The 72,089-nt window shown below is 36.0% G+C and overlaps 2 protein-coding genes across 2 annotated transcripts; both read left to right on the top strand.

Moving 5' to 3' along the window:
• Positions 1–15,415: 15,415 nt before the first annotated feature.
• Positions 15,416–68,055, top strand: LOC149569389 (serine/threonine/tyrosine-protein kinase HT1-like). Its single transcript, XM_089822109.1, has 3 exons — positions 15,416–17,725; positions 19,071–19,526; positions 67,372–68,055. The coding sequence occupies exons 1-3, from the start codon at positions 17,237–17,239 to the stop codon at positions 67,618–67,620; spliced, it is 1,194 nt and encodes a 397-aa protein (XP_089678235.1). The 5' UTR covers positions 15,416–17,236; the 3' UTR covers positions 67,621–68,055.
• On the top strand, positions 28,544–30,119 carry LOC149569390 (uncharacterized). The gene is made up of 3 exons (XM_089822110.1): positions 28,544–29,402; positions 29,548–29,846; positions 29,989–30,119. Exons 1-2 carry the CDS (start codon positions 28,663–28,665, stop codon positions 29,708–29,710), a joined length of 903 nt encoding a protein of 300 aa, XP_089678236.1. The 5' UTR covers positions 28,544–28,662; the 3' UTR covers positions 29,711–29,846; positions 29,989–30,119.
• Positions 68,056–72,089: the final 4,034 nt, after the last annotated feature.

The raw sequence follows: 72,089 nt of genomic DNA, 5'->3' as shown, positions 1-72,089 counted from the left end.
CACATGCAGCAATATGCGCCACCTCCCCCTCAGCAACCTGTCATCCACCATGGAGCTGCCCAAACAATGTACAATCCCTATCAGCAAATCCCTCATAGCCATCCATATTCAGTGGCCCCATCCAGCACATACCTACCTCAAGGCACTCCTACATTGGGGGCACCCCAGCCATCACCTATCAATTCAGAATGGGAGCAAATGAAGATAGCTCTGAAAGCCATCCAAGAAGGGAATGATCCGAAGACATTCAAGTTTGAGAATGTGTGTCCTTACCCATTTGACAGAGCCATTACCATGACACCATTTCCCAAACACTTTGAGGTACCCAAATTTGACAAATTCAGAGGAAAAGGAGACCCTGTCACACATATCAAAGAATTTTACATGCACTGCCAGGACGTAGCATACAATGATGTCTTCCTCTTGCGCCTTTTTCTCAAAAGCTTGGCTGGACCAGCTCTTGAATGGTTTTATAGAATCCCCTATGGCACAATTAAAAACTTTGCTAAATTATCTGAGGCATTTGTAGCCCAATATGCCCATCTTGTTGAAATAGAGCTATCAATAGTTGATCTTGTCCACACCAAGCAAAGAGGTGGAGAAAGCCTTGCCGAATACCTACAAAGATGGAAAACCCTTACCACCCGCATATCCTGCACCTTGCCAGAACGCCATGTGGTGAAAATGTTTATTGATAATGCCCATCCTAGCTTGGCTCACCACATGACCATGAACTGTTTGCAGACCTACAAAGATATCAAAGAGAAAGGAATGATCCTTGAGCAAGGACTCATTAAAGATGGTGTGGTCAAGATTTACAAGGAAGCCAACCAAAATCAATCACATTCCAATGACAAGTCTAGGTATTGGAACAAAAACAAGCATGTTGCAATAGATGGCGTCACTAACACCAGACATGTGAATATTGTTGGTCCTTCTCACAACCAGTCCAACCCACCATATCAACCAAACAATCAACAAGCTATCAACTACCAACAACAAAATAACCAAAGCTATCAAAACCACAATCCAAGACCCAACTTCCAAGGGTCTAGCAATCAAGCTAATGCCATCAATGTAGCTGCAGGACAAAAGCCTAGATTCCAACCTACACCTAGAAACTATACACCCCTTGGTGAGCCATTGGATCTCATTTTTGAGAAGTTAGTCAAGGAAAACCTCATCAAATTTCCTCCTACCTAGCAAATTGACCCAAGCCAATCCAAAGCTGCATGGTACAAAGATAATGAGTACTGCAAATTTCATAGGGTAAAAGGTCACACTACCCTCAGATGCATGAAACTGAAAGACTATGTGCAAGACCTCATTGATCGGAAGGAAATCACTGTTGGTGCCCAAACCTCTCCCAATGCAAGCTTACAGATCTATCAAAATGCTTTTCCTCCACACCACAACCAAAATCTTGGAAAAGCACCTATCCAAACCAACAACAACAACACCAACAACCGTCAGCCAAACCAACAGCATGGGAAGAACAATGACCACACTTCATCCTATATAGACTATGGTAGCCTTATAGGTTGTATATCCGAGAAAGAGCCTTCCGTCAATGTTATCAATATCCAAGGACCAAACAATGAGTGTGCAATCACCACTCGAAGAGCGCGATTTAACATCGCAGGCCCACCTGTTACACCAACACCATCAGCTCCATCAAAAAGCCAGTACAATATCTTGGAACACCTTGGGAACATGCTAGCCCAAATCTCCATTTTAGACCTTCTTCACACTAGTCCTGTGTACAAGAACATCCTTGACAGTGCTCTCATAAAATCCTGTGTCCCTTCTGATATCAATGCTACTGATTTTCATAATCTTGTTGGACACCTCTCATCCTCATGTGCCCTATCGTTCAAACCCACCGACATACCCGTGGTCAAGCCAGATCACACCCTTCCACTTCGCATAGCCATCATGGTATCCAACTTTGCTATGAAAAGAGTAATGATAGATAATGGATCAGCCTTGAATATTTGCACCCTAAAATTCATAAAACAAGCTGGGTATACTGAGGCAGATATCATCAGTGAGGTTATTACCATCAAAGCTTATGACAACTTGGAAAGAACCACAGAAGGAACTATTTTGCTGCCAATCAAGGTTGGGCCAGTCATCCAAGAGACACTCTGCCATGTTATTGATATAAACCTACCATTTAACATCCTCCTCGGTCGCCCATGGATTCATGCCATGAAAGCCGTTCCATCCACTTACCATCAGTGCGTCAAATTTCTGCATCAAGGCACTGAGGTAACCATCCATGCCGATCCAGAACCCTTTGCTTACTGCAATGCGGTTGAAGCTTCATATACAAACCATTGCCTTGGAATTGATATCGGCACATCCATTGCCAACTCATCCCACACTTATAATGACCCAAAAACCATCCTCGCCTCTACCCTGTCTACCGTGAAGATCAATAACAAAGGTTGTGGAGAGTATAGTCTGTCAGATGCATTTGTTGTCGGGGCACTCCCACTTGATCCACATGCCCATGGACGACCGACATATCACAAAGCTAAGGAGATTCCACCTCCTCGATACAAACAGTTTGGCCCAACAACCTTTGTATCCTCGAAAATCCCTCTTCATGAGGAGCTCACTCCAGATATCAACAAATGGTTACATAAGGATGCACCTCAAAGAAGTCAAGCACGCCTTGATCACTTTAGCCAAAAGTATCCCCAAGAACATAAGCTCATCACTGACAAATGGAACTATCAAGGTGGTGGTCTAGGACCAGAAGAAAGAGGCATGCAGTGCCCCATCGATGCACACAAGTGGGAATCGAAGTCAGGTCTTGGCTTTGGCATACCCACAACTGGGGGCACCAATGAGAACGGTCATGCTTTTTCGAACATTCACCGCAACCTTGTCGAAATCGAAGGCATTCCTGAGGAAGTTGAAAAGAGAGCGTACGACGATATCCTAGACCAAATCTCCCTCGGAGACTCTGTTCTCCAAGAACTATCCATCCAACTCATTGACCTACCACTCGCCCATCCACAACTCATAGATTGGGACCAACCAAGTGTCATACACATCGATGAGCTCACATCAAAGGAGGCACTTCTAAGATTCATGGGAGCTGAAACTCCTCACAAGAAAACAAAGCCAGATTCTGCCTATATCTACAAGCTAGATCCCAAGGGGTATTTTGGAGAAAATCACCAACCTAGTTCCGATACACCCAAAATTGGAACTAAGGTAAATCTGAGACTAGCTAAGGCAATGAAGAGAACCCCTCAGCAAGAAAATCTAGAGCCACAAGAAGAACATGAGGATTTAGCATTGCCCCCTCAAGATAATCAACCAGAGGTGTCTTCTATTCTAATTGAGGATACTCGAGAAGTCAACATTGGTTCTTCAGAGATCCCCAGACTTGTTCACATTGTTGCATCCCTATCACAAGACCAAGTTGACCTCCTCTTTGAGGTCTTAAGAGAGAACATTGGCCAATTTGCATGGTCATATCAGGACATGCCAGGACTTGATCCAAAGCTTGTAGTTCATCATCTTGCAGTTGATCCAAAGATCAAGCCCGTCAGACAAAAGCTTAGAAAAATGCATCCCAAGGTGGCATTATTGGTCAAAGCTGAATTAGAAAGAATGTTAGCTGCTAAGGTTATCCGACCTATCGACTACTCAGAGTGGATCTCCAACATGGTCCCTGTCACTAAACCTTCCGGTGACATCAGAATCTGCACTAATTTTAGAGATCTTAACAAAGCTTGTCCAAAAGATGATTTTCCCTTGCCCAACATAGATATGATTGTAGATCTTACAGCTGGACATGAAATTTTGTCCCTCATGGATGGATTTTCTAGGTATAATCAAATCAAGATTGCAGAAGAGGATCAACATAAGACAACATTCACTACCCCTTGGGGAACCTTTTGCTACAACATGATGCCTTTTGGCCTAAAGAATGCTAGGGCTACCTATCAAAGAGCTATGACAGCCATTTTTCATGATCTCATCCATAGCATTTTGGAGGATTATGTGGATGATATCTTGGTCAAGTCTCATACCTTCATGGATCATCTTGCTGACCTGGAGAAAGTCTTTGATAGGTTAGCACAATATCATCTCATGTTGAATCCCAAGAAATGTGTCTTTGGGGTCACATTTGGCAAGCTTCTAGGCTTCATAGTTTCTAAACGAGGTATAGAGATCGACCCCAAGAAGGTCAAGGCTATCTTAGACATGCCTCCTCCCCAGACACTACGACAGCTTCGCTCTCTTCAAGGAAAGCTTCAATCTATTCGACGCTTCATCTCCCAGCTTGCAGATAAGTGTACACCATTTTCACATTTACTGAAGAAGGATGAGAACTTCAAGTGGGATCCTTTATGTCAGCGCGGCTTCGACCATCTCAAGCAGTATCTCATCAATCCCCCTATCTTGGTTCCACTAGTTCCTGGTCGTCCCCTGATTTTGTACATATCAACAACACCTACTGCTCTAGGGGCACTTCTAGCACAACTTGATGACTACAACAGAGAAAGAGCCATCTACTACATCAGTAGAACCCTAGTTGGTTACGAACTCAATTACACTCCTATGGAAAAAGCTTGTTTGGCAGTTGTTTTCTCAACTCAAAAGCTTCTCCATTACATGCTAAGTCATACCATCCAACTAGTCTCCAAGATTGACCCTCTCAAGTATATGCTCTCTAGAACAACACTTACAGGCCGTTTGGCCAAATGGGTTATGCTCCTTAGTGAATTTGACATCCAGTATGTGGATAGAAAGGCAATCAAAGGGAAAGCTATAACAGATCACCTAGCTGATGCACCTCTAATAGATGCTTATCCATTGATCACAGAATTTCCAGATGAGCATATCTGTCTAATTGAAGAACAACCCCCATGGAAACTTTATTTTGATGGCTCATACACATCTCATGGATCAGGGGCAGGAATATTGTTGGTCACACCTCAAGGAGATTACATTCCAAAAGCCTTCAAGCTACAATTCCCTAGCACCAACAATATAGCTGAATATGAGGCCCTCATAGCAGGATTAAAGATAGCTGCAAAATGGAACATTATTGAGCTACAAATCTTTGGCGATTCTCAGCTCATCATCAAGCAAGCCCTAAATGAATATCAAACCAAAGATGAAAAGCTATTACCCTACAAAGAGCTAGTTGATCAGCTAACCCAACATTTTACAAAGCTTCAGTTTACACAAGTGCCTCGAATACAGAACAAAGCAGTAGATGCTATGGCTACTATAGGCTCGCTCTTGGAAATTCCCCAAGTAGCTACACAGTATGAGTTTTTAGTGGAGCAGCTCCTCACACCCGCCTATGCGAATGAGGATTCAAACCGTGTTTGTATCTTGGTTGGTCCCCAATCCCCTTGGTACCATGAGATTCACGCTTACCTTAACGATGGTATCATATCCCCTCACCTCACACGTACCCAACGCCAGAACCTCATCCGAAAATCATCCCGCTATGTTATCATAGCCAATACCCTATATCGTCAGGGTTATCATGATACTCTCTCTCGATGTTTAGACCAAAATGAGGCTATGATGGTGTTAAAGGAAGTACACTCTGGACTTTGCGGTGCCCACACGAGTGGTATTGTCCTAGCGCGACAAATCCTTAGAGTAGGCTACTATTGGCCTACCATTGAAGAAGACTCCTGTGACTTTGTCAGAAAGTGTCTCCCATGTCAGCAGCATGCAAATCTTGTGCACGCTCCAGCACAGGATCTACAGCCTATTGCACCACCTTGGCCTTTCGCTTGTTGGGGCCTTGATCTAGTTGGAACTATCACACCCCTCTCATCTGATGGACATAAATGGATAATAACAGCTACAGACTATTTCACTAAATGGGTGGAAGCAGTCCCCCTAGTCTCAGCTACAAGAGTTCAGGTCTCCAAGTTCATCTTGTACCACATTGTTTGCCGCTTCAGCATCCCATCCACCATCTTCACCGACCACGGAGGTAACTTTGAAAATCTCAACATGGAAGAATTGTGCACTTCCCTCTGCATCCATCACCGCTTTTCTAGCCCATATTTCCCACAAGGTAACGGCCAGGCAGAGGCAACTAACAAAACCCTCCTCAAAATTCTAAAGAAAGTTGTCAATGATTCCGGCCGTGATTGGCACCTACAAATAAATCCAGCCCTATGGGCCTATCGAACTTCCTTTCGTACATCCACAGGCACAACTCCATACTCCCTAGTCTATGGTGCCAAAGCGGTACTACCTATAGAGGTTGAACTTCCCTCCTTGCACATATCTTTGGAAGGGCAAATATCAGATGAAGAATATAGAGTAGCTTGAATCACCCAGCTAGATCTCTTAGACGAGAAGCGACAACAAGCCTATGATCATCTCACAGTCTATCAAACTCGTCTCAAAAGGAATTTCAACAAGAAGGTGCTTTCACGACACTTTCAGCCAGGTGACATGGTCCTCAAAGAAAACATGAAAGTTCAAGTAGATCGAGAAAAGAAAGGCAAGTTTGAACCTACATGGCTTGGTCCTTATGTTGTCACTGCTTCCTTTGGCTCCGGAGCTTATCAGCTATCTACACCAGAAGGAGAACTCTTGAATGATCCTACTAACATCATTCATCTCAAGAAGTTCTATGCTTGAGGATCCTTGGTATACCCAGCTTTTGAAAAATACAAAAGAAAAAAATAGTAAAGAGAAATAAGCGTCCAATGGTGAAAACTTGGCAATTCAAGCACCTTGGATAGGTACCTTAGTGAAAACCTGATAATTCAGGCGCCTTGTGTACTAAAGACTAATCCATTATCTATCACTATCCTATCCCTCATCCATTCACCCACCATCCCATAAGACACACTTGCTTGTTCCCTTGGTGTTCCAACCAAATATCCAAAATCTGATGAAGCTTGTAAATAACTCCTGTACAGCTTGTAAATCTTGTACCAAAGCTTGTATTATACCTTGTAAATCTTGTACCATACCTTGTCTATCCGAATCTTGTCCAAGGTTTGTACCATATTCCAGCCTATAAATAATCCTATATCCTAGCTTGTATACTATCACGTGCACACACAAAACCTCATTTTCACTTAAGCTTTTCGCAAACCATCTACCTATCCACCTATCACCTATTATAGACATCCCATCTTTCACAAACATTTCCATCTCACAAAAACCAAAACATGAAAAAACTTGTACATTTGTAACATATCTTGGTCCATCAGCTTGTACATCCTCTTTAGCTTAGTACCATTGTATCTATCCAGCATTTGTGTCAGTTCGTCCTTGATCAACATCTTGCACCCATCACACATCTTGGTTAGCTATTCCAACGTATCCTTTAGCTAGATTTCCTGTCACCAAAGTGTTATCTTTCTTAGTTCAGCTTGCCAGACGCACCACTCATCCAAATCCACCAGCTTCGGTGCTCTCCAATAGGTCCTTGCAGGATATAGCTTTCCTCATGTCTGATCTTGGTCTGTTAGTACCTTGTCCTACCCATCTCGTTGGCAAACGACTCTCTTTTGGATTTTCACTTTCTTTTGATTTGGGATCTTCCCTTTTAGGTCTTGAAGTATCTTTTCCAAGCAATCTCCTTGTTCCCTCCTCAAGGTTGCCACGATCTTCCATATCATGGTATGCTGCGAATGGGGCAATTAGAGTGTAAGGTCTTGATCAGGTCTTTCGTTTGTTTTTCTTTTCTGCTTGTGGGTTCTCTAGTGTCGTTTCCATGCTGCTTCCTCTAGGATTCATGTGTGATGCTGGGGCAATCCTTATGTGTTTGTTTTGAGTTAGTTTGTCAGTCCTTTGGATGGTTGGTGAAAAGGCCTTGATGTTCTTGGTAACCTTGGCAATTAACCAATAGTCCTATAGCAAATCTAGTGCTCAACTACATGGTGGTACTTCTCTTTGAAGTATCCCCGCGCTCAAAAAGCTTCAATGGTTTTCCTTCATCTCCATTATCCCCCATCCATATCCAGCATCCGTCTCTCCTACCCCAGCTGATGCATCAGCATCTCTTTGAATCACTCATCACTCTTAGCTTTAGGGATCCACAATCCTAGTCTTGGGGATCCACCAATCCAAATCAATCCACCAAGCCTCATCTTGCGAGATCCACAATCCTAGTCCTAGGGATCTCCGAAACCCATCTTCCGCCAATCTGACTCTTTGAAATCCTATTGCATTAGCTTTATAATCCCCTCATCCATCTCCCTATCCTGGATTCCTTTTTATAGCGCTCCACTCCTTCATCCTCCACCTTCCCTAAAGTCTTAAGCTTGCTTCCTCTTGTGCATCTGATTCTCCTTTATCATTCTCCCGTAGTGAGAGTTTGAGCTAACTAAACCTCTTCTCTTAAGCCAATCTGAATCTTGTAGCTCATCTTGGATTCTTTTACTTTTCAAGAAGTCGTCGAGCCTCGCTTTCTCTCCCCGCCGCCTTCTTGAGGGGGCATCTCACAGTCCATTCTCTCCTCTTCTGCTCTAGCCTTGGGCATCTTATTTTCTTATCTTTGATGCCATGCCACTTGCGGCATCACATCAAAGAGGGGCAAAATGTAGACACCTAAAAACCTTTAGAAAATAAAGTATTTTTATTTTCTGAAAAAGTTCTGATGACATCATCATTTATTAATTAATTAATTAATTAATTAATTAATTAATTTTTATGTCATTAAATCCCTTTATCTTAATTAAAAATATTTAATTAAGGAATCCCTCCCAAAAATGTTTAAATCTTATTTAAACATTATTTCCTTATTTATTAATTATTTAATTAATAAATTGACCAAAAAACCCAAAATAAATTAAAAAATTATTTTTTGCCCAAAACTTGGCCAATTTCCTTAAGACCACTAACCTCTTCCAAAATCTTCTAATCCTTCTTTAATTTTGATTAAAGGCTAATCCCATCATTTCCTACCCCTAATCCCAACTCAAAATATTTAATTAAGATTAAATATTAATCCTCGTGTTTATTAAAAAAGTTTTAATAAATATCTCCTCAACCCAAACCCTTGAAATAAATAAAACTTTATTTATTTTCTAAAAATCTAATTTATCCTCATCCTAAGAAGTTCTAGACTCTTCTAGAAAGTCTTCATCCTCATCCTAGGAAATTCTAGACTATTCTAGAAAGTCTTTATCCTCATCCAAAGTCTAGACTCTTCTAGAAGATGTCTTTAAATCTAATCCTAATCCCCTCCTAACCTTGTCACATTCCCTAAACATGGGTTAAGAATTACTAACCCAAGCCAAAGTTAACAAATATCTTCTCCTTCACCCACCCTCATTAAATGCCATCCACTTGCCTATCCCTAAGCTAATCCTAAACCATCCTAATCCATCCTCTAATCATTTGCACAAGCCTAAACAAGCTTAAAACCTTCCTAATCAAGTCCAAGTCGAAATTGCTCTCATCACCCTCAAAATATCTCAACCATAAAACTTTATGAAGTCCACTAGGTCATAAATGACTCTTACAAGCCCTTTTATTGCTCTTACAAGTCATTATGAGGGTCTTTATGAAGATTTTATCCCTTGAGCCTCCTTTGTTGACTCATCCTTCCCCTTTCCTCCATCCTCTCACCATGTGACATGTGTCACTCCTTGATTGGCTATAAGGAAGCACAATCCATGTGCTCTCTTCTCATGCAATCTGAGCCCTCCATGAGCTTTTTCCCATCCTTGCATCTTAGCCCTCAATCCCTCAAGCCTCTTGCCTATAAATTGGATCCTTCCCCTTTGCAAAATAACACAATCCATGAAGTAAAGTTATAATGCTATTTTGAGAGCCAAATCCATACTAAAGCCATCTATCCACACCAAAAATCCACAATCATCCATTGAAGCCTTTGGAAGCATATTGAGCATACATCCTATCCATTTAGATAAAGCCACTCAACAAGAGAGCTTCTCATTGAGAGAGCCCATTAATGGCTCATATTTTCAATTGAGAGCTCATCTTAGTCTATCTTGAAGTTTATGAATTTTGTTTGGTTTGTAGAAGCTTTATTTAAATTTGGTTTCTATTAGCATACTAACATTGCTCATATACAGCTTCTACATCACCAGATGTACTAACTAAACTTTGAATCACTTCAAATACTTCATATCTAAACATTTAGTAGCTCGATCTCTAAAGAAAATAATCAGAAACATAAACGTGAAGTCCATTATCATAATAATAACAAACTTGTAGAATGTAAAACATTAATAGTAAAACATCTTAGATAACATCCACACAAGTATGACACTATGATTTAATGTGGAAACCCAATTTGGAAAAAACCACTAGTAACATGCTACCATTTTTTCACTCTTTTGAAGTGAGCTTTGTTAGGAGCCAACCTTGTAAAAGGTTACAAAACACACTGTTAAAAGTGAGCTTGCTAAAGGGTTTAATCACCCTGTGAGGAGTGGCCTTGTTAGAGGGCTTAAGAATATTCCATTAGAATGTCATCTTGATTAAAGGATTTACATATGATTGTTAGTTCAACCTTGATTAAAGGATTTCAATGTTGATACAATGGTTAGAAAGTAACTGCAGGTTGATCTGATAAATACAACTCACTTTGCAAATATATGTCATAATTCGGTCCAACAATTAACTCATGGAATGACCTCCATTAACATCTCCATCACTAATTCACTTGGAAATCCTTCAAGAAATCAATCTTCACCTCAACATTTCATTGTTTAGCCTTTTGCTCAAGTTCGCCAATCAACATAATCAACATCTACTCCAACCATGTTAGGTTAGCCCTTGTGCCTCCTTAAATAGGAAATTTCAATCTTTTGTTACTTAGACATCACCATGTCGGCTAGAAATCAAGATTTCCTCATAATCTGTCAAATGTTGTCCCTTGACCAAAAATGGGTTCTGACACTCAGTCATCACTAAATTACTCGGTTGATGCTAACTATTCTATCTAGCATACTTTTGGATACTTGGTCAATACCAATGCTCAGTCAACGCTATATTTTGATCGGCTTATATCATCACTTGGTGAACTCTAGCATCACTCGACATAAACTTCTAGTTCCTTTATCTTCTACCCTTTTGCTTGATCAAGCATATGCATTTGGTCTTCTACTGATCACTTATTCTAGGCTTCAATATAATTATCTTCTCCACTTAGGTTATGATTAAATAATCATATTATCTTGTCAAGGTCTAGCTAATCAAGTGCCCATTGTAGTTCCTCATAACTCAACCTTTCCTCTAGGTCCTTTTATTATGTCCTTCTTCTCAAATCCTCTTCATTAGTCATCTTGATATGGCACTCTACTTAGATAGCAATAGTCTTACCAATAAAGTTTGACATTGATGACAACATAACAATTGTTCCAAATTGTACTTTCCAATAGATCCTATCATTAGACCACTTTGTAGTAATCATTTTGTCTTCATATTGCAGTGAAAATGGAGTTGGGCGATGAAGGAGTTCTGACCCTTCCTTGATATAATCAAGGTTTTTTTTATCAATCCCCCATCCTTTCCCTTTCCCTTCATCATCCAGATTAAGATCATATTCATTTATATAATCTTCCACTTCTAAATTTTATCTCCCTTTACCCTTTCCTAGTCCTAAAACAACATATTCAAGAAGATCATGACACTCTTGCGCCTTAACCATGTCTTAGGAAAATTGGAAACATTTCACAAGTCCACCATTTCTTCATAAGGGGGTGAATCAATTATCCTCAAGCCCTTTAAAACATTCCATCCCACTTATACCAACTTCAAATTATTAGTAAATCAACTTGGTCAATAGATAAACTTAATCGATCAAATGTAGTAAATAGATTTGCACTTTCTATACCAAGTATCAACTCTGACTTACATAAATAATGTTAGTTTTAAAGGCAGATAACATATAGAACATTCATGCACACATTAACACCGTGATTTTTAAGGTGAAAACTTGGTTAGGGTAAACATCACTTGGGAATCATTACCCAAAATAATTCACTCTTCTAAAGTGAGCTTGGTTAAGAGCCAACTCTATCAAAGGCTACAAGCACACTTGTTATGTGTGACCCCATTGGGGGATTTTCACCAAAGATCATCTAGACCTTGTCACCCTTCAATGAGTGGCTCCTCTAAAGGTCCTACAAACATTCAATGGAATGTCACCTTACAAAAGGATTTACAAATAAACAATGTTAATTCCACTTGGTTAAGATATTTTCTGATACAATGGTTAGAGAGTAACAATGAAATGATGTTATATATCTGCAACTCACTTTGCTTGTTCAAATCTTCATTATACTCATATAATTGTTCATTTACTGACCATCACATCAATTCTTCACTCAACTTCAACTTCACACTTTAGATTTTCTCATTATGATCTCCAACAACTATGCACCATATTGACTAACAAATAGACAAACAACATTTACCTTCTTGTCTCTTCCTTAAATAGATAGATTTTATTTGCTTTATCTCATTCCTTAGGGTTTCCATGAATTAATCTCATCCACACAATCATCAACTAACTCAAATTCAATGAATTTGGTGCTAGGTAAAATAATTTTTGAATCTTGCTAGTTGTGTGTCCATCTTGGAACTTGAACTTTTCTTTGATCTCAAAACACATCTCAAATCTTCACCATCAAATCTTGCCTAAATTATTCTAGTAGTTGATCTTGCTAACCAACTTTGTCCTTATCTTAGAATCTTCTAAAATAGTCTAGATGTTCACTTGATGTCTTCCTTTACTTGATATTCCTTATCTTAGAATCTTCTAGAATAGTCTAGATCTTCACCTGATGTCTTCCTTTATTCGATCTTTCACAAACTATTCTTTCTTTACTGAACTATGTTCTTCCTTCATCGAACACCTCCATCACTCAATTAATATTGCACTCAGTTAACACTAAAATTTCTCGGTTAATACTGTTATGAGTTTACCTTCCTATTTCTCTTCATTTACCGACCACAATCTCTAGCTCGATGTAACTTGCCAATTCCTTATCTTTTCACTCCACAGCTTCATTCCTTCTCTTACTGACTAAACTAACCTACTTGTGCATCATCTCAACACTTCTCAAAATCATGTAAAATAATCAAACCAACATTATACTATCATAGACCAATTCACCAGTTACCCAATTAGGTTCATATACTAAACATCACTTCTACATCTCATCTTCATACTTTGCCTTCCACTTCTCTACTCAATACCACATCCTTTAGATGATTGCAACTTGTACATGAATTAGTAAAATCAATTAGCTTGAGATAAATGACAACATAACAACTAATCTTACTCTTCTACACATACATTGTAGCTCAGTTTTGACCTTGTTCCTTATCAATATCCCTTGATCATTCAAGAATCTCCCTTTTCCTTCATCAACATTAGCTCTGTCCAATAATTTCTTCATCCCTATATTCAAATGGTAGGTTACACAACCTAATCCATACTGTAATTTCCTTGAATTTTTTTTTTTTTTTTTTGGATTGAAGCTAGGGATCCACTCTTGAATATAAACACCTTGTCCATCTATCATATATGATCCGCCTTTTAGGACCCAAGGTTTCTCCTCCTATGTTGAATACAACCAATTAAAAAGCCATTCAACATTGTTTTAAGTTTCACATTCCCCACTAATGAGTGCTTACCCTATCTTGAATCTTCTCTACAAAAGGCCAAGGTCCCATCAATTTCATAAACAAAGCCTTTTCTTCTAGAAAGGAAACAAAATCAACCCAACATAGATTATTTATCAATAAAGATGAAGCTCTTATCATAGACAAGTCACTTATCTTTGTGCATTTTATAGCAATTTCCACGTGTTATTGAGGCCACCAAAACTTGTGTCCGATTTGCTTGAACTTGAAACTTTTATCATTCTACATTAAATCCCATTGCACGCTAAAGCGAGAAGCAATCTTCTCACGATCCCTTCCATTTTCATTCTCCCCTTTCCTTCCCACATCCTCATTTCGATGGTGGGAATATTGCGTGACAAGAAAGCCCCTAGGTTTCATGTTAAAACTTTGAAAATTCTACCTTGTAAAGGGTCAACAACCATTGACAATAGTTCCCATATTGTGCTTATATTCCCCCTTTTGAACCCCTACAAACCAACCATCCTTCTTCCAGGACGTAATTTGCTGTTGTCCAAATAAAACATCATTATAGTTTGCAGAGGATCCCTCGAACCCATTCCCAACTAGTCGTTGCTTGGGCGAGCACCATTGTCTCTCCATTCCTACAATACATCCCCAAGAAGTGTCTAATAGTTGAGCAATTATCTTGTTATAAAATCAAGTTGTTGAGAAGATATGAGGTATATTTGACTAGCATTGACAAGCTATGCTATATATAAAATGATTTCATATAAATAAAGCACTATTTTTTATTAATATTATCACTTCAAGTGTAGCTAGGACAACTTACATATCTATGTTTTTAAATGGTCATTTGTATATGTGATAATTACTATGCATCATTTTCAACCACAAACTTAAAGTTAAAGAAATAGTTTTGAATTCTTTTAACAGTTAATATATACAATACGAATCAATTTGAATATTCACATGTACATTTGCATTTTTGCTATTTTTAACATGCATTTTTAAAAAAACACAACTATACAATCATTGATTGGTTAGCAAATATACTTTTTAGTACAATAATGAAACAATTATAATAATATTTTACTTATTTTATTATGAATTTGATCCATTATGATCAATCATTCTATCTACTAAATAGCATTTTCCAATGAGATGAACCCTCCCCACCCATATTTATTTAATTAAATACAAAACTAAAAATATATAATAACAATATAGACATGCGAATTTCACTTAATCTGAATATATAAAGACACTTCAAAAGCCCAAAAATATAATATAGACATGCGTATTTTACCTAATATAGGCAGATTCATTTCCTCCACTCTATAAATTAATACTATTGTTCCACATATAAAAGTCCTTTTACAACATTCTTTGACGATGGACCTTTGTTTTAAAATAAAAAATTATAACTCGACAAACAGTTCGATAAAAATACACAGTGCCGACACTTAGAAAGACGTTTTTAACAAAGCTGTCGCCGCCGTTACGTTGAAATAACTAAACCGTACGATGTACGAATAAAGATTGGATAAAAACCTCTACAGTCCGTTACGGTGTACGGCGAATGCACGTGGTTTTGAAAGCAATGAAAGATTTTTCTAAGCGGTCAGACTCAAAAAGGTTGGGCACAATTAGTGAGGATGATGGTACAGTTGAAATTGCCATCTATCAAGGTTCAAATTTCCGGAGATGTGTTTGGGTCAGGTTCAACTCTTGGGTGACTTTGACGGACTGGATCCCTCTGCACGTGGCGGCTTAGCTGAAGGACAGCTTCTAGTTTAGATATATGCTACCTCATAATGTTATAATCAGCGTCCGATATCTTTATAATCCGATTGTTTCCATAAAAAAAAACACGGCGAATATTTTCGAAGGACATTACGATATTTCGTAAGGTTTGCTTGCGGGGACAAGGGGCTGCTAAAAGATAAAAGATGAGTATTTAGGTCGGAATGCGCAAGTGCGCGGTCACGTGAAAGGTGGAACTACCGCTGAAATAAAGCGAATGGCTTTTCCAGTAGTGGCAGAGGGTAGAACGGAGCAGAAAAAGATCTGAAACAGATCGTTGAAAATGGCCGAAAGAGATATTCCCAAAAATCGAAATTTGCTTCCAATTCGATGATAATGGCGGGGCCTCTTTGTTTAGTGGACGAAATTTTTCCAGTTTTCACTGGAGAATAAATCTGGATAGATTTGGTGCAGATTTGGTTCCATTGGCTAAATTTAGCGTCCGGTTCAAAGAAGCTCTGGAATGGGAGGTTCAGGGTCGTGCGACAAACAATTTGCTAATGCGGAAAGGGGCAGTTTGAGAGGCTGTAAAGTCGTGCCGAGTTTTTTCATTTCTCGGTGTGGTTGGTTGGGTTGCTTGGTTTGATTCGAGTTCGTGAACAGCCTGAAGTTTGAGTTATTTTTAGCTTTGTAGGCGTAGGGATTGTTGTTAATTGTTTTGAGGATAGCGAGAAAATTATTCGTGGTTTTCAGTGTAGATTTCGAAGCTACGTTCGATGTGCAGTTATTTAGGATTGTTTTTTCTTGAGGCAAGAGCTTGTTAGGGTGAAGTTTGGAGCTGTTTTTGCGTTGGTTTGAAGGTTTCAACTTTTGGTGGCGTTTTAGCAAAATGCACTGAGTTCCGCTAAACTCTTCTCTCATTTGGGGAAAGAATGCTTCGATCAGGGATCATTGAGTGGATTCTAAAGTCAGTTGCTCATGTCTTGGAATTCTGTGAGAAGATTTAAGTAAGGGTCTTCCTAGGAGAAATATTTTAGGCTTTTTACGTGGCATTGAAGATATTGTGTTTTTGCGGCGTTTTCATGAAAAAATGCAGTGAATCTCGCGGAAATTTGTGTTTGAGCCATTTATGTAAATCTTTAGTCAGTTGCCGTTATTTTTGAGATGTGCGAGAATGTTTGGGACGAGTGCTTCCAAGGATCAAGAATTTGAGCCGTTCTTTGCCGCGGGTAAGATTTTGAGAATTCGTAATGTTTTGAAAGAAATTGCACGAGGGTTCTTAGGCAATTTTTGTGTAATATTAAGCTACAAAATGGTTGGGTGCTAGTAACTGCAGATCCTTTTGTGCTTATGGCACTTTAGATATGATTTGAGGAGGAGTAAACAGAACGGTATTTGGGAGATCAGCGCATAGAAAATGGCCAAAGAGATTGTGAAACTTATGCAACGAATATGAGGCTTTTCTTAATCCAAGTAGTTATGTGAAGATCTCTAGAGATACTGCCCTTTCAGACGATTGAATATTGCCTAGTAGGAAGCATGCAAGCAGAAAGAGGAAACCTAAAACGCTAGGTTATGTAAATAACCTGCTAAACAGGTTCTGGTGTTTACGGACTACTTCTTCCGTTAGAGATCGAACTTGAACTCTGTGAAAATCTTCGGACATCCAAATGTATATTCATATTCTATTCATTCCGAGCACAAATCGTTGAGAAGCACCAATCATGCAAAAGAGTAGAGAAAACCTAACAGTACTGGGTTATGTGGAATAGGCTGTGAAGTACCTGGTGGGGAATTCTTTATTATACTACTGTTCTACCCTCAAGTCTCTGTCTGGAGATTTATGATGATTTTGGCATTTCCTAGGCTTATTTGATTCATTTTGGCCAAATTTGTAACAGTCCTGATGCCTAGGTCTATGAGGTCCTATTCAACAAACAATGCAGGCGAGCACCATCATTCTAAATCGAATTTGAAGCAAGATGAATTTCATAATAAGAGTAAATTATCTTCTGTTCCAGGTGCTTATTCTAGGAGCAGATTGAATGGCACTCGGTCTCTTCCTGTGGAAAGCCAAACTATGGAAGTTATCGAGTGTGTGAACAAAGAGCTTAGGAGAGTGGCTTCTTGGTCACATTATTTGGAATCCTATGGCGAAGAGCCTTTGGGAGGCAAATCAGAATGGAGTATTGATATGTCTCAGTTGTTCATAGGTAGTAAGTTTGCTTCGGGAACTCACAGCCGGTTGTATCATGGAGTTTATAAGCAGAGGCCTGTTGCTGTTAAGATGATGTGGCAGCCAGATGAGGATGATGCTGTTGCTTGTTCTCTTGAGAAACAGTTCACAGCTGAGGTCTCTCTGCTGTTTCAGTTACACCATCCGAACATCATAGAGGTAATTCTAATTTTGTTTCAGGGTTCTGCAGTTGCTTCTCTTTTTGAAATTTCTGTTTGATTGCTGTGTTGCGTTTGGTGTCCTAATTTTGCCTTGCTCGATTGCCAGAAAATTGGGGATTGGATTACATTAATTTAATGTGCTATATTAACAACAAATGTTCATGTAGCACAACATTGAGCTGATGTTTAACTGAATAGAATGGCAGGGAAGCTTGTTACTTGTGAAGGATTCCCTCTTTTTATATACTGGCCTCACGTTTCCTTTTTGTGAGATGGCAGATTTAAAATGTTGCTTATTTTCAATCCGTTATCTTTTAATGTTTTGGGCATTTCTCAATTTATCTGACTTTTTTTATAAAATTAGTGTTCAATTTTTGAAAATAATTTTGTATTCTCAAGGCAGATGTGGTGATTTATCTATATGTGTTTTATGTGATTGTGAACTTATGGATTCGATCATGGTTTCAGAAGTGTGCTCATTGAGTTTGTATTTTAAATTTTTCAAAGTGGCCTGTTTCACCTATGCAATTATGTTTTTCTTTTGAGATTTTTGGCTGGAGAGTGTGTTCTTTTATTTTTGTTTCACTTTCCAAAGAGGATGACTAGACCTGAGTCTGGAGATATAACTAATTACAGTAAGCCTAAAACATAAACAAATAATTTGAGGATTTGCATTCGGATTACATTTTCCACAGCTCTCAATGGAGAATGTTGAATAAGGGTCTCTGCAAAACAGTAGCGGGGCCACTATAGGTCTCACAGGATCATTAGAACTTTGGTGGACCCAGCATTGCCTTAATATGATTGAAAGTATGGTTTGTTTGGCTCAATTTTCATTTAAACTTAAGAACTAAAAATTTATAACCATGCAATTTTAGATTTGCTGTCAATGTGAGAAATACTAAGATTGTACTTGCTAGTTCATCTCAGTTTTCTAGTAGGTTGTCTTGATGGAAACCATAAAATAAAGCGAATAAAATCCACCATAAGTGTTTTGAAGCCTTAATATTTTAGTCTGTTGTTGGATTTTATTGTGGTAATTGTTATATAGTATGTATAAAATACATGCTATATGGTCCATGTCCTGTTGAATCACATTTTTTCTGTTTCTCTTTTTAAATTATCATTTTTGGCTTCAACACTAGCAATAGTTAAAAATATAACTAATATGTACCACACCTAGTATTTTCAGGTATTTTCTATCAGTAGAAACTTTGTTTCTACCTTTAGAAGGAACTTGTACTTACTAATAAAATGTACCTTAAACATGTTTAAGATTCTGTATCAAAAGTCTTTTTGTTTTAGGATTTCAACTGACCTTGAGATATATTGCAATTTTACAGCTTGTTGCAGCATGCAAAAAGGCACCCGTTTTTTGTATCATCACCGAATATTTGCCTGGAGGTTCACTGAGGGCATACCTTCATAAGCAGGAGCCACATTCACTTCCACTGAAACTTATTTTGAGGATGGCCCTTGATATTGCTCGGGGAATGCAGTATCTTCATTCTCAAGGTATAATCCACAGGGATCTGAAATCAGAGAATCTTCTTTTAGGAGATGGCATGTGTGTCAAAGTGGCAGATTTTGGTGTATCATGTCTGGAATCTCAATGTCATACCATGAATAACTTTATGGGTACTTACCGCTGGATGGCACCAGAAATGATCAAAGGAAAGCCGTATACAAGAAAAGTTGATGTGTACAGTTTTGGAATTGTTCTCTGGGAAATCTTGACAGCACTCACTCCCTTCCAAGAGATGACTCCAGTACAAGCTGCTTTTGCTGTATCACACAAGGTATGAGCTTGATGATGACAAATATGTAAACCATAACCGAAAGCACTTGTCATTTCTTTAGTAAATCCGCCATCAAGATCATGAGTAAAGGGCATTTGTTTGTGTTTGTAAGTCAAATTGGTTAGATTTCCACAATCCATATCAAGCTATTCAATTTTTCTGGGCTTGATTGTGTAAATCTTTTATCATCAATGTTTCGGATCACACTCTGTGATTGTGTTTGTAAGTCTTCAAATAAGGAAATTATAAGATGAAATTCTCAAACAATCAACTGATTTTACTAGCGAAAATCTTCAAATAAGGAATTTGTAAGTTAAAATCCCAAACAATATAACTATTTTTGCTAGTGAAGATCATAACCAGAAGTGTCACTTTGTGACTTTTGAGTCTCATTTCCCAAAGACGAAACAACTTAGAACTCAATGAAAAACATGCTGGTTCAGTTACATTGGATCTTTTTGGTAGTTTTCCATTCTTTTTTCTTATGTTACTCTCGTGCCATTTGCTTTGTAATCATTGAATTAGCAACATTATTCTAGTTTGATAATATTTTTATGTCTGTTTACTGTTATTTTTCCTTACTTCTTATGGACAAACATCTGGGGGCCTAATCCAGATCCCAACCTATAAGCAAAAGCATATGGAATACAATATAGATATCAAAATATTGCGGCAACAACTCCATGAGAAGAGATGCAAGCTGCCCAGATTCCGAACTGCCGAGTGTAACAATAGAAAACAAAACAGAAAACTTGAATAATGGAACCATAGAAAAAACATAACATCTTGGCAATTGAGAGCGTCCTCTACAGGCTACTCCTGAAATGCTAGATGCAGACTTCAATGATCAAAAGCCCAATTGTAAACGGCTGGACCAGAAATAACCACCGAATTTGCCTTCACAATTCCAGATAAGCAGTGGTGTCCAGCCCTCTAAATTGTATACTCTTGATGATTTTGACCCTCTTTTCAGAGTGAACCAGAACACCTTGCGTCCAGGCTTGGGAGCATATAGCTGCTTGAAACTACCAGCAGGCCATGGTAGTGGAATACAAACAAATGTTTTATAACCAACTGCAGCTCTTGACAATAACCTGCCAGGTTATTTTGTTAACCTAATAACCGACTGCAGCTCTTGACAAAAATCTGTCAGGTTATTTGGTTAACCTAATAACCAACTGAGATAAATCATAAGATAAGCCTGTCTTGGAACTTACAACCAAATTAGATAATAATACATGTAATACATCTGTTTTCAGGGGTAGTCACATATAGATTCAGACAACAAATTTTAATGATTACATGGGGGCTCAACCATAATGAGGGTGGCTTTGGGAGACATGATGAGGTGCCCAAATTATCCTCTATCCTCTATGATGATGGGGCCTTGTACACTGTGGCCTCATGTGATCCTTAAAAAATGGTCGTTAACCATCATTATGAGGTGGCATATCTAGTGGAGGCTTTATACTGTTCCCCTCCATAGTGTCAACCCCTCCTTTTACGATTAAAGATCCCCTTCTTATTCACTTTAAGAAATGATCCATGAGGGGATAGTAGTGGAGCTACCATAGGGTGCCCCCGACCTTCAATCCTAGGTCCCAGGAGGGACCTTATCCTCCTTGGTCTCATGTGTTCCTTAACCATAAGGCGGTATACCTAGTGGGAATCTCATCCTTGGTCTCATGTGTTCCTTAACCATAAGGCGGTATACCTAGTGGGAATCTCATCCTTCCCTCTGCTTGAACTCCCTTCCTTCCTTGAACATGATTGATAAGTGTATGGATATTTAGATCCAATCATATTTCTGGTTGCATGTAATCTGACATAAATATATATACATAAGCAATGTTACTTATTCATATCACTGTAATCTAAGAGATTATATCAGATTGACTTGCTTTTGATCTGATTGCATTTGCTGTCCATTTGATGTAGATGCAATTTTGTGTCATGTCCCCATTTTAAGATAGAATTTTAATAATAATCAAGTAAGATAATATTATTAAATAAATAGTGATAATAAGATCATATATTACATTTCATATTTGTTGAAATAACTTAGATCATTTCTGCAAATGTACTCTCATTGCCATTGTAATTGATGATTTCCAAATGCAGATTTGGATCTCATATATGTATAATATGAGAGGAGGAGACATGTCTCTTCAAGAGACATGAAGAGACATGTCTCTATAGTTAATCACAATTTAGTTTATAAATAATTATATGCATAACTCATCTTATATATAATATTAATATATTAACCATATATGTAATATAATATTATATTATTATATAATAATATATAATGTATAATATATATAATACATATTATATTACATATATCATATATATATATATATATTTTATATATATATATATGATATTACATATATAATATATATTATATGTATAAGAATCACCAATAACAATTTATCTGAAAAACATAAATGCAGATTAGTATATCAAATAATCAATGTTTTACTTCTACTGATGCTAAAACATTAACAATATTAATATATTAAAAAAAAAGAAATAATAATAAAATAATATTAATAATATATAAAAATAAATAATAATATAATCTATTATCAATAAAATAAGATCTGAAAATAAATAATAATAAAATTACAATGGATGAATAATTAGATAAAATTGATTACAAGAGATAATATTGTAGAAAGCTATGTTCCCCCAAGTTTTCGGGACGGGGACAACATTTTTTTTTGGCCATTTTGGGGACGGGAGGGATGACAAACGAGGATGGCTATATATGTAGGGAAATTTTAAAATATACACTGAAATTTGCAAATATACATGTCATTCATATGAAACTAAGTACAAAGCATGTCATTTAAACATTATAGAACCTTAACATGCACCATTTGAATGCCATCTAGGAAATAATAACCGATTTCAGCACTCAATTGTCAATATGCATATCAATATGTGAACAACAATATTTAAATATAAGGTTAGCAGTGAACAATATCATAAAAATTTCGAAATCTAGATATTTAAATATAAGGTTAGTGCTTTTTTCCAAATCGGGGATGACGAGCGGACGTCCCATACCCATCACCTCGTCTCGGGGACATCCTCGTCTAGGAAACCTTGGCTTTTCCGACAGGGACGCGTCCCTGGGTACGTAGGTAGAAAGAAAATAAGTAAATAAATAACATAATATAAGTTAACTAAATCTAATGAAAAGTCAAGAGATATGTACTAAAGAGACGCGACTCCTCGAAAGAGATGTGCTTTCAAAAAGAAAAGAAAGAAGAGGAAAAAAGAGGAGTAAAAAGATGATAATGGAAGAAAATAAGGAAGTAACTTTCTCAAAAGGTATCAATGATATTGAAAGGATGTAATTCTTTGAAAGGGTCATAATTATGAATGGTTGCGACTCTTCAAAATTTTTGTAATTATAAGACTCTTCAAAAATTTTGTAATTATAATTTACTGCGACTTTAGAAAAGGATAATGATTATGAAGGGTTGTGACTTTTCAAAAGGATTGTAACTATGAAGGGTTGCGACTTTTCACGTGGACTGTAATTATGAAGGGGTGTGACTTTACAAATGGATTATGATTTTAAAGGAGAATATAAATAAAATGAGATTTCTTCAAAAGGAGGAAATAAATAATCTTATATGATTCTAAGTATAACTACTGTAGTATTAATATCATTACATTAATGAGATTGTAATATCAATTATAATAGCAAAATCAGAAGTGTATAACTACATTCAATCCTACTACTATTTGGCTAAGAAGGGAAGACTGAAGTGTTTCCAAGGAAGGGTTTGGATAAATCCAAGTTAATGGATCATATCCCAATAGAGGGTAGGGGTCAGCGATTTGTAAGCCTTCGAGACGTGGACTTGGACTTGTAAAATTTGAGGGAGCCCATGGCCGGTGTCTAGGCAATTTGGATAACACCTATACCACCCATCCATAAGCCAAATGATAATATGATTGGGTAACTGAAATTATTCTTATGGACATATTCTTAAAACTTGTATATATAATATGATTGATTAAATACATGTCAATCATGATCAACCCAATAAGGGTATATCACATTCTGATTTGATTACTGCTATATACCTGCTCATAAGTCTGCTGTAATAATTTTCAAATCTGTATATAAATCTCCTTTAGAAATCTGCTATAATTTACACTCGGATCTTTTCTTAGAATACCTCCTACCAAGTCGGCTATTAGAGTTTGATTCTTCATTGGTTCAGATCTTCTCATATGAAATCCAGCAATTGCCTGTGCTTTTTGTTTGATTGTCTCTGATATATATGATTGCTTTTGCTGGTGTTTGATGTCGATTTATGGATGCAATGTCACAGTTATGTATATATCTGTAGTCTGATCTCTTAGATCAGTTGACTCACTTTGATTGATTTCCTTGATCACCCACTCTTATTACACTTCACTGTCTGCTCTTAAAATCTGCATATTACTCTTCTATTTGCTGCTCATCTTTTTTCAACTTGTCTTCTTATCTCCAACTTTCCTTTCACAAATTTTACTTTTTCATAAGGGGATGATTCTCCCAAGAGAGTTGACCTTTCATGTTTTTATTTTGTATATAGGCACTTCACAAATAATGTGTTATTTCAAGGAGAGTCGCCCATACTATTTGTTACATCCCAATTTTTGACCTAATTTGAAATATAGTCATTAAGGTTCACATGAAGTTGGTAGTTTAATTTGTTATTAGCTTGCGAAATGGTAAGATACTTAGTTGTTATGATTTCAAGTGAATATAACATGTTAGTTGATCGTTAATCACGAATTCATGGAATTAAGAAGACGGTTAACCGTTGTGATTATTTATAATTAAATAATTTATTATGATAATATAATTTAACTGTGGAGAATTTCCTTGTAGGGAGCATGTCGAAGGGGTGGAAGCATTGTCAGAAAAGAATTAGGTAGGAGCATCACCATCATTGAGTAAATGGGTTGAGAACTTAGCGACTTAAAACAAGATACATCTTTGGGACCTGCATGAGCTATTTAAATAAATAAATTGAGAAAATAATTGGGTTAAAATATAAAATGTATCTCAAAGGATTTTAATTTATTTTTCATCATATTATTTTAATAAATATTTATATATGTGCATATAATATAAAAATGATTTGGCACCATTATAATTTAATAATTTAATAAAGTGATGTTTACATGTACATATAAGATTATAATAATATTCAAATTATAATAACATTTGAATTATTATAATTTCCGAATTATAATCTTCCAATTCTCTTTCCATGCTTTTTATTTTAATATTCTTGCTTTTAATCGATTAACATTTGCATGATAAAATCAATTTAATATTCGACAATTCGAATGGTCTTATAATCTTTCCAACTTCTCTTCCAACCTTTCTATTTTCTTTTCCTTCTCTTTTTCCAATTGATTTAATACTTAGAATTAGAATGGGCATATAATCTTATAAAACTGGTGGAAGCCAAGAAGGCACGGCTCTTTCATTTAAACTAAAGCCGAGTTTGGAAGTCAGACATCTTTATATTAATCCGACTGCCTTGCTGTGGGGGAGACATTCAAAACATAACATTTGCAATAATCGCGAGTTCTTCTGCTGTTTGTTTCCGGAATTTTTCCTTGTCTCCATAACACTCGATCAATACATTTTACCATTGCTTACTTCTGCGAAATTACCCTTGCAGTCGATTTATAAGCTTATTTGAATTCCATTTCCTTGCCGTGCAAGTACTCGACCAAGAAGCAGAGATAAATGCATTGAAAGAGATGTATTATATTCCATAACACCCGACTTCTTGTTGACAATGATTTACATCCTTACCCATAAATACTTCCGCCTTCTTCATACGGATTTCATAGTTCTATTGTGATGAATTCCTGCAATATTATTTGTAAAGCTTTGATCAAGCAACTTGCCGTACAGGTATCCTTGTTGAGGATAGAAGTCCATATTCACTGTAGAGACTTCTTCAAGCAACTGGAGGAAAACTGATTCAAATCCATTTACAAGTTCTCATACATCTCCAAATTCCTATCAGGTCATGATTTATTAATTTAGATTTTGTTTTACCAATGTTTATTTCATTTTCCATAGCAATCGGCTAGGTTTTGAAATTTCCTTCTGATCCATGATCACTGTATAATTCCATGTCATTATTAATGAATTCCTTCTTAACTCTCATAGTTCTAGAAATCATCATAAAAGGGAGTCAAATATTATCTCTTAAGGAAGAGATTCTAAGTGCAATTAAACCTAAATGTATGTTATTGAACTCGAGAACATAATATATTTTATCATAGTTCATGATAAGATATTCAAATTGATGAACCTTTTAGAAACTATGCCAAGGGTAGCTTGCTCATTTTTCCAAGAAACACCTGGAGTTCACTGGCAGTGTAACCATGATTGATGAAGAGATGTACATTAACCCTACAAATAAAATCATGAAATCAGATTGGGAATAAATAATTAATATCTCATGCATGTTCCGGCAATGGAATCTATTGTCAAGTCGAGTGGTGTAGATACTAGGATTGTTCGGTAGATGATAGATGTTCCAAGTCCTTTTTCGGGTAGGGAGGGCCTTTCTCGTTAGTGTTGATGCGAGTTTTGTATCACTTACATAACATATTAGGATTTGAATATTCGATATGGGATATCAAACATACAACTCTCTTGAAAAGTTAATGCTCATGAGACATGAGTTTAACTCCAATGTTCCTTACACCGTTGGATACTGCTCAATTTTATCGATGTGATTTGCTGGTAATCACATAGGCGGCCTTACGCTATTCATTCAAGGATGACTTGGACTTTGGTGGAATGAAGGTGATGGTGACTTGGTTTGTGAAATGTGCAGAGGCAGATAATGTTGATGATGGTGGTGATGGAGGATGTGTCTGCCAGTGATGATGTTGATGGAAAAGTGATGGTTGTGGAAGGTGATGGATGAGTTCTATTTCTTTACTTACTTCTCTAAGCTTCGACTACCCAGCTACTCACTATTCTACTCCTACTCTTATGAATGGAAGGTTAGCAAATGGACGGGGATCATACCTAATGAGAGCTGACCAACGGCCTCACTTCCAAAGGTGCAATGATTCAAAGGAATAATAAACTAGCTTACCACACAAAGCTTCCCAACCAGCCACTAGGATGCTAGTGGCTTAGTATTGACCCCTATCAAACATTTACCAATGCTACCATACCTCTATCCATCTACTTTACTCTCACTTAAACAACTTGAAAAGAAATCTAACTACGTGGAAGTAGAAAACATGCAATAATACCCAATGTTCTTAATCAACATGCAAATCGCAACAATGAAGAAGAGAGCAATTTTGGTATTATCTTCGCAACAATTTCTCACACTTTACAAATGAGAGCAAATGGCCTTTTATAGGGGCCATAAATACTACGGACGGTGGAGATCAAAACAAGATCAACAATCCAGATTGGATCCTCAAAAACCCTAATTAGGGTTGCCACCCCATCGGCCAATGAGAAGCCACCACCTCATCAATGGACCAATGAAAAACATGCAAAAAGTGGCAACCAATGAGAAGGCACCAAAATGGTGGCCAATAAGAAATAAACACTTGTCCTATTCTAGAAGAAAGAGAAATTGCCACTTGCGCTTACATCAAATGATCTTCTAATATAAATCTTCCCTTTTCTTTCATTTTCTTAGCTAAGGCAATGAACTTAGCTAGCCTTTCGTTAACTTCTTCCATAGGAGGACAAGGTGTGTGCTTCGCCTTGAGTTTTGCTGACTTCACGATGCTGCTTGCTGCTTTCTGCTTGTAGTATCCTTTCGTGATCCTTCTCATATTCTTTCACAAATCCAATAAAAGCATTGAGAGAGGAAAGGGTGCCCAACTCTCATGCTTTTTCTTGATAGCAACCTTTTCTAGCTCATCCAATCTCGATCCAAGTCTTATCTCATTGATATCCCCTTCTCTAATGTCTTCAAAATCAAGTGCTGCTCTGTTGTTGCTCATCACGGTCGTAATGGAAGTGTCGATGCTTGGGCCGTGATGTGCAACTGCCTTTTGTATATCTTTTTATTGTACTGCCATTGGTATCGGTTATTCGCCTCATTTTCAAGAAGAAGGGCGTTTTGGGCATCATATCTTCTTTGTCTTTCTTAGTGATTGTCCACTTGGGATTCTTACTTGCACTAACATCCTCCATGCTCGTTGCCCTATTACAGGATGGTAGAGTGGTGGACCAGAAGGCAAGTAGAACCAAGGGAAGCAATCCTAAGACTAGAACGAAAGAGAGAAATCTGCTTAAGGACCCCTTTCAACTCTAAATGATTTGAAATTACCTCTATCTATAGCTAAGGGGGATTGTCCTTCTTTTAGTCTGTTTTTCATCCGTATCATGTCCATTGTACCGATATTGGTGTCGGTTATTCTCTTCATTTTCGAGAAGAAGGGCGTTTTGGGCATCATATCCTCTTTGTCTTTCTTAGTGTTTGCCCGCTTGGGATTCTTACTTGCACTAACATCCTCCATGCTCGTCGCCCTATTACGTGATGGTAGAGTGGTGGACTAGAAGGCAAGAAGAACCATAGATGGAAGACTCGCCGATTACTCGGCGAGTTTTTAAAAGTCGCCGAGTATTTTGGGACGGCGAGTAAATCGCCCAAAAACTCGCCTGCCAAAAAACTCGGCGTGAGTCCAAAAACTCGGCGAGTTATGTAAAAAAACTCACGGTTCAGGGAACCCGCAGCCAATGACGCCTAAATAGGTCAAAATGCATTGTTTCTTTCATTTGTGTGGAGCAAAGAAGGTTTTAGCTGATTGCAAGTGATTAAAGGCAGATTGGAGTGGATTTTGGAGGATTCTAACCGAATTTAGAAGAGAAATTTCTTTCCAGGTATGTTCATCTTATCATTGTTTGAAAACTTTTTATAGTTTTAAGCAAAGCTTTTATTGTTTTTCTTGTTGTTTGTAAATGATTTCAAATCATTTGAAATTTGAAACCCTAGTTGTTTTAAACTTCTAGCTTCTAAGTTCTAACTCTAAGTTCTAACTTTGTTTATTCGTTTTTCTATAAATTTAATTATTTATGTGTAGGGCAGCGGACAAGCATTAAGAAAACATGACAAACCCGCAAGAAGAGTGGCCACAAACACCATGCTCATCTGGATATATAGGCACTTGGCCTAAAAATGCAAGAGATAAGGCATGGCGGTATGCCTATGAAGCTCCAAGTCCAAATGATATTGGGAAGGTGATATGCATTCCCTGTGAGAGAATTATTTCTGGAGGCATAAACCGCCTCAAATACCACCTTGCAGGCATAAAGAAACATGACTCAAATCCTTGTCTCAAGGTAACTGATGAAGAAAAAAGATTCATCCATGCCCTACTTGCAGCTGCTGAAGAGAAAAAATTGAATAGGGAGAGGGCAAAATTATCTATGAGGGCAGCCATAGCTGAATCTGAAGGAGCTCCTTTTGATATGCAAGAGGAAGAAGAAGCACTTGAGAACATACCAGGGTCTCTTCGTGGCCCACGGATCCCCAAACAAAATTTCTCTTTTACCGGTTCCACTTCTTCTACATCTCCTACTTCTTCATCATCACCATTCGGATCCCCATCAGGGATAGGTGGTTATTTTGTGCCTGGGAACACACTTGGAGCACAACCATCATTAGAGAGCGTTGCATGGTTTAAGGAGGTGCATGAGCAAACTGATATTGCAGCAGCTGATTTTTGGTTTTTCAACAATATCTCAATGAATGCCGCTGATAGTCCCTATTGGGTCAATATGGTGAATGCAATGACAATATCAGGCAAAGGGTACAAGCCAGCTAATCGCAAGTATATGAGTGGAAGGTTAGTATTTTACTATTTAGTAATTGTAAATAATTGTGATTCAATTTAGTTCATTGTTATATTTTAAATCTTAATTGTTATAACTTATTTCCTAATTTTTTACTAACACTTACACTTTATTTAATATTACACTTAAATTTTGTAGGTTGCTTGACAAAGCGGTTGGTAGGGCAACATTGTTGATAGAAGACCAAAAGAAAGAGTGGAAGAAGTATGGCTGCACCATTTTATCTGATGGGTGGACAGATGGAAGAAGTAGAACCATTATTAACTTCTTGATTGCTTGCAAAGATGATGTGGTGTTTTGAAAATCTGTCGATGCCTCCAACAAAGTGAAAAATGCAGCCACATTGGCTTTAATGTTGGAGAATGTTGTCATGGAGGTGGGAATAGAGAATGTGGTGCAAATAATCATAGATAATGTAGCAGCATATGTGGCAGCAGGTAGATTTAATTTTTTATATTTGAATCAATATGAATCATGAATGTAATGCTATGGTATTATTCAATTTAGATTTGATGTAATTTGTAAATACTAAATATGGAAAGTTTGTTACTGATTATTGATTTTTTGCTAATCTTTTAGGTAGAATCCTCCAAGAGAGGCATCCCACACTTTTTTGGTCACCTTGTGCAGCACATGTCCTTGACCTTCTTTTGGAGGACATAGGAAAACTTGATTGGGTGAGTCCAGTTGTGGAAGATCCTAGGCGAGTCACGAAATATATCTATAATCACCCATGGGTTCTCAGTTTGATGAGAAAAGCCACTAAAGGCAAAGATTTGATGAGAACTGCTATGACAAGGTTTGCAACGGTCTTTTTGACGTTGCAAAGTATTCTTGACCACATAGTGGCTTTGAAGCAAATGTTTGTGTGTGCTGATTGGGTTGCTTCACCTTACTCTAAGAAGCCCGAAGGAGAGGCTGTGGCACAAATAGTCTTTGATGATAGCTTTTTTGCAAAGGCTAAGGAGATTGTGGAGGTAACTTCATTATATTTTTAGTTTATTCAAGTTTCATTATCAATTCATAACTTACTATGTTATTAACTAATTTGTATTTTTCAAATTTCAAATGTAGATGTCTTTGCCCCTGGTTCTAGTCTTGCACACATGTGATGGGCAGCAATCCCCAATGGGAAGTCTTTATGAGGCCATGGATAGGGCGAAAGAGGCTGTTAGAAGTTACTATCACGGGGATAGTCTCAGATTTGACCCCATTTGGGAAATAATTGATAGGAGGTGGAACAATATGCTCCACCAACCTATTCATGCAGCAGGCTACTTCCTCAATCCCAAATTCAGGTACTATGATAATTGATTGTCCTTGAAGTTGGAATTTTAATAAGTCTTTATTTTACTTTACTTTTTAAGGTTGTGTAGTAAGACTTGATGTCATTTTCTATTTATTTTAGGGCTGATGATTCCTACTTAGATTCTAATGGAGAGGTCATGGAAGGTCTTTCTAAATGCATTGAGAGAATGATATCAAGTGAAGAGGAGAGAGACCTTATTGTGACCGAACAACAAATCTATGTGGAATCAAGGGGTCCTTTGTTCTCTTCTATGCTAGCAAAGAGAGCAAGATCTACTCAAGCACCAGGTAAAGCATCAAACTTTAAAACTTTTGCTAATTGATAAGTTGTGCTTCTGATTTTTTTTTTATTGCTTTATAACTTTTTTAATTTTGTTTGTAGATGCTTGGTGGGCAAGTGACAATACCCCCAATTTAAGGAAATTTGCTCTCAGAGTCCTATCCCAACCTTGTAGCTCATCCCATTGTGAGTGCAATTGGAGCTTATTTGAGTCCATCCATACAAAGAAAAGAAACAGAATGACTAAAAAACGGCTTAATGATCTTGTTTATGTGCACTATAATTTTAAGTTGCGCATAAAAAAGACACAACTCTTAGAACTACGTGGTCCGCTTGATCTAGATGAGATAGATCCTTATTCTGATTAGACAGCACAGGAGCCAAGTCCATTGTTTACGCCAGATGAGATCGCTGATTTGGAGAGGCAGGCCATGGAGGGGGAGGCTAACACTGATTTTCAGTTCACTATGGATGACATTGAGGATGAGGACGAGGATGATGATGATTCAGGCGAGGATCAGACATTACCATTAGGAGGAGATGCATTCTCTTCTAGGACGCCAAGCCAGTCAGTAGGGACATTGAGCGAGGGGGCATAGCCACAGAGTTCACAGTCACGCAGCTCACGCCCTATCCCAGTGCGGGGCACTTCTTTTAGGACTAGACCCCCTTGCTTTCCTGCTAGTGCAAGTGGAAAGAGGAAGATGTGATTGACATTGTATTGATGTATTTAGACTTTTGGTATTTACTTCTAGTTTGACAGATTGAAACTATTTAGTAATTTACTATTTTGCTTCCTACCATGAGCATTCTGCATGAGAATGCAATTTTGTACGCATTATGCATTTATATATATCTAAACTTTGTTTCTTTCTTTTGTATTGTCTTTAATTAACTTATTAGATTCATCTTTTCATTACATTTTGCAAAATAAATGTATTTTTAATTAAATTTCAGCGGTTTTTTAGGTTCCCGAGTTTTTCTCGAGTTTTTTTTTAAAATCGCCGAGTTTTTCCCGATTAAACTTTTGGGGGGCTGGGTGAGTTTTTGCATTTGGTGAGTTTTCCAACTATGAGAAGAACCAAGAGGAGCAATCCTTAGACTAGAACGAAAGAAGGATGTCAGCTTAAAGACCCCCTGCAACTCTAGATGATGAAAATTCACCTTAACCAATAATCTTATAGCGACTTTTCAGAATTAGGACTTGACCTTAAGAACTTCAAATCGTTTGCAAATTAGAAATTTATCATGCAATTCACCTCCAAATAAAATTACCCAACTTAGGGCAAAAATCGCAGCCTCTTGAAAAAATCAGAATTTTATCTTCCACAAATTTCGGCTCCTACAAATTTTGCCCTCCACAAATTTTGGCTCCCACAAATTTCACCTTCCACAAATTTCGCCAAGCAAGAAGAGTGCAGATCTGCTCTTGCAAAATCACCAATGCCTTGAGAAGGAGAAGTGAGAAGTGAGGAAGAAATGGGAGAGAGGCCTCCTCTTATACCCAACTTTCTTATTCTCTCCTTGCTAGTCGACTTGGACCCTGGGAGCAAGAAAAACAAATAATTAATGCAAAATTATGGCCCACAATTAAATGCTTAGCTAAAATTAATTTTGCCATGATGAAAATTAACATTTAAATTGCCAATTGGACCAAAATTGCAAAAGGAAAATAAATGGTGCCTTGGAGATGTTAAATATTTTCATTTAATGAGGATTTAGTAATTAATACGTCATTAAAATTGGATTTTGGCTAACCAAAAGCCATTTTTCAATATTAAATTACCAATTTCATTAAAGGCAAAAAGTTTTCAAGGCAATTTTAATCTATTAAAACCATTGTTTTGCAATTTTTACCCAAATTGATTTTGCTATGCCAATAATTTTTTTTTTGACAAAAGTAAAATAAAATTTTCTAGAGCCAAAAATCGATTTTGCAATTTTATTTCACCAGCACAAAAATTAATTTTCTTCACCAAAAAAAATAATTAAGATTTTCTAAAAGACCAAATTTAACAAAAATTTCATTTTTTGAAAATTATCCAAATTTATACAATTATATCCAAATTTTCAAAAGAAAATGTTTAAGTGCAAAATTTACAATTTTATCCTGCCAATATTACATCCCAATTTTTGCCCTAAAAATTTAAAAATATTTAAAGCTAAACATAGCCGTTGAACCAAAAATAGTTTTTCATGTTCAAGTGAAATTCATTTATATAGCCATTGTTTATTTATTTATGTTCATGTGAAATTGAAGCAGTTATCATTAGCCGTTGCATCATCCTATGAAGTTGAATTAGTTAAATTTAGTCGTTGTGATCATGTGAAATGAAGTCAGTTAAATTTAGCCGTTGCATAGTTACGATGAATCAAATAGTAATTATGATGAAATATCCTAACAATTTTTATCTAACAATTTATAAATCATGAATTGATGTTTTGGCGAGAATGTTGTTTTTTTTAAAAAGGTTGTAGGATGAAGACCCAGAAGAGAGCAGAAGCATTACGAAACGAGGTCATCGGAATGGGATGGACATAAGATTCAGTTATCAGGAATGACAGGTTTGATCAAAAAAATCGCCTTGGCAAATTATTAAGACTCGACAACAAATTTCTTAGTGGAAATTTCACATGAGCTTAAATTTAAAATAAAATAAAAATAATAATAATATAATGTAAATAATAACTATAAACCAAAATTCTTACCTTAATTTAATTTAACAAATAATAATATTATCTTACGTTATCTTACTCTCTTAATTAAGATCATAAATATATAAACACAAAATGACACTGCTACATTTAAATTTCTAATTCAATAAGCCACTTTGTATGTATATATTTACAAACTTATTGAAGACAATAAAATAATATAAAATAATATTATTATTTGACTCTTCAATTTCTCTTCCCTCCTTTTCTTCTTTTTCGTTTGATTTTTTTTTTTTAAATTTACATCTGAGGAAGAAATCATATTGTAGTCTTGTAACGGCAGGAAGCCATAAGGACAAGCTTGGTTTTATTTATAGCGCTTGTTCTTGTCGTTTCTGAGACATGAGAGCCGACCATCTTCCTCACGTTTACCCTCTGAGTAATACTGATTTCATTTTGTTAAGAGCCGTCTGCCATTGAAAAGTTTTGCTGATATACTCTACTATCCTCACCCGCTCGTGGAGACCAGAGAAGGTCATGCGAGTTCTTAGCAACAACCACTGCAAGTTCTGTGTCACGTAAGACGACCAAATGAAATTTTCCTTAATTTTGTTTCTCCATTACATTTCTTTGTCAATGCTGGGTCGGCTTTTCTTTTTGTCTTTTGTAAATGATTCCAATACTGAGAAAAACGTAAAAACTCGTGTCTATTTCTTGAGCAGTCGAATGTGCATACAGTCTAAGTTTGTCTTATAAAAACCATGTGAAATAGCAGGTTAAGCTTTAAACAAATATAAAAGTTTATACAATCCCAATCGTATGCTTGGATATAATTTTGCCAAATTTCTTTCTCTGAATAAGTCTGTAGGTATAACTTAAGACTTTTCCCTTTAATCTCTGGATAAGAATCAGAATAATTGAGGTAGTATGAATAACAAAACCACCGGCCATTGCCAGAAAGTGATAAGGTGCCAGCCTTATAGATGTAAGGATAAAAGATCAGGCACCGGAGAGTCACCAGATGATGGCCCGGAAAGTGGTAAAAAGATGATGATAAACCTGTAAGAATAATAATAAGAATATAGTCAGTAATTAAAAATTTACTCAATAAAATCTAATGCAATTTGGCTCATGTGATTCCACTTTGAAAATTAGTTGTCGAGTTGAGTGGTGGAGATCGGGTTATAAAAACCCACCTCTAAAATCCTTGGCCAGGGCGATGATTAGGCAGATTTGCCACAACAATATGATCGCGTTGATGTCCTGAAGTTTCAGTTATTCAATCGAATAGCTGTTGGGGCCACAACCCACCTGAGTACTCCGATGATTGGATCAATGAACGTCCCAAGCCTGACCTCAAGGTAGGGAAGGCCGTTCTATTTAATTAGAACTTGTGGGGATAAATAAAAAGGTCAGCGGTTGGGAGGTTAAGCCTATGATAATGCTTCTCCTCTCACTAAAGTCAGAGCTCGGACAATTGATTGGAAAAGTCTCCCAAGTTAATTAGTACGTATCTTTTTGCTTTTAAAGTTAATATATATTTTTTAATTTTCAGCTGAAAAGATCTTCTTCAGAAAAGATAGATGTATCATGTTATATGCAACTTCCGTTCCAGAAATTTTAGGTCTAGAATTAAATTTCAGTTTTTCTGTTAAATTCAATTATTCAATAATTAGATTAAATTTAATTTTAGTAATTTGATTAGAATAATTTTTAGAACTCAGTAGTCTTATTTTCAGCAAATAGTTTAAATTGTGAAATGGAAATATAATTAACAAATTACAAATCAGTTGGTTAAATGTTGAAAGTAGAAGTAGAAAAATCCAGCTATTACAACCAAGTTGGAATTAACTTTGAAATTTGTTCGGCCTAAGGATAGAATTGGTGGCTTTGCAAAATCAAGTTGAAACTGGGTGAAAATAAATCTAATCTTTCTCCCATTGGCTCGAAAGTGTCCAAGGCTCAAAATTCTCAAAATTGTTGGACAATACAAAAATTTGCCGAAGCGATAAAAAAAGGGGTGGTCCCCAAAATTTTGGGGCGATGGTGGGAAAACCTCACAACAGTTAGAGATTGTGTTGGGAATTAAGTTAAGGTCCGAGGTTGGGTGGTTAAGCCCTTGACAATGTTTCACCTCTTCCCAATTTGTCGGACATACAACAAACAAAGATAAGTTGTATATTAAATTGTTTGTCGGAAACATGTATTATCACTTTTATGATGTATATGCAAGAAGGTAAGATTAATTGAGTCATTTCATAATTACAAATATTTTACACCTAGATGCGAGAGATAGATTTATGGATTGTTTTCCATTTATATGAATATTGAATATGAGCATATTTTTTAATTTTGAGTTATTGCCACAGTTACGTAATTGGAAGGAAAGGAATCTGAAGCCTTAATTGATTCAGTGGTAACTGGAACCCTAAATGATACAGTGGTATCGGAAGCCCTAATTGATACAGTGGTATCTTAAGCCTTAATTGATACAGTGATATCTGAAGCCCTAAATGATCCAATGGTAATTGATGCCCTAACTAATATAGTGGTTTGTGATGTCCTAATTTTAAATAGTGGTAATTAATAGTAATCGTCATTTGTTGAATGATAGTCGTTATATGATTTTGTTATGGTGGTATTTGTGGACTAACTTGGGTGGTACGTGGATATTATTTTCTATATTAAATTCATTGATGGTGTTTTAAGTTCTTAGTTAAGAAATTTTGTTTAACTGTTTTTTTTACCATCCATCTCTTTCACATGAACATGACTAATATAACTATCATCCTATGAAATTAAAGTATTAACTGTATTCCTTTGAGTATGTTAATTGTTAATTAAGACCCCGGGAAAACAGGATGTTACACTATTTAACTTTTTCCTCTGTAGTTGTCCTTAGCAATGCATAATTAAATTTATTCAAAATCTCCTTTCATAGGTTGGCCAAAGAGTTTTTTAATATTGTTTTAGTTTACATTAGTTGCTGCTTGTATATATATTAGATGTAATTGCTGCTTTTAGTATTGTAACTGTTGGGTTCTTTGGTTGCTATGACTTGGATTTTAGTTGGGTAACATTGCAGTCTGCCCTTCCCAAAGCCATTAGTCCTCAAACAATACTTCAATTGGAATAATTAAGTTGATTCCTTGATAGGAGGATGGCTTGATCCTTTGCAATTTCCTTTAAATGAAAATTGATGATTTAAGTCACTTTTTCTATTCTATTTGGAATTTTGGATATTATTATACGATGTAGTTTTGGCTTAAAACTATTCAAATATTTTTAGTATCTTAGGTTCTTGCTATTTTTAGCTTGTTATTCTAGAACTTTTGTTAATGGTCATTTAGTCTTTATTTTTAGTTATCTTTGTTAGAATATATAGTTCATCAAAATAACTGAGAGGGGGGGGGGGGAGGGTGAATCAATTATCCAACTATTATCACAACTATCAACCTTATTATATCTTAACCATATGAGCAATATAGTCAAAAACCATAACAAGATACTCATGCACAATAGCACCATATATGTTAATTAGGGAAACCCTTGATCAGAGGGGAAACCCCGATGGGGATGCTACCCACAAGATGATGTACTAATATAAATATTCCTTGTTAGAGGATGGACCCTGTTAGGAGTCTATAACAACATTCAATATATGTTAGGAGTTGTGCCAACCCTATTAGGAGTTGTAAAAGGCAGATGGACCCACTGTCCAAATAGCTTCAGGGGCAAGACCAATGAACTCACTGTCTAAATGATCTCTGTATTATTCCTTGTAGAAGAGTACAATTGAACTGTATTGCTCGTTCCTCTTCCTTTGTACTATCAACCGGACTTCTACTCCTAATCTCAATACAAGATCACAAACCTCACATCCAAAATTCCCTTGGATCGCTTACTCGCATTCACCAAACACTCCACTCTTCTTCGCACTTCCTTGTACGCTTCACACTTAATACACTTCACACACACACTTTGCAATCAAGGAAAAATATGTTCCTTTATATCATATCTTCAAAATAATTCCTTGAGTTGGCCTTGAGGCTTTTCCAATTAATTATAATAAGATAATTAATTATTTCGCAATTACAATAACATTGTCGGCTCATAGTTTATACAACTTATCACACGTGCGACACTAGGGCTTGCACACTTGCTGATGTTACCACCAGACTGTCTTCTATCACTGTCTAACAACACATCTCTAGATTATATCTCTGTTAGAAGATATAATGCAATCATCGGAAACTGCTTAACAATTCCTCTGTCTTTGTACTGCTCTCTGTAAATCACTTACAACTTTCGCATGACTTCGACTTATGTTACATGCACTTAGCCTCATCATCAGGACACAATGTAAAACATGTCCTCACTTAGCCTCATCATCAGGACACAATGTAAAACATGTCCTTAACCGCGCGTCACCACCTGACAATCAAAACTCTGTCCGTACAACCTTGATCTCTGTGTGCTACTTTGCCAGTCTTCATAGACTTACTGCTATGTTGACATCAATGACAAACACAGTCATGAATGCAACATGTCAATACTGCCACATGTTCTCCAATGCTTAGATACTCCCCCAAAGGAATACCATTAGCATTCATGCTAACAATCTCCGCCTTTGGCATTGATGGCAACATAGATGAAAAACATCTAGGTTCCAAGAATACTAGACGATACTGTGCTGTTGCTGCTATTCTCATCTTTTCAAATCCTTTTCATCAATCAAATCTGAACTCCTCTGAAACACTGCTATGTTCTGCATCTTCTTTAGGATCGGCAACAATTGTTTACTAACAACTTCCAGCTTCTCCCCCATACATCAAAACTCTTCATGCTGCATATCTCCCCCATAGAGATATTCTTTCTTCTTTCTTACATAAATCTTTCTAAATCTCCCTAATAACTATCTCTCCTCCATTCATCTAGAGGATGTTTCTCAGAGTCGTCTCTCCCCATACATAGTTAGGAGATGTTTTTCATGCACTCTTCTCCCCCATTGACATCAATGACAAATGCCTCATTATGTCAATTTACTACTGCAAGTCTTCGACTAGCGCAAGTGTCCAAAGACATTGTTCAATACCAAATACCAAGAGTCCTCAATGACTCTGCTCATCATAGATACTCCCCCATACAGGAAGCATCATCATTCAGTCTAGTCAAACAATAGTGCTTTGTACCATTGGACTGATGCAATATTTGCATCATCTACTCTGAAGCAGGCAGGGGCATAATCCCTAGCATACCTCTCAAGTACTCAAATGTATCTTTAGGTAAGGGCTTTGTAAATATATTTGCATCTGATCTTTAGTACTCACATACTCCAATATGATCTCCTTTTCTGTTGCCTTCTCTCTCAAAACATGATACTTAATAGATATATGAATAGTTTTTGAATGCAATACAAGATTCTTAGACATACTTGTCTTGTATTATCACAGTATATGATAACAGGTTCTGAAAATTCTATCCCAATTTCCTTCAGCATTTGCTTCATGTACATAACTTGATTACTGTTATTTGCTATTGCTACATACTCTGCTTCAATTGTTCTCTGTGAAATACAATCTTGTTTCTTGCTTAGCCAAGAACCCAATCTTCCGCTATGAAAGAATGCTCCACCACTAGTGCTCTTTCTGTCATCCATATTGCCTGCCCAATCCGCATTTGTACAGGTGCATAGAGTGAAATCACTTGATCTATCATACCATATTCCATAATCAAATGTTCCCTTCAAATATCTGAATATCCTCTTTATTGTTGCATAATGATACTCCTTAGGATTAGTTTGAAATCTAGCTACAATCATCCCAATTGCATTTTCTATATCTAGTTTGGTGTGAGTCAGATATTGCAAACCTCCAATCATGGATTTGTAGTTCTTCTGCTCAACTGTAGGTGTCTCATCTTTGCTAAATAACTCATGACCAATTATCATTGGTGTACCAATAGGCTTACAACTTTACAAGCCAAATCTCTTTAACAAGTCCTTCAAAGACTTCGCTTGTGAAATGAAAATGCCATCATTGTTTTGCACAATTTGCAAACTTCGGAAGAACTTCATTTCTCCTATCATACTCATTTCAAACTCATTCTTCATTTCTTTAGCAAACTTATCACTTGCTACATCATTGCCTCCAAATATTATGTTATCAACAAATATTACTATTATAAGCAAGCGATTTTCAATTTCTTTCAAATAGAAGTTACTATCTATCGTACCTTTAGCAAATCCAAGCTTTGTCAAATACGTGTCCAACCTTGCATACCAGGTTCTAGGTGCTTGTTTTAGGCTATATAAAGCTATCTTCAATTTGCATACCATATCTTTCTCTTCAGTCAGAGGGAAACCTCTAGGTTGCTCAATATATACTTATTTAAATTCTCCATTCAGGAAGGCTGATTTGAGATCCATCTAATACACTTTGAACTTCTAACTTGCTGCATAAGCTAGGAACATTCTCACTGCTTCCATTTTCGTTACAGGGGCATATGTTTCCTCATAATCTATTCTTTCTTGCTGTGAATATCCTTTGCATACAAGTCTAGCCTTGTTTCTTGTAACTTCACCTTATTCATTCATTTTGTTTCTGAATACCCATTTGGTTCCAATAACATTCTTGTCTTTAGGTCTTGGAACTAATTCCCATGTGCCATTCTTCACATTCTGATCTAATTCTTCCTTCATTGCTTGAATCCAATGATCATCTTTACATGCTTCATTTGTACTCTTAGGTTCAACTTGATAAAATTAAACATATCTCTTCATTAACTCTGTTCCTTTGTCTTTGCTTTCAATTATCTGCTCTAGAGGGTGATTCTTTGTCAGATTCTTGTTTAAGGTAGGAGTTGCTAACTCAACTCTTACTTCTTTTCTTGGTTCAGATCTTTCTCCTCTTTGCTCAACAATTTGCACATCATTCTGTAGATCATTGTTAGTCTCAAAGAAATCTTTAACATTTTCATGGTTAACCTTTGGATCAACAATAGTTACAAAAGCTATCTCTTCTATTACTTCCTCTTTCTTAATCAATTCAAGCTCATTATCTTCATCATCATTATCATTCAAGAATCTTTAAATACTTGTTTTAAAGTCTTCATCATCATCAGAAAGTGAACTCTTTCTAGATTTTCTTACTCTCTTAGGACATCTAGATGAAAAATGACCAAACTCTTTGCATGTCCAACAAACAAAAAATTTCATACCTTCAGGTTCCCTTTTCATCAGCAGATCAATTTCTTCGAATTTGGGTTTGTCTTTACTCATGCCTCTATTCTTTTGTATGCAACAAAAGGATTCTGGATTTGGAAACTCAATGCTCTGTTCTTTATATAAATCTGATAACTCACCAAGAAGCTCTATCATCTAGATGTCAAAATTTTCTCTATTTGACTTAGGACTATCCTTTCTGAAAAGATTCGCCATTGATCTTTCAAAGCTGTTAAGATTTTTTTTCAAGGACCTGATGCTCTGATACCAATTGTTAGAATATATAGTCCACCAATATAACTAAGAGCGGGGGTGAATCAATTATCCAACTATTATCACAATTATCAACTTTATTATATCTTAACCATATGAACAATATAACCAGAAACCACAAGAAGATACTCATGCACAATAATACCATATATGTTAACCAGGGAAACCCTTGATTAGAGGGAAAACCCTGAGGAGAAGATGCCCACAAGATGATGTACTAATATAAATATTCCTTGTTAGAGGATGGACCTTGCTAGAAGTCTATGAAAACATTCAGTACATATCAATTCTTGTTAGGAGACTTTGAATCCCTGTTAGGAGAGTCCAACCCTGTTAGGAGTTGTAGAAGGCAAATGGACCCACTGTCCAAATAGCTTTAGGGGCAAGACTAATGAACCCACTGTCCAAATGATCTCTGTATTATTCCTTTCAGAATAATATAATTGAACTGTACTGCTCCTTCCTCTTCCTTTGTCCTGTCAACCAGACTTCTACTCCTTTTGATCTCGATACCAGATCACAAACCTCATATCCAATAATCCCTTGGATAGCTTACTCGCGTTTACCAAACACTCTGCTCTTCTTCGCACTTCCTTGTACACTTTGCACTTGATACACTTCACACACACACACACACTTTGCAATCAAGGAAAAATACTTTGCTTTATACCATATCTTCAAAATAATTTCTTGAGTTAGCCATGAGGCTTTCCCAATTAATTATAGTAAGATAATTAATTATTTCATAATTACAATAACACCGTCGACTCATAGTTTATACAACTTATCACACGTGCGACACTAGGGCTTGCGCATTTGCTGATGTTACCATCAAACTGTCTTATATCACTATCTAACTACGCATCTCTAGATTATATCTTTGCTAGAAGATATAATGCAATCATTAGAAATTGCTTAACACTTACTCTGTCTCTGTACTGCTCTCTGTAAATCACTTACAACTTCCGCATAACTTCAACTCATGTTACGCACACTTAGCCTTGTCATCGGGACACAGTGTGAAACATGTCCTTAACTACACATCACCTGACAATCGAAACTCTGTCCATACGACCTTGCTCTTTGTTTTCTACTCTGCTAGTCTTCACAAACTTACTGCCATGTTGACATCATTGACATACACATTTATGAATGCAACGTGTCAATACTGCTACATGCTCTCCAATGCTTAGGTTACTCCCCCAAAGAAATACCATCAACATTCATGCTAACAATCTTAATTTGGTCTATTTTTAGATGACGTATTTATTTAGTTTATGCTTTTTATAGCATTATAAACTCTAACTTTTTATTTGATTTGTTAATACAACCATTATGTTTTAAAAAGTTTCATTGTATTAAAGCAGGTCGATGAAGTTTCCAAAATGTGGCAATTTTTTTAAGCAAAAAATTGTACCTTCTTTTGATCTGAGTTTTTTTTTCTTCCAAAAATTGGATTTTCATTTTTTTTAATGAACATAAAAAAAATCGTTGGAAGTTTTTTTTCCAGTTTTGTGGTTCATTTTTTAAGGTTTTCTCAGACCCTTTCTTTTTTGTACCCACATTTTTTAGTTCATAGATCTGTGTGCTTGAGTTTTTTGCAGAAGTGCTTTTTGTTAAATTTTGAACTAGGATGCATAAAACAAAGTGCAGATAACTTAAAAACACAAGAACCCAAGAGATACCCTTGGAAAACTCTCCTCGAGGGAACACCCCAACCACACCAAGAAATATCACTTTATTGAATAATGAATGAGGTTTAAATATGATATTGTGAATACTTAGACTTCACACCCCTTTATGAATGCTACACAATCTTTCTTTTTACGATAATATTGACTTACACAGAATAATGACAATATCCTTAACACAGAGGAATAAATGAATTCACACAATACTGATCACACAATTATCATCTACAAACTACTCATGCCAATCTCAACACTGTGTTCGATAGCGACATATACATTGATAATCATGTACAATAGACACTAAGTATCATCTGTTGTAGACACAATCCAAACAACACCATATACGACACCTCGACACAGCAACCACAATTGATGAATGCCAAGGAATAAATATAGCTGAGAACAAAAAAGCCGATTCCACAGGAAGACTCTCCAGATCCAAAATAGTGACACTACATTAAAATGTATTACTCAACAACCACGTACACAACAATTACAATATTAGTGGCTCTCTGATGACCAACCAAAATGCAAACATAAGACTCTTGGCTTACCAAATGCAATTCAAGAAAAGCCTTTTCGGCAACGACATGCCACTTTGATATTTGACAGTGTCCAAAAATGTGGCCTTTCATTTGCAGATGCTGAAGACCCTTCATAGTCTACAAAGGGCACGACTCTTCACAAAGGAACTGATTCAACATTGTAGACTCTTTGCAGTCTTAATTTAGTTGTGCATAAATGCAATCATCATAGGTATATTGAATAGCTCGTGCAAATACCGATCTTCAACACTCCCTCTTAGCAAAGAAGATGTCTTCAACACTTCCTCTTAGCAAAGAAGATGTCTTCAACACTTCCTCTTAGCAAAGAAGATGTCTTTCCAAATACTCAAGTCATGGAATCTCTCAACATGACACTCACAATGGCTTCACCCATTTGTAAGAAAAACAAAATATATCACGTAGTCTCCAATGTGATAGCATCATGGAATTAGTCAACATGATATTCACCATGGCTACTCCCATGTGTTAAATAAATGTAAACACAAGCTCTCATTATGGAGTCACTCAACGTGATGTTGTCATAGTCTCTCAACATGACATCCACTATGGCTACTCCAATGAGTGGAAGGTGCAATACTTCTATCTCAAGCAAACTAGAACTGTCACCTCCAATTTCTCTATCTCAGAGAAATATACATTACCAGGGTTTTAACCTCACATTTCTTCATCTTAGAGAAATATGCATTAGAAGGGCTTTCACTTCACATTTGTCCATCACAAAGAAATATGCATTATTATATCAAGTAGAAAGAATCACTAATGCTGAGACTTTCTCAACAAGAGCAACATTCTCCATTATACCAAGCTTATGTTGAAAATAGAACATTTCACTTTGGAAAGTGGCTTGGTGAGAATGTCAGTTATCTGCTGATTAGTCATCAGTATAAGTATACTTGAGTTGAATTGCTTTTCTTTGCACCATATCTCTTAAATAATACACCATATCTCTTAAATAATAAAATCTGATCTCCTCCTGTTTTGTTCTATCAAATACTGGATTAACTAAAAGCTTCACACAACTTTGATTATCAAAATAAATCATTGTTGGTTCCAAGCACTGACCAAACAATTTCGCAAGAACCTTTTGAAGCCAAATTGATTCTCAAGTTGCCACACGGGATACAATATATTAAGCTTCTGCAATACTTTGAGCCACACATGACTGTTTCCTACTGTGCCAGGAAATCATAGAAGATCCTATGCTTAAACAACTAGAATTACTCCTATTGGTCACACTCCCTACCCAATCAAAATCAGAGTAACCTTGCAATTTTAGATCTTCGCAAAAGTATATGCCATATCCCATTGTACCATGCAAATATTTCAATAAATACTTTGCTACAAAAAAATGATTTTGTCTAGGCTCACACATGAACTAACTGAGAGTGTTTACAACATAACAAATATCTACCCTAGTAAGAAATAAAGCATCAACATAAAGCACTAAATTTAAAGTTTTATTGTCAACTACCTTGAAGGAAAGATTTTGATCTACATCATTCTTGGAGAATCCCAAGCTGATTAGGTTACATCCCAAATTTTGCCCTATAAAACTGATTATAGTCATTGAATCAAAATATTTCTTCATGATCGTGTGAAATTGAGTTAGTTAATTATAGCTGTTGTTATAGCATGTGAAAATAAGTTAGTTAATTATAGCCATTGTATCAATTTAATTATCATATGAAGTGAGTTAGTTAATTATCGCCGTTGTATCAATCTATTCATGATCATGTGAAATTGAGTTAGTTAATTATAGTGGTTGTACATATATGATGAGCATGTAAAGTTAGTTATTCTAACATTGATGAAATCTCTAACGGCCACTTGATGATTTTGAATTAGCAATTTATAAATCTTGAATTGATGTCTTGGTGAGAATGTTGTTTGAATGATTACAGAATGAAGACTAAAGAGAGAGGGGAAGCATTGCGAAACGGGGTCATCAGAAGGGGATGGTCAAATAGTTTAGTCATCAGAATTGACAAGTTTGACCTAAAACTATCTTGGCAAGGTTACTAGGACTTCGCAACATATTTCATGGTGGAACTGCATGAGCTATAAAGTGGAATATTATAATAAAACAATGTAAAATAAACATAAATTCTTACTTTTAAAGAATTATCAAATATTAATATTAATAAATTATTATTTCACATTCTCAAATATGATCATATGTAAATAATAATAAAATGACACCATTATATTATAATAATGATGCCACCCTATCATTACGTACACATAAGCATAGATGAGAAAATAAAATAGTAATAAAATAATATTAATATTCAAAACCTTTCATCTTCTTTCTTTCTTTTCCCTCCTTTCTTTCTTTTAAGTCGATTGGAATGGCTTTCGAAATTGAGTCTTGTAACTGAAGGTAGCTGTAGAGACAGGCTTATTCTTATTTATGGATTTCTTTAATCAACTATCAGCATTCATTCATTCACTTGCCTTCGGCTTCACTATTCTTTACCAAACGTAATCATTGTTAGAAACCATCGAAGTTACTGAAACTCTGCCGATATCATATCTAAACAATCCCATTCCAATACTATTCTATTTTTTATTCAATTCAATAGCATCTTCCGCGGGTCACAGAGTGAGATAGGCGGATTCCTTAAAGTACAGGACACATCTCAGTCATGTAAGATATTTGATTTAACCCGTATAATCTTTCACACTTTCCATTTGATAATATGTTTGCCAAATTTATTCCTGTAGCCGACAGTTCAGATCATGGTTTCTCCTAGTAATAGCATGTGAAAATACGATACAAATTTGCTAGTACCCGATGTGGTCACAAATTTAAAACTTCAAGTTCAAAGTTTTTGAACCACTTCGAACTGAAGTTCAAAGTAGTTCAAAGTAGTTCGATGCTTCAGAGGTCCAAAATGGTTCAGTACTTTGGACATGCAGATTCAAAGAAAGGATTCAGACTCAATGACTTCAAGTTCGATGATCAAGTGCAAAGGTATAGAGTGTTCAGAATCAGTCTTCACAGGAAACTTTGTCAAATTTATCAAGATCCTTTTTGGGCATATCAATTCAAATTTCAGTATTCAGAGGCATGTGGAGAATCACGAGTCCTGAATGTGACTGCACAGGAAGGATGTGCTAACTGCTAGTCAGAATATCTATCAAACAAATGAGTGATGTTGAATAGTTCAATAGAATGCCGATGTTGTGGTGGCTATCCTCTCTACATGAGATGCTCAAATTTTCACACAAAATGTCTACTACATAATGGAATGAAGACAACATTCAAATTGAAAGATGAGAACAAAATGTGCATATGAACCATTCAGTGGGATGCTTAAATTCATCTAAGTTGTAAATCTGTATGCAGGACACTAGAACTGACTAAGAGCCAATCATATTTAAATTTTATGGAAGGAACACACAAGGATGTTTCGAAGGAAGACTGCACTCATTCCAAAGGGAAAGCATGCATACCCCGAATACAATGAAAGTAATGGTGGAAGGTGCCATTGGATTCCCATTGACATGTGTCAATAGTTGCAGATGCTCTGAGTTATCAAGCCAAAGAGACGAATATGATGTGGGAAGCTTTGCCAATTTTGAATGAATAATATGTAACGGGTTTAGGCTTTACTCAGTGGCAGTCCACATGTTTAAGTTGAAGAGAGGCATCTCGAACCTCCATTAGTTAAAAGAAAAACTGATCCTTCCAAACCAATGAAAGTATGGAAGCACGCGGCTGGTAGCAATACAACTGGCAGATTCATAGAGATCACAGTTTGGACACATGTTTCTTATGACCCTCGAGCGCGATTAATGTGGATGCTCATGTACTAAGAAAATGAAGATCATTGTAGGCAAGAGATCTTGAAGTCATGGCAGTCCGTATGTTTGCATGATAAAAAGATAACAAGTATGGTAATCTGAAGTGTGAACGGAGGTCTTACATTTCATGAAAAACTTCTTTTCAAACTCGATAATAACTTGATAAAGGAAAATGTGAGGATGGAAGTGCCCTCTTACACTTCCTCCAATGCAAGTATGAGAAAGGTTGATTGGGTAGACACAGAGCTAGCAATGGCAAAGGCGTACAAAGTCGAGGATGATGAAGGCCTTCAGAAGAAACTTTGGTTCATGGTTGCCAGGCACGTAATTGAGCAAGAAAGTGAAAACAATATATCGCCAAGACCATGCCCGGGTACACTCTGTGTTGGCATAGAAACGGAGAAATGGTAGAAAACTACTTGATAGAACGCAGTCCGAGTACATTTGATGACCTGCGAATGCAATAGAAACATACAGACCCATGAAGTGTGTCCAATTGCTTTGTCTATACCCTGTGCAAGCCATAAGTATCGCCATAATAGATGCTCGGGATTCATTTTAGTATCAGGAGTCAACAATATCTATCAAATGATTTTGCATGATCTTGTAATATAAGAGGCATGAAGAATATTTGCAGAATTCTATGAACCCGCATGAGGACTTGAATCGGGCTCTAATCTGATATATGGTCCGTAGGAAGAAGAAAGATGGTCAAAATTTAAGTGAAATCTTCGTTGCTTTCCCTGAACATTCGAGAGCATTGAAACAAGGATATCATAGTAGAACTAATATCAATATAGTTATGCCGCAGACAGCCTGTTTGGAAGTAGTCTGATCATGGTGATGAAAAGCTTGCTTCACGACACGTCTCAAACTGAAATCAACGTGTCTTCTTACAGGAGAGGCACTGACAAGTGTACGTATCCAATTCTGGATCTGGTCTGATATGTATTTTGCTCACTGTGCCAATTCATTTTTCTTTCAGCTTGTGAAGGAAATTCATTGTCGGCAACAAATAGTTATGTAGCGAAGGATTCACTGCTCATTCAGCTTATTACTCAACCCCTTCATTGGAAGATGTTGATGCTTTTGTGGAATACTCCAATGGTCTACTCTCTGGCAACTGCATTGAAGTTTTGAATCGTTGAGCGCCCTTAGGCTATAAATACAGATGATGAGGCTTGTGATAAAGACATCAGTAACTTTCCAGTTCAAAAAGCTCAAGCACAGGAACATCAGGAGGAAAGATCCCAAGAAACGGAGTCTTTGAGTACGAAGTATATGAAAAGATACTGCGTTCTTTCTGAAGAGTTTGATAAAATAGCTCAGTGTGATACATCATCAGAGATTCCAAGTCACTTGACATGTGGAATAATATGGGATACATTAAAAGACCCCGTAATAACCCCTAATGGCATAACATTTGTTTGAAACGTCTCACTATTGGAAACATCATCGAATCTTAAGGTGTAAATCCATTTGTCATAAAGACCGCAAAATTGGGAATTCGTTAATCAAGATCTGAAGGGTTATTTAACAGGTGGCAGTTAAGATAAATGGACAAAACATTGCAAACTTTCATATGTATCTTTGACATCTATCATGGAGAGGTGTGGTTAGTAGATGATAACAGATAGAAACTATTATTTAAACCAAAGGGGGGTACATAAAGAAACATAGGCTACGGGACACTTTCCCTTTATGAAATTTATTTTCTTTTTCAAACTGGGAAGAAGACAATTCCAAAGCATCGGAGGAGTGATTTCAAGAATCAGTTATGTAAACTAAAAAGCCACGGGAAGGAGCAAGTTAAATATGCCAACGTCAGAGTGAATTGGGGTTCCACTTTATTTTTTGGGGTTCCACTTTCTTTTCTGGACTGAAGACTTTGGGCTGCAGAATAGAGGAGATTATTTGAAGTTTTATTTCTGTATTTGCTAAGAGAAAGAGTAGAGTTTTGTTTAAATTTCTGAACTATGTGTTGGAAAATAGGGAATATTTTGATTTTGAATGGATGCAGGGGAAGGGAATTCAAGTTTTCTTTTTTTAGTTAGTGATTTAGATGCATAATGTAATGAGAACTTTGTTGTTTCTGCATTTTTAGAGGAGGGAGAATCGGGAGATAGTTGCATACCACAACTTTGAATCAGGGCAATTTTCTTTCCACTGATCGTTATCTTTGTATGACTTTCAGTTTTCTCTAAATACATTTATGTCGTGACTTTCTGAATATATTCGATTTCAAAGTGTCTTTAAAGCTTTGATTCTTTACTTTCTCAGGCTTTATTCTCTTTGTAACACTGCATGCAAATGGACTTTGTGTCATTTGTCACATAGTTTCTTGTAGTCTTTTAGCTTTTCGCGTCTATTTTGTATTTATGGGTAGATGTTTGATATCCTTTTATGCTTTCTCGGAGGACAATCTGTTCACTAACAAAATTGTACATTAAGTCTGTTGACTACTTTTTCCATAAATCCGATTGTGTGTGTAATACTCTGAATCGTTTATGAACCATGACAACTAAGTAATTATTTCAGATAGAACCAAATGCATCTTGAAAATAAATTTGCATATATCACAGAGAGAGAGATATTGAAACCAGAACACTAAGGAATTCACCAGGCAAAAATGCCAGTATGTGGTAAAGGTGTAAGGTATTATTGTGTTTTTAATCTGAATGCACCAAGGAATCACTAGCTTGATGGCCTGAAAATGGTGAGGAGATGTAGAGAAATCTGCAAAACAAGAATGACATCAAAACAAATAAATAACATGATTAATAAATAATGCAGTAGCTCATGCATGTTCCACTCATGAAGTAAGTTATCAAGCCGAGTGGTGGAGATCGAGTTTGTCGACCCACATTTTGAAATCATTGGCCAGGGTGGAATTAGATAGACTTGCCAAACAAGTGATCCTTGTTGATTGTCTAGACACTTTAGTTATTTTGTCGAATAATTGTTGGGACTTCAACTCACCTGAATACTCTAATGGCTAGATTTATGAACATCCCAAGCCCGATATTGGGGTAGGGATGACCGTTCTATTAAATTAGAATAAATGGGGATAAGTAATGGTCCACGGTTGGGAGGTTAAGCCTATGTCAACGCTTCTCCTCTCACCAATGCCAGGGCTTGGACAACCAGTAAAAGAAGTTTCACAAATTTCACTGTATGTTCCTTAAACCTCTGAATGTTTACTTTTCTAATATTAGATAAAGGAGTTAAATGTTTGTTTGTAATTTGATAGTAATTTCTTTTCAAGAACATTTGTTATTTAATTGAATAGTAGAAGTAGATAAATGATTTCAATACGTAATATTTAAAACTGCATTCTTAGATATTTTATTTCAAGAACTTCTGTTATTTACTTTCAACTGATTATAAAGCTAAATGCTAACATCTCATTTTGTATTCTCAGAAATGTAATGTATAATGAAAAGTGTTTGAATTTAGTTTATACCATTGATGGAAATCATTGTAATGTGAAATTGGAATTTAGTTTTATTCAAGATTAAAATTTGATTAGGAAAAACCGTATGTTACACATTAAGTATTGACCAAGCCTTTTACACCATGCATGCGGTGCTTGCTTAAGGCCGTACAAGACCTTTTTCAATGTGCATATACGAGATTCCTTCCCATGAATCACAAACCATCTAGTTGTTCAACAAACATATCTTCTTCAATCACATCATTAAGAAATGTGATTTTTACATCCATTTGATGTAATTTCCAGCCTATAACTAATGCAATAGCAATGATAGTCTTGATAGAAGTATACTGAGCTAGAGGAGAAAATATTTCCTCACTATACCTTCCTTTCGGGAGAAACCTCTTGCCACAAATCTTGCTTTATACTTTTCAATGCTCCCATCAGTTCCATATTTTGAACAACCACTTAGAAGAAACACCAACTTTGTCTTTAAGCCTAGGAAAAACATCCCAAACATCATTTTTGATGACAGAGTTATATTCTTTAGACATAGCATCTCTTCATACTTGTTGATTTGATGCCTCCTCAAAATTTGAAGGCCCAGACTCAATGATATGTGTAATGTCCAGAGTCAATGATGTGTAATGTCCCTTTTATTTGGGACATTAGAAATTGCACGTCCAAGTTGTAAGACAATTAAAAGTGACCTTGGAGTTCAATTATAACCATTTAAAAAGTCTCTTTTAGCTAAAGAAGGGGAAAAGGTGACAAAGGAGATAAGACGGAAGACGAAATAGGAATCTGAAGAGTCACAGTTGAGCTTTAAAAGAGGGAGTCTCGTTCTTTCGCAAGGGTGATTATTGAGCTCTATAGGGAGTCAATTGGAAGCTTCGACTTCAGCCCACTTGGAGGATGAAACCCCACAAGCCGGAAGACGGTAGACAAAAATCCATTGCGGTGGAGGCGTCACTTTAGGTGTCTCACTTGTGCTCACATTGTATCTCTGGTCTAGTATTCCAATCTGATTGTAATACTGTTTTTAAGATTGGATTGTGGTGATAATAATGGTTATTGTATTGCTGATGTATAATGCAATAACATTGGAGGTACTTTAATGAGCATTTATCGATTTATTTGCTGGTTTTATATTACTGGTTGGGTTTGCATGAGTTATCTATTGGGGGCTGAATTATGTTGGCGAGAATAAATTAGTAGAATATTCATTAGGGATATTACAGTGGTATCAGAGTTGTGTATTTTGCTAGCATGTGCGGCTATTGGAAAATTATTTATTAGAGTTAAAAATCTTACCATCCTGTGAAGTTATATAGAAACAATTTTCGGAAAAAAGGTTTATCAGAAATTTTTATTCAGAGACAAACTTCTAAAAGCTTTATTAGAGCAGTTTTTTCTTATCATCTGGTGGGTTTCCAAGTAACAGAAAAATTGGGAGCTGAATTGATTGAAGAGCATGCAATATATTCGACAGTTTTAGGGGTTCATTTCAATTTCGTCTATAGCATATTATACATCAAGAATTTGATAGAATTAAGTGAAGGCTTCTGAAGGATTTTTGGTGCCAAATCTCACATAGGATATCGGATTTAGTAATTGATGATCTTTGAGACTATAGGCCAAAGAAAGATCACGGGGCTAAGCTTAGCTTGGACACTGGACATCAAGCGAATCTATTCATTACAGAGTTCAATGTCATCTTCTAAGTTGACGGACTATAGCAGTAGGGAAATAATTTCTATTTGACGACAAGTGACATTATTGTGTAGAGAAATAGTATGGGTTTTGACTATAGTTTGGAAGCAAAATGTTTTTCCCATGCTGTGAACTTTGGCTTGTGATTAAAGGAAGACGTGACAGTGGTAATATTACCGCATATGCTCCTGTGACCCAAAGAAACCATTATTGGAGTGACTCTTCGTCTCAGTTTCTGTCGTATATAACATTAGTGATAAAGACTTGGTCAGGCATAGTCATGGGTGAAATATTTCTTGAGGGAGATAGTTATTTTGGCTTGTGAGTGAGACAAGATTTTGATTAGTTTATTTAGATGACTCCAAGTAGGTAGAATACTTGTAGGGTTGAGTATGACAGTCAAAGGATATATTTATTTAATACTAGTTGAAATATTTTGATAAGTAAAATCTGTAGGCGGAAAGCAAACATGATTCATCCTATTGGTGTTGATAACAATTTCTTCAAGTGTTCATTCGTTCTGCAAACTAGAACATCACTATGACTGGGTGAGGAATAGTTAAGAATTGGCTTGGAGGTAAAATCAAGGACTCTTCTATTGTATGCTGAATAGTCGGGCATAGGAGACACCTTGTCAAGAATAATTTATTGAGTGGAATATTTAACTTCATCTGACGAGCTAAAGGCTCAATGTGCGGGTATCGCTTGAATTGACAGTTTTAATATTGTATCGCAGATGAGCTTCAAACTTATTGAAAAAGAAATAAATTAAAGTCATCAAGTTTGAGTCGCATTCATTACCCAATTAGAAGTCTATAGTTGTTGTGTTGGAAGTTGTATCGTATTTGGAGAGATTCCTACAAATGTTTTGTTTTGCATAAACTGAGGTTCCTATAAACATTACATGGGAAAAATATTTGAGGGAATTCTATTAGTTACGAATTTGTAGGGAGAGTCAGGAATCTAATCATTTTTGGAACCGCATCTCTTCGTTTTTCCATAACTGTGAATGACCTCCGTCACAATCAACATCGCACAAGCCGTTAGTTGCAAATTTAATAATTGGGAGTTAATTTGCCCTGAACAATTGCGGCTGTTACAAGTATTTGTCTTAATAATTGTAGACGTGTCAGTAGAACAAAAACTCCTTGAGCGTTACATCAGCCACCTGGAACTACCGTTGCTAGTTTCTTCTGCATGTTACAGGCAAATAGTTGAGGTTAACGATATATTTTGCAAAGGTTCGAGGTTCTCTTCATTTAATCGACGTCCTGATTGGTCGGTTTCTTGCATTAGTTGAAGACGAGTTTTCAAGGATTTTGGAGGAGAATAATAATCTGGCACTGTTTGGTAATTATGGCTTTTTGAAAAGACTGTAGAGAATTTAAACAATGAGTGTTGGTCTGTTGGAGAGACTTTATCGTGTCTAACTTGTTCTCCCTGATTTTGAACTAATATTTGTTGTGAGTGCCAATTGTTGCAAGAGTCTTCAGGAGACCTGTCATGAAATTTAACTATTGGTATTATATTGGCATACACAAGACACAAGTTATCAGTGTGTGGAATTTGAGAACTTTAGCAAGTTATCGATTCAAAGACGGTGGAGGCTCGTGCGAGAACATGGATGAGTCCTTCGAATGGAAGGAGAGTATGTGAATGGAGGCATGAAGAGTGGTGTGTATTGGAACTGCCATTATTACTAGGTTTGGGTGCTTTGGCAAAACATGCTTTCTCAGGAGTGGTTGTAGACTTCACTACTAAACCTATGCTAGCGGTCTGATAGGGATAGGAGAGTTTGAAATCATTGAAGCTAAGCTAATAGAGATATTACAAAATTGACAAAACATATCTTTTGCAACTATTTGGAGTTCCCTTGCAGTGACGGGTTTGAATAAGGGTGTTCGGGTTGCTTATACCATAAGGCCGATAATCACATGGAATGTGATTCGAATTTCTCACAAATGAAATGTATATTTGCATCGGTCAGATTCAATGATCAATAACAGAATAATATTGAGTTACTCCATTGATTATATATATATATATATATATATATATATATATATATATATATATATATATATATATATATATATATATATATATATATATAGATCTGTTAGTCACAGAGATCGTCTGATCAAAGCTATATACTTCAACACTCCCTCTTAGCTAGGGAAGACAAGGTATATATATTTCAATAAGTTCTCCTTGTTTTGAAAAGTGATATCACCTAACTTGTGATATGCTCAAGAACATCAAGTCTCATGATATTCTTTCCAGTTATGGTGTGTGCATAGACATGAAGTCTCATGATGTCTAAACATAAGAGATCATGGTATATCCATAGATATTACGTCTCATAATATCCACCATGATAAATGAACATAATTATCTTCTACAGATATCACGTCACATGATATCTATCAATATGTCCTTTTAAGTATCATGATTTGTCCATGAATATCAAGTCACATGATATTCATCTTGATAGTAATTTAATCATTATAAACTTAAAGTCATCATCTTATAATGTTAGAGTCAACATTTCATTATAAAAGATCGTCACTTTTTAATAATGTACATAGGATAGGCCCATAAGTCATAGAGTCACACAAATGACAAAAGAGTTTACACTTTAAACATCTTTATATATATTAATACAAAAATTTTAATGATGAGACTCAATGAGGCTTGGTGAGAATGTTAGCTGTTTGATCACTTGTATTAATATATTCCAATTTAATAACTCTTCTTTCCACCATGTCTCTTACGTAGTGGTAAGGGATCTCTATATGCTTTGATCTATCATGAAATACCGGATTCACAGATAACTTGATACAACTTTGGTTATTACAGTGATTAATGGTAGGTTTAAGAGGCTCACAAAATAAACTCACAAGCAATTTTTGAAGCCACACTGCTTCTCTTGCTCGTATTGCTGCTGTAATGTATTCTACCTCAATTGAACTCTGAGCGACTGAAGCTTGCTTCTTGCAAATCCATGAGATCATAGCTGATCCTAAACTGGAACAACATCTTGATGTGCTTTTTTGGTCTTTTACACTTCCGGCCAATCAAAATCAGTATATCCATGTAACTCCAAGCTGATATTCTCATATTTAAGTTCATACCCAATAGTGCCTTGAAGATATCTTAATATATGCTTCAAAGCAACAAGATGTACTTCTTGAGGTTCACACAAGAATTGACTCAATGCATTCACAACATATCAAATATCTGGTCGAATATTCACAAGGTACATCAGAGACCCAATTATCTGTCTGTATAAAGTGGGATCGATAAGACTAGATTTTACAATTGCTTCCTTTAGCTTGTGTAAATTGGTTTCCATAGGTGTTGACATAAGTCAACAGTTCCACATTCCAAATCGTTTCAGAATATTGATTGTATACTTCTCTTGATTTAGAAAGATGTTCCTGACTTTTGATGAACTTCCATTCCAAGGAAGTAATAAAGAATCCCTAAGTCCTTCATGTCAAATTCATAAGTAAATTCTTTCTTACACTGATTAATGAGGTGGTGTTCTCCTGTAATCAAAAGGTCATCAACATAAATGATTATGATGCAGGAGTATCCCGAGATAGTTGGCTATCTTGCATGATTAAGGGATTTTGGTGGGGTTTAGTGGACCTATTTGAGTCTTGGGTAGTTAATTTTGATGTATTTAATAATTATTGTAAGCCTTGAAAGGCATTTGGTATTTAATTCCTGTTGGAGGCCGACTTGTGGCTTAGATTGGTATAAGTAGGGGTTGTGGTGAATTCTTTAGTCATTATTCATCCATCTTGGAGAAGAGGAGGTGGTAGAGGAGCGAAATTTTGAGAAGGCTAGTAGCTAAGGCTTGGAAAACAAGGAGATTGCTTGGTGGGCTTGTGAGTACTAGTTGGATCTTCCTTGGAGGTTTCTACCAGAGTGTGGATTTGGACTAGTTAGGGTTTGTATTGGATCTTGAGGGATCTTGCAAAACTATTACTTGCTTTGTATTTGGCCATAACCAAGAAGGCCTTATAGGCCGACACATTGCATTTAATCAGTTATATCTATGAATAAATAATTGTGACTTGGTTTCAAATCTTGCATTGTTATTTATCTTTCATTGTGTGGTTATTTGCTGGTGGCTAGGACATCTCCTTTGGGGATTCTCCTACCTTGCACTGCATCAGATTAGAATCAACATATCACCTCTAGTTACTTTAAAATAAAGATTTGGATCAGCATCATTCTTGGAGAATCCAAGACTTAGTAGATATTTGTCAATCCTTTCATACCAGGCTTGGGGAGCTCGTTTGAGACCATATAGAGCCTTTTTTAATTTACACACATAAGAAGTAGCATCATGACTCACAAACCCTTCAGGTTGCTCTAAGTATACTTCTTCTTCAATAGTTTCATTTAGAAAGGTAGTTTTCACATCCATTTGATGAATTTTCCAACCTTTGGCAGCTGCAATGGCTATCACAGCTGTGATTGAAGTATAACTAGCAACTAGTGCAAAAGTTTCTTCAAAGTCTATTCCTTCCTTTTGAGAGAATCCTCTAGCCACAAAATGGGCTTTATGTTTTTCAATGCTACCATCAGCAACATACTTAACTTTGAAGAGCCATTTGGATGAGACAACAAATTTTCTTTTAGGTCTAGGATTTATGTCCCAAACATCATGTTTTAGTATTGACTGATATTCTTCTATCATTGCATCTTTCCAAACTTGATGCTTGAGAGCTTCAGAAGCATTAGAAGGTTAAGAGTTTGGAATCTCACACATGAATGGATTCTATGTTAATTTGCGAGGTATTTTGCTTTCTCTGAATGTCCCTGTAGGTGCTGCAATTTCATCTCCTTTATTATTTTTCTTGCCCAAAGTGGCGTCTTAGAATTATTGTCACGACTCTGTGGAAGGATTTTATTTGAAGTCTCTTCAGGGTACTCCCTCTAAATCTTAGGAGTAGGAACCTCTTCTTGAGAATGGGGTGAATTGTCCTTATCTAGTTCATCTGAATTTTTGGCTCTTTTGAAGGCGATGTCTTCTTCAAAGATGACATCTCTACTGAGTTATATTGGTTTTTGTCCAGGTATGTAGATTCTGTAACCCTTTACTGTCTCACTAAAACCAATAAGGATTCCTTTCCTTTCAGTAGGTTCTAATTTTGTCCTTTTCTCCTTAGGTACATGAACATACACATGACATCCAAATATCCCCAAATGACTAGTGTCGGGTTTCATACCTAGAAAGGCCTCTTCAGGAGTTTTGTTGTCTAGATGTGAATGAGGACATCTGTTTTGAATATAGATTGTTGTATTAGATGCTTAAGCCCAAAACGATATGCTCAAGTTTTGATCATATGTCATAGCCCTAGCAGCGTCTACGTTAGTTATATTTTTTCTTTCAGCAACTCCATTCTGTTGTGGGTTGTAGGGAATTGTAAACTCCCTCATAATCCCAAGAAGTTTGCAAAATTCTTTAAATATTTCAAAAGTGTATTCTTTCCCATTATCTGTTCTTAGAATTTTAATTTTCTTTCCTAAGGAGTTTTTAGTGATAGTTTAGAATTCTTTAAATTTTGAAAGAATCTCTTCAGATTCTTTGCACATAAGGAAGTATATCCATGTCTTCCTCAAAAAGTCATCAAAAAATATCACATAGTACAAAAAACCTCCTAAGGATGGTGTTGACATGGGTCCACATAGGTCAGAGTGTACTAGTTCTAACACATCTTTAGTTTTGCTCAAACTATGAGGAAATGATTTGTTTGTGTTTTTCCCCAAGGCACAACCTTTACAAAATTCATTTTGAATTTGATTTAATTTGGGCATTCTAGTTACCAACTTCCCCATAGATGTTGGGGCACGAATGTTGATATGACCTAATCTTCGATTCCAGATTTCATTTGAATCTGAGGTCTCATGAACAAGTGTGTCATTTGTTTTAGTGCAAAGCTCATATAGCAGTCCTTGTCTTACTCTTGTAGTGTGAGCCTTCTTTATAGTTGAATTCTTTGCCTATGCTAGTACTTTACCTTCCATGAATGCAACTCTATAACCATCATCTTCAAGTGCTGATATAGATATTAAGTTCCTTTTAATACCTAGTACATATAGAACTCCAGAAAGCTGAATAGATTTTCCTAATTTTAATTTGATGGCGTGGGTCCCAATTCCTTTTATTGAATGTGCAAAATCACCCCCAATTGTAACTTCTTCATCTATTTCTATTTGCATGCTTTCTAGATTCTCTTGATATCCAATGATGTGTCTTGAAAATCCACTATCAACTATCCAAGTGTTGGACTTGGTTGATATTTGACAAGACAAGGCATACTTCTCAGGATCTTGACCTTCGATTGATTTATTAGTTTTGGCAAATGATGCTTGAAGTTTTGATCGATCAGGACAATTTAGTGCATAATGTCCATATTGATCACATCTGAAACACTAAATTTTAGACAGGTCTTTCTTCTATTTTGAAGGTCCTTTTCCATGAAAGTTTCTTTTTCTTTTGGAGTTCTTCTTACCCTTCTTATGAGAGTTGGTGTTAAGAACATGAATGTCTTTGTCTATAGTCTTTTGTTTTCCTTTAGTCATTAGTCTCGACTCTTCTTGAAGACAATCAGATCTTAATCAATCTAATTTTGGAACTTAAGATCTTGCACTTATACCTTGTACAAATGACTCCCAAGAATTTGGTAGTCCTCCTAATGCTATTAGGGATAACTCTTGATTGTCAATCTCATAACTGACTGAAGATAATTGATCTCTCAATTCAGTGATTCTCGTGATGAAGGCATTTACTGATTCTCCTTTATTCATGCTAATATTATTCATTTGTCTTTTAAGAGCAAGTTTTTTGCCAGTGTTATTTACTATAAATGTGTTATCAAGGGCTTTAAACATGCGATATGTTGTTACATGTTCTGCCACAATAGGTACTATATGATCTAGAACAACATCCGCTATTATTTTCATGGCTTTCTCATTATTCTCAATCCATAGAGTTTTCTCTGGATCATCTTTTACAAAGGATTCTAATTTGTTCTCTTTTAGTAGCATCATTATTTGAAGTTTCCAAGATTCAAAGTTAACAGCACTTGTAAGATGGTGTTTGAATCTTAGCATGTTTGTCATTTTGAAGAACAGTAAGAGACTGCAACTCAATGTGAAAATTTGATCTCTTAAACTTAATAAGATCTTTCCTTAACGAAGCTCTGATACCATGTAAAGTTTCTATCGGATTTCAGAATAATGCTGACTGATGCACGATTTTATTTGCAGGTTCAAACTCTAATGGCAATGGATCTGATTTACTTTAGAATCTATGTATTACTTTACAGTAATATAAAAGAGATGTTCTTTATATTGTGATGCTTATGTTCCTTCAGATATGCTTTTGTATTAATAGATTTCCATGCTAGCAAGAATTAATTCATTTGGATATATAAATCATATGAAAAGGTACGGGGGTGAATGAGCATGTCTCCAATTAGAGAAATGACCATTCATAACCGTATCTTCTCATAGATAATTATCACTTAACAAATGCTAATGGTGATTGGTTTGTATATGCATTGATTCTTTAATGTGCATTACCCTTACATAATACTAGCATAATTGACAATTTGTATTAGCCAAATATGGATTGGCTTCTGCTGTAAGGCTGATAATCACATGGAATGTGATTTGAACTTCTCACAAATGAAACATATATCTGCATCGGTCAGATTCAGTGATCAATAACAGAATAATATTGAATTACTCCATATATATATATATATATATGAATATGAATGTTCAGATCTATTAGTCACAGAGATTGTCCGACCAAAGCTATATACTTCAACATCTGTGACTCCAACATGAATCGCGTCACCTGAATGACACTCCCCTTCTGTCTAACAACCTCACCATGCGTTCTATCTTCTCTGCTGGCATTTGCAGGACACTTCAAACCCTACCTACAACCGTCAATTCGTCTTCCCTCTACATTGGACGGATTCCCCTGCAAAAATTTAACGCCCGGTTTCATCATGTGGGTTTTTAAACAGACCCCATCCTCCATTTGGCCATGAACCACCAACCCCTCACTGATGGTGTCCAGAGTCGTCTCTGCAGGGCCCTGGTCGCCATTCTTACAAATGCAATTAATTATTATAATATTATAAAGCAGTATTTATATTATTATAATATTATAATATAGGTTTTATACGACTGGTAAAATATAATATAATATTTTAAGTTTTTTTTTGATAAGTATAATATTTTAAGTTTTTAATATTATATCTATTTTATACATTATAATTTATGCCTAAACAGTTACCGGTCATAATTTTCTCAGATATTTTATATTATATAATTTTGATTATATATTTTCAAATATTTCAATAAATGTGCCATTTTTTGGCAATTTTTTTGCCGAGTTTTTGGCATTTCTGAGCTTTTCATTCTTTTTGGGTTCAGCCAAGTTATTGCTTAGTCTGAGTTTTTTTTAACTATGAATAAAGTAATAGGGTGCCAAAGTAATTAATGATTGATTAATTAATTACTTAGGTAATATCTAATTAAGCCAAGTAATTAATGATTGATTAATTAATTACTTAGGTAATATCTAATTAAGCCAACAGGGATATGGGCATAAACAGCTTTCTCATTTTTTATTCATAATTTTGTTTACCACAGAAGTGAATGTCTCTAATCTGAATATCTCCATCATGAAGAAAGAATTCAGGAGAAATCAGTAAAATGTTCAGTGAGATATACATTGTTTAAGATAGCTGTTCCTGCTGTACACCATCAATGTGAGACAGAAGTCTCTTTAATTTTTAAAAAAGAGATTAAGTTATAGCCAATAGCAAAAATATTACACCTAGATGGATGTAACTGTCCTTACCATAATGAGGGCAAGACAATCCTTATGAGCTTTCAGCACCCATGTTAATATGTCAACTCAATTCCAGTTGGCTTAGGAAACCAGCCTTTCTAGTTTGGCCATGTGCTGTTGGCGCAATTTATTATACATTTTTTTATAACTAATTTTAAATTTACTGTATCATATGTGTGCTGGTGTCCCACTACTGGCCCCAAATTTCGGACCATAGTCCTCCAGCTCCTGTAAGTATTTTTTCATTGAGCACCAAAAGATTGCTGCTTGGTGTTGGAGAGATTTTATTTACTCCCCTTTCATAGGCCAAAATCATCTAACCGATAACTTTGACTTGGTGTCAGTATGAATTTAATTCAGCTAGTTAACAGTGGTTTTTTCAGCCAAGTGCCAGTGCCCGTGCTAAAGTTCTTTGCATTAGAAAACTCTGGTGTTAATGTCTAAATTGTGCCAAACTCCTACAGTGATTTCACTCCCAAGAATCATAAATAACAGAAAGAACTGTTGAGTTGTATACAACAGTTTGTCATCTCATCGTATACAACAGTTCGTCATTTCCTATTATTGAGTCACTTATCCATCTTTGTGATTTATTTTTTTCAGCAAAGTTGCATGGACATATTTGACAGGATTTTCTAAGTTTTTGGAGGAGATTTTCATTACTTCAAAAGCAATATAGACATATAATTGCTTTATGAAGAATTATAAGTTGATTTAACATTTTGTAATATGCCAAAACTAGTAGGAAAACAATTCATTAGTCTTCCTGATTTGGTCTAGGTTTTGTTATACCAAAAAGAAAATTGTATGAGTGAACTTTTAAAAAAATTAAGTTCAGGAAGATTTACATCAACTTATGAAAAATTCAAATCACACAGTATCTGTCACAGTTGGAAAATCAAGAGTTTATTGGCACGTGTGGGTATGGTATCTGACATGTATCTGCACTGTATTGGATATGGAAATGGGGATACGCATGCCCAGGGAGGGGCAGAGGTGTATCCAGTTGCTCTGCTTTTCAGTAACATAAAAGGAAAAACTCCAAATTACAGTTTTTTTTCTCGTCTCTGTTAGTAAATAGTATATGGTTTTTTTCTTCTTATTTCTGAGATCCTTTTAATTCTGTTATCTTTGCCTTTACCTGGGTGCTAATCACAAGCACCAGGGCAAACTATAAATGCCTAGAATATGTCAAGTTTATACAGTTTAGTATGTTTTCTGTCTTTACATGTCTTCTTAGACAAGGTCAGGTCACAGGAACCTCTGTCTCCAAACTGGTGTTCCCTTTATGTCACCTTCCTCGGAGGTTTCAGATCAATCTAAATGTTAAAAAATGGGAATACAAAAGACAATGTCCTTTCTTGTATCAATGAATGATCTAAGACATGTTCTAGAAGAAAAAGAGTGCCCATGAGGGGTCAGATTTAGGGGTAAAAATAGGTTATGCTGGATCAATTCCTGAATTCTTTAACCAGTAACCTCTGCAACCACATTTACCAAATTGTGCTAGATGGCCCAAAACCATTTGCATCTGGAATTAATCAAACTTCCATTTTTCAAAACTTCGTAACTTCTTTCTGGAATTCTCAATTTTGGTTTCTTTGATTTACCACTCATGAATCTCGATTTCCAAATTTGGTAAGTACATGCTCAGCACAACCTACACATCTAAGAAGACTTCTGGAGGTTTGATGACATTCAAGGTACAAGTAAAACTTAATGTTCACTATTTTGAAGCAGATTTGATTCAATTTATAGCAGTTTGAATTAGTGAGTTAGCTCCATCCTTGTTTCAACACAATCCAAGGGAGTAAGAAGATAACCTCAAGTGCCAGTATTTTTTGAAGAATTGATAGGAAACATTCCCTAATTTATGAACTTGATTATGACCATTTTTATATTTCTGGTTGAATTCAGGTCAGCTCTCATTGAAGAATATTATCTTATACATAATTTTGACAAATAGTATGCCATGTGCAAATCTTGCCAATGATTTTATCAATTGATTCAGAGGTAGATCAACATCTTCTGCACTATTGTTACAAAGCTTGCCATACATTGCACTGAGAGAAACATTTTTCTATTTTACTATAGTGGTGTTCATTTGTGCTTTGAAACGTAGATGCATTTTATTCAAATCACATATTATGGACTCTCTAGAAGTTCTGAGTTTACTAAAAAATTGAAGAAAAAGTAGTATACAAGGCCAGAAAAGAAAGATCCCAATCTCAAAATTCCCAGTTTAAGAGGGGAAACCTGCCACTAAGTCAAATATCAAGCACCAGAGTTGGATGCCTAACACAATGCCAAAGAAAATATCCTGTAATAGAAAGCAACACCATAAGCTTGGTAAGGTTGGCTATGTCCACAAAAGGTTAAGTCATGTAGTTGGGGAATTTATACCTGAAAAGCACTGGCAGACCAAATGTGGATAAGCATTGGTGGTCCATACGTAGATATAAATGCCAGCAATCCAAAATATATTGCAACCAGTCAGTTAATGACCCATATTTGAAATCTGAAGGGAATAAATTTTACATTTCAACGTGTGTAGCAACACAGCCTTTTCATTTCATTGGGTTAGTTGGAAGAAGTTGATATCTTTGAGTATTGTATAGAGTCTTGAATGGCTTCTGACCCTCTGCTTGAGTCTTAAACCATTGGATGAATGATCTGAGTAAGAGAGATAAATTCCACTTAATAGTAATGTCTGTTACATGCAATCACTATACATGCTGGAAAAACTTGCTTTCAAATTTTAAGCGATATCTTAGCATCATTGTCGCTATTTCAGATCAATGCTGCAAGATTTGAAATGCATTGTCTGCTACCATTATTTCCTTGATCAGAACCAAGTCATTTTCTGAGTCAATCAATTAGTAGAAAGTTATTACTTGATGAATTGTCTTGAGGCATGAAAATTATTGTTACTGCCTTGTTTTTTGCAGAACCATTTTGCATCCGCGAGGGCATTTTTCTCAAGGAGACTTCCTTGGTTGTTGTAGACACACATTGGGAGAGGAGACCCTGCCCCTTCTCATTCCCTGCCTCCCTCTGTTTCTGGCCTTTTGCTAGGTGCGAATGTCTGTCTTTTTATGGGCAGGGCTCTGCACAGGTCAAGGCCGACCTAGCAAAGAATGACAGTGGATATGCTTCTGCCGATCAGATTGTTGTTAGTTATGGTGGAGTTGTTTCTCCTTCACTGTTCTCTGATTTGTGGCTGAAGAGACTCTTCTGTGTTGTTTGTGATGACGATAGGTAGGTATTGCTGTGGGTCTCCTCTTCTTCTGAAGGCATGATGTTTTTTGCTAGGGTCATACTTGCCCGAATCTGTTGATGGTAACCCTGCTAGGTTATTCGTGGTCTCAGCTCCATCCTATTGTTTTTCTGAGATGGGTTTCTGGGGCTTATGTTTAGAAGATTGATGTGAAAGTCTTTGATTTTCATCATAAACCCCTTTCCTCTTTGGTCTTTTTGCCTCAGTTTGGACCAGTGGAAGGACGAAGTCCTTGACCGTGCTCTGGCTTTGGTGTGTGGAGGGCTTAGAAGGGAGGTTGGCAAAGATATTGATGATGCTCTGTCTACTGTTTCTGTGCCTGAAGCTCCCTCGGATGAGATGAGACAGAGGACCTTGAATGAGGTCTCTACGTGTGTTGTTGGTTCTACTCGAAGGAGGAGGGGATTCCTGCCCAGATCCCCTTTGATTTATGCCCAGACTTGCTGGGGCTTTCAGGCCTATCCCTAGCCTTGTTCTAAAATATTAATGAAGGTGGCTCCCTTATTTGGAGCTTTGAGAAATGATCTTTTTTTCAGTTAGCTCCATGGAGGTTGGTTTTGGGGATATCTTTCATTATCCAGATTTGGAAGTTTCGTGGGTTGCTAAAGGAGAGCAGCCTTGGGGTGATTTCCTGATTATGCTCTTTGAGGGGTATGTGGAGATAGTGTTGCAAGTTCTTATTTTAGTTTATTAGGCTCTTCTGTCTACCTTAGACATGCCTTTTAGAGAGCATTTCTCTATGGGTATCTTTCTTGATCAACATGTTTTTCTGTTAGGTATTATGAGTTTCTTGTGTGATGTTGATGTTGTTGCTGGATCTGTTCTTCTTGGCATTTAGCCTGGAGCTAGCAGTTTTCAGGGGCCCAGCCTTGACTTGGTTTGTTTTTTGTTAGGGCGTGACTTTATTGGGGATTTTATTGGTTCCTTTCTCTATTTGACAACTTTGTCTATTGGGCTGGCTCCTTTTTGTCTGGCTTCTATAGAGGTGAAGCCTCCTCCTATTGAGGTGGGGTTTCTATTGGTGGCTATGTTGTGGGAATGGTGTATTGGGCCCCTGCTGTTTATTGAGGTGGAGGGATCCCATATAGAGGTGGGGATCTGCTGGTGGAGGAGGATGGTGTTTGCTTAATGTGGTTACTCAGAGACTGGATTGGAGCCTGTTGGGACTGCCTCACTTGCTGTCTTCCACCCGATTGCTGCTATTGAGGTGGGATCCACTTGTATTGAGGTGGAGGGGAGTTTTGTGGGTGAGGAGTTGCTTAGCTGTTAGAAAATATGTTTGCATCATCGGAAATTTTGTGCCTTACAGAGCCTGCAAACTCAACTAGCTTTTTGTTGACATGCCCACAAAATCATGATCACAACTTTTATCGTCTAGTTTGTTATGTCTTGCAGATTGTCTTTTCAACAAACTATTTTAGAACTGTTGTGGATGATAGTTCTCAGTTTCTTGATAAGACCTGTCTTGCTTTAGGGGCTGGCACTTGTTCAGACTCTATTTTATTATTTCTTATGTGATTTTGGCAGCAGTTAACCTACCTTGAGTTGAATTTATCTTTAGGTGCTTTATATTGGCAAGGTAAGCTTTCCATCAAAAGTGCAAAAGTATCTTTTTTTTGCATTGTAATAATGGTATTTTTAGATTGAGTAAAGCTATGCAATATTTCAACTAAGATGTGCCCCTGATCTCTTCTTGAGAGGTTCATATCTAAGCTTATGAGCAAAGAAGCTTTCTCTGCCTAAGAGGTTCTCTTTTGCTTGCCAGTGATTTCATTTTGGTGAACAGCAACTCCTCAACCTTGATCCAATTTGCTAGCTTACAGGATTTCATTTGCATTTGTCTGGAGTTCCTTTTATTATGCATATCTATTTATTCTCAAAGATTTTTCTTCTAATGGCTGCCATCTTTATGCTTAGAACACTTTTCACATCTTCCTATTGCTATACTTCTCCCCTTATCTCCTATCTTTTGCTATTCTTTTCATCTTTAGTGTTTTTCCTTCCCTTATGGTCAATATGATATCTAGTACCTAATAACTGGTACCAACATCCATGGGGAGTATCCCGTATGCTATGAAGGTAATACAGGTGATAAGACATAAAATTGTTAAGTGTTCAAAAGGGTTTTGATGTCTGCTAAGAAAAAAATGGATTGCTTATAATAATTTATGCACTTCTCAAGGCTGAATGTAAGAAAGCAAATTAAGATGTAATTTTTTTGACAAAAGACATCTTTTTTTATGCGAGTTCAGTGTTCTGTCTTAAAATTTGTAATGAGAACATGTATATGAACCAAAAAGATTTTACTTGCAAAAACCTATTGACTAAAAGGTTCTACTTGCAAGAGTGCTTTAGAGTCGACATGTTCAAATAATACTCAAATTTGCCTGTCTTACAATTTACAATAATCAGGAGAAAACAGATTTTTAGCTTACTCGTTGAATATGCTCTTTTGCAAATACTGATAACCATGTAGTTCTTATAGGTTCTAGGATGATGGACTCTTAACTATTTTTTGCACGAAACTATATGCTTAATTATTTGGAACGCAATTGTTAGAATTTAATTTGACAGGCTTTGCATTCATTTTCTGAACTCTTAATGTCTTTTCTAGTTTCATTTTGAAAGAGAATGCTCATCCAGATGTCTTCTTACAGACCTGTTTTTCTTCTGCAGCTTCATGTGTTGACGTTATGTAAACTCAGTTCTTAGACATCTGTTAGTGTATATAGTTGGATTCTGATATAACGAAAATATGTTATTTGCTCATTTGTTTCCAAATTTCAATTTATTGCTTTTTTTAAATCAGTGATCATGCTACTGCTGATGTTTGAAATGTTACAGAATGCTAGGCCAACACTGCCAACTGCTTGCCCTCCTGCACTTGCTCATCTTATAAAGCGTTGCTGGGCCACACATGCAGACAAGCGACCAGAATTCAACTGTATAGTAACACTTCTAGAGCAATACCATGAATCTCTTAGAGAAGATCCTGGTTTTCTTTTGTATTACAAGCCTACAGAGCGGCACAAATTACTCAAACGCTTTAGGAGTTGTGTCTCGATTTGCGGTTCCAGTTTTATTCACGGTTAGTCTGTTTATCAAATAGAAAAGTTGACTACCCCATGTAGAATAATTTTTCGTTTTACATTTGTATCATAATTCTTGTGGAAATTGTGCTTGTTATCTCAACCCTTCTGGAGGTGTGGTTTTAATTTAGCACATCACATCAATTTCTCAATTTAAATGCAATTGATGTACAACAGTCTAGGAGGGTACTCTGATTTTCTTGTACCGATGCTTGACTGGTCATTACCTTGTCAAGGAGGGTGCTCTTGCACAAATGATTTGAAGAATCCATGATTGTGCATAGCTTGAATAACAAATTTAGTTTTATCCCCTAATTATTCTTTCAGGGATAATTCATCTGTTTAGATTAAAACTGGACAAGGGTTTTAAACGATCAAGGACAATATAAATACTTGAAAGCCTCAAATTGATTAAAAATTCATTTGATAATTTTTTTAATTTGAAACCTTGTTACTTAAGGTTCGTATTGTTCTACTTACAACTACTTTATTGAGTTGTCTAAAACCAATTTGAATTAAGTTCTATATTGATATTTAAAAAAAAAAATTGTAATCTTGTTACTTAAGGTTTGTATTTTTCTACTTACAACAACTTTATTGAGTTGTCGAAAACAATTTGAATTAAATTCTATATTGATTATTTTTATTGTATTTGCATGCATCATTTCAAAGTAAATTTTGTGATGATGGAAAGAGAGGCTTGATACAATCACACTAAAAAATAAAAAGGCAGGCTTGGACACAATCTTTTTTTTGAGGCTCCCTTGGTAATCTAGGTTTGTTGTTCTAGATCGTGTAGACTGCAAGTCAAAATATTCTAATCCAAGAAAGGTTGTTCTTAGAGCCTTAAGTTGGTTGCGATTTTGAGTTATGGTTTGGGTTCATTATTGAGGAGTGAGAACCCTACATTAAAACTAATCAGCATCAGTTTATAAGCTAGGATACATATGATAGTTCACCTATGTGTAAGAAACAAATCTTATGTGCTTGTACTCTTGATTTTGGAAGATTTGATCACATTACTTGTGAAGTTGCTATTTTGTATTCTTTTTTGTCCCACAAATATAGTAATACCTTTAGTTGGGTACAGGTACCTATAATTTATTGTAATTAAGTAGCTTAAAAAGTCAATGAATTGCCTTTTACTTCATCATTTGTTTTTATAACTATTGCAAAGTTCAAATGACATTCTTAGTATGATCCATTACTTATCTTTTGTAAAAATAACACACTTAACCCAACAACAATAGCATGAAGCAAACAAATTTTGACTACAAAGTCAACCTGAATGAAAAAAGGTGAATGATCAAATTATAACTTAAAAAATAACATATTTTACAAGAATAGGAGGTATTTTGCATATACAATTCATTAATTTCCATGAGTGTCACTCAACGTTTGGTCACCCAAGTTTCATTCTAGGATATTTGTTCCAATGCCCATACAAATACTCATCTGTTTGAGAAGAGTTTAATAGCACTACTCTTAGGTATTACAACCACATCTCTTATTGTTGTTTTGCATTCAAGAATATAACCAAAATTGGGGGATTGATTAGGAGGTAATAAGGCTTCAATTTGCAAATCTTGAGAGAGAATGTTGCCTCTAATATTGCCTAGTTGTCGAGGACTTCTTCAATTTGTGTCTTTTACTTGCTTACATTTAATTGAGAAAATATTCACTTTAATAGAATTGTGTTTTTGTCTTTAAAGTATATTTCTAGATTCTAACATATTACTTGTGTAATGACTAGAACATGTCATGCATGCTATCTTGTCTATTTTCTCGAGTTAATAACAATTTGTTTACTAGTGTTTCATTTCCTTGTTGGTGTTGCAATTTAAACAATTTGGCTTCACCCTATTAATGAATCAATACATGTTCATTGGTCTAAAGCCATTGAAGTTATAGGGGAGCAATAAGTGAGGAGTCATCCTAAAGTTTGATATTAATCTCATGTGTTGCTTGTAGATTTAAATAATGGAAGTATGATGGTCAATTTGAGTGTGCAATGGTTTTTTCATATTATTCCTTCTTTTGCATGAAATGCAACTCACAAACAATGACTGCGAAAACCCCTCACAACTAGAGAGCTCATTATAATGTGTAGATACCTCACACTAGTTTGTTAAAAAAAATTTGCTCTTTTGTCTCTTGTTCCTTGCCAAATCACCAATACACACTTATTCTAGGACTTCATTTTTTGTGATGTCTTTTGTTATATTCTTTTTATTCATTTTACTCTTACATGGTATAAGGATGTAGAAATCATCGAACATTGATATCAATAATCTCCTAGTCACATATGCTATGTAATGCCCCGCTCAAGAACCCAAAAGAAATAAACCTTATATGTTACAAAGTTCATTAAATTATTTAAAAAAAAGTGTAAACAACATCAAAGAAACAATGTGAAAGCAGTATATACATACAATCACACGTGCAATTATGATACATATTTCATTCCTTGAGGGGTCCTTTGCGTTGGGTCACAGTTAAGAATTTTTATTAATAAGTTTAAGTCTCATGTACAATGTCCATAATCATAAAATGAATAAACAAATACATAATATGGTACATATATATATAAGAACAATCAATGATATGTTAAAGTACATCTAGATAACATTATCCACTGCACATGTCACATGATATGCAATAATAAATACAAGTACATCAAAATAATACACATCCCATTGGATCTCAAATATAAGGTACATAATACACATAGATACAACCTCTGAAGAGAATTATGTAGGATACAAATAAAAATGACAATGATATAGTAGCCTCAACGAACATCCAACATCTACCAATATAAGGGGGACCCAAATGGTAAGAAGTCACTAACTTCCGACTTTGTGGTCATCCAATCAGGCTCCCACTCCCACCATGTAGGGGAGTTAATGTACTATCCACATACATATATTAAATAGCCCAATCTACCTCAAGGGTACACAACTACTGATAAAGAAAAGATAACCAAGTTTGAAAAGACAATCATCCAATACAAAAATCACCACATACCAAAGTCAACAATAAGATACCAAGTCCAAATCAAGTATCAAAGTAAAGAAACACAATCATTGAAAGACAACCATCCCCAAATCAAATGTCAAGTGTAAAAACAATAATACCCAACAAAAAACAATGTCATCAATTAAAGTCCACCATCCACAATAAATAAGATCTAATAATGAGTATAAACTCACGATAAAATACATCCAACAAGTACATCACTAGAAGAAAATTAAAAAAATCATGGAGGAGACTCAGGTTACATACTAGGGAGTGTTATCACATGGTCAAACTACTTGAGTCACCCTGGACTGGTGTCTCAGTGGACCCCCAACCTTCAAGCGTTGAGTTACATTGGACTAGTCACTCTGAACCCCAGACCCTCAACATGACACATGCAAAACTAAAATACTATCTTGTGAAGACGAAGAAACTAGTCATACCTCTCACTAGGTATCTGTTAGCCCCAATTGATGATGTAATAGAGAATGCTAGAAATGTATGTGAAATAGTCATATCAGTTGTTATGTTGTTATTGATGACAGTCTTAAGTTGGTTAGACATTATACTAATTTAGTGGAGTGCCATATCATTTGATTGATGAAGAGGATTTGAATAAAATAGGTTGATGACATAGTTCATAAGTGTGATATTCAATGGGCACTTGAATGAGTTGGACAACGATAATTTAATATTGGTTTGACTGTGTTACAACCATGTAATTATCAGATGTAATGATGAAGTTTATGTATTCACCAAGCTATACAAACTACACCGAGAGACAAGGTAAAGAAGTACAACATTGACCGAGTAAATCATGTATTAATTGAGTGATGTATTATCTAAGTGAAATGTAATGTTCACCAAGTATGAGTTGGAAGAACAAGTAAAGAAAGTTGGATTTTGAGGTGAACTTTTGGAGAAAATAAAGAATGTTCGAGAAGTTCAAAGATGTGAGTCAAAATTTGTTATTGGATCAATGCTTGAAAAAATACAATGATGATATGATGATGAAGATTGCAACATCATAAGGATGAGCACAAAGTTCAATGAAAGTTATATTTTCTAAGTGACTAAGTACATTGAATCTGAGATCTAAGGATGTAGTTAAGAGAGAAAATCTAGAAGAATCTGGAAGCAAAGAGTTTACTAATGAAGGAAAGTCGGAACAAGTTTTTGGTTGTTGATTGTATTGAATGGTTGCGAATTACTGATAGAAGAAGGAAAGATGAAAGGAGAACCTAATAGAGTAGAAGGAAGATCTAGCAAAGTCAAAGAAAAGTGAAGTGTGAAGGAATTAATTAGCCAAATAGAGATCAAGCACCGATTAGAGAAGGAAGAAGAAAGAGAACAAAGATCTGAACAAGCAAGTTAGGGCTAAATAGTAGAAAAATCTCTTAAACGAGTGGACTTAACAAGTCTATGAAATCCTATATGGTAACATCAATTAGTGAT

This window comes from Cupressus sempervirens, chromosome 3 (genome assembly GCF_028749045.1).
Source record: "Cupressus sempervirens isolate cs-2001-9-10 chromosome 3, ASM2874904v1, whole genome shotgun sequence".
NCBI lineage: Eukaryota > Viridiplantae > Streptophyta > Pinopsida > Cupressales > Cupressaceae > Cupressus > Cupressus sempervirens.
This window is presented reverse-complemented; position numbering and strand designations above follow the sequence as displayed.

Coding starts and splice junctions, on each gene's coding strand:
- LOC149569389 (XM_089822109.1), top strand. CDS start 17,237: ATGCCTAGGTCTATGAGGTCCTATTCAACAAACAATGCAGGCGAGCAC. Junction 17,726..19,070: donor ACCATCCGAACATCATAGAG/GTAATTCTAATT, acceptor GCAATTTTACAG/CTTGTTGCAGCATGCAAAAA. Junction 19,527..67,371: donor CTTTTGCTGTATCACACAAG/GTATGAGCTTGA, acceptor GAAATGTTACAG/AATGCTAGGCCAACACTGCC.
- LOC149569390 (XM_089822110.1), top strand. CDS start 28,663: ATGACAAACCCGCAAGAAGAGTGGCCACAAACACCATGCTCATCTGGA. Junction 29,403..29,547: donor CGCAAGTATATGAGTGGAAG/GTTAGTATTTTA, acceptor TAAATTTTGTAG/GTTGCTTGACAAAGCGGTTG.